At 42.8% G+C, this 72089-nt stretch overlaps 1 protein-coding gene and 1 long non-coding RNA gene across 3 annotated transcripts; one reads left to right on the plus strand and one right to left on the minus strand.

Moving 5' to 3' along the window:
• Positions 1–20690: 20690 nt before the first annotated feature.
• On the minus strand, positions 20691–28706 carry LOC118560863. Of its 2 annotated transcripts, none has more exons than XR_004929646.1 (7): positions 28474–28702; positions 26716–27027; positions 26156–26287; positions 23961–23995; positions 23127–23198; positions 21132–21200; positions 20691–21044 (listed from the first exon to the last, which is right to left on the minus strand). XR_004929646.1 is itself a non-coding variant. In XM_036132381.1 (7 exons), the coding sequence occupies exons 2-7, from the start codon at positions 26900–26902 to the stop codon at positions 20934–20936; spliced, it is 609 nt and encodes a 202-aa protein (XP_035988274.1). In that variant the 5' UTR covers positions 26903–27027; positions 28474–28706; the 3' UTR covers positions 20691–20933. The 2 variants fall into 2 exon arrangements, 1 of the variants encoding a protein (XP_035988274.1); XM_036132381.1 differs by lacking the exon at positions 21132–21200 and adding an exon at positions 21383–21454 and having other exon boundaries at positions 28474–28706.
• Positions 28707–55261: 26555 nt separating this feature from the next.
• Positions 55262–58499, plus strand: LOC118560861. Its single transcript, XR_004929645.1, has 3 exons — positions 55262–55412; positions 55639–55722; positions 58139–58499. It is a non-coding gene; the product is annotated as an uncharacterized LOC118560861 (long non-coding RNA).
• The last annotated feature ends 13590 nt before the right edge of the window (positions 58500–72089 follow it).

The following is a 72089-nucleotide window of genomic DNA, read 5'->3' on the forward strand; positions in this document are numbered from 1 at the left end:
AGATTTAGTTCTTGCTGTTTTAGCCTTTTTCTGAATAAAAAGACAAAATTCATGCAACTCATAATTTTGGAAGCAATGTAAACCTTTAAATCTTGTTTTTACCTGAAAGCTTAAGTTAAATGCTGCACTTCAAATATAATCTAAATGAAAAGACTTGTACTGAAATCTGAGAATTTAAAGCTTTAAAAACTCATGCTGAGCTTCATTTGCGGCTAAAAGCTTCATAGTATGAAAATGACAGAATTATTTTGTTCTTTATTCTTAAACACTTGTGTTTATACCTGTTTTTCTGCCATCCGGTGTTTCTTTTACTTCAGGTATCACTAATATTGTGGTCGTTGTTTTGTCTTTGTCTAAAAAAAGGAACATTAATAAACAATATTTTTCTTGAAAAGTTGTTTGATACAATCCATTTATTTGGGAGTTTTTAACAGATTATTATGTTATGCCATTATAAAGTAAAAAACTGCAACTCCCAGCATGCAACACAGTTGGGACTAGAACGTCTTTGCATCGACTACAGCTCGAGTTACAACGGAGGCTGTGACCGCCCTCTGATTGGATTTCACCCTGAGCCTATGACCCGCAGCTCAACCAACGTCGCTCTTTTTTTTTTGCTTTGCTGCTGTGCTGAGAAGACCATCCAGCTGGATTTTCTGCATGTACCCAACACATGGTGGGCCCATGAGTACATTCTTGGTAGGACCAAGTTTGCGCATCACATTCTCCTTCGTTTGTTATACCGGATAGGTCGAGACTCTAATTTATCTGTAATTCAACCCAGAGAGGGAATACTGGGAAATCCCTCATCTCCCAGCAAACCAACGAGGTCCGTCAGTATTGCTTTGACCAGGCAATCATATCAGATCATACAGATCGTATCGACCATCATAACCACACTTTATTCATCCCAATCTGCAACAGAGGCTCCACTCTATCTGCTCTGGAGGCCTAAGAATCGGGGTAAGTGAAGAAGGAGATGGCGAGGCAGTGGGGCAGGCCTGCTGACTCGGCTAAAAGCTAGCCCATACAGACCAACACTTCCAAGCCTCATTCTGGCCAAAATAAGATCCCTCGCCAACAAACTTGACGAGATCCGGGTCAGATGGAGTAGTGATGGTGTAGCGATGTTCACAGAATCGTGGTTAGATGGGCTGATGATTTATATTTAACAACACTGGGTTTACAACGGCAAAGACTGTTGGAACCTCCTGCTCAACTGACCTGGAGTAGCTTGCAGTTCAGTGCAGACCATTTAACCTGGCTAGGAAACTCAGCTCTATGATAATCATTGCAGTGCACATCCAGCCGAAAACTAATGCTAAGCTAGCTCTGGAGCAGCTTTACTGCTTTGTTATCGGCAAAATGAACAGTAACCCGGATGCAGCTGTGATCGTTGCTGGGAACTTTAACCATGCTGGCGAGGACCTAGGCGGCAATGAGACAGTGGACAGCACATGATGTTCAAGGATTTTAATCATAAAAAATTACAGAAAGGCTCTGGAGAACGGAACCCAACTCAGGGCAGCGGCATCGCAGGAGAGAACACGGGAGAACACAGAGCAACGCAGAAGTTGAACACAGAATGACCAGACAACGGGAAACAAACTGAGGGGGCTTAAATACAGGCTGGGCATAATCAAACACAGTTGAGTCCTGACACTGACCAGAGACAATAATACATTTGATCAAGTTTACTGGAATATCCCAAGAGCATACAGCTCCTGACTTTGGTTAATCACATCTCTGTGGAGCTGATTCCTGCCTACAAGCCACTGATTTGCAGAACCAGACCGGCGATAAAAACGGTTCAGGTTAAGACAGAAGAGGCCTGCTCAGCTCTACAGGACTGTTTTGGAAACACTGACTGAGATGTATTTAAAGAGGACACTGACTTAGAAAACTACACATCTGTGTTTTCCTAGATTCACTTCTGCACTGATGCTGTTCTACCCACAAACACAGTCAGAGTGTTTCCTAAGCAGAAACCATGAGTAGACAGCTCAGTGTGATCCCTGCTGAAAGCCCGGGATTAAATGTTTAGATCTAGAGACAGACTGGCCTACAGCAGGGCTAGAAGAGAAGTTCAAAAAGGCATCCAGAAGGCCAAGCAACGGTACAAATAGCACATCGAGGAACAATCACGTGACATGTGGAGACGCATCTGAAACATCACGGACTACAAGTGCAGCGACCAGCGGCTGAGCAATGACCCGGCTCTCCCTGACACCTTGAACAGCTTCTTTGACTCTCCAAGCAGCAGGGAGCCTGAACATCTTCCCCAGCCAGAGGAGCACCATCAGCCTCTCATCCTGCATCTCCACCAAGTGACCTCTTCCCTGAAAAAGGTAAACACCTGGATGCTTAAATTGTGTGCGGACCAGCTAGCAGGGGTCTTTCTAGACATCTTCAACCTCTCCCAGCAGGTCCACCGTTGTTCATATCTGTCTGAAATCCTCTGTTATCATGCTGGTCCCCAAGAAACAAATCATCACCTGCATCAATGACTATTGTCCTATCGCTCTGACCCCTGTCATCATGAAGTGCTTCCAGAGGATCCTCCTAAAGTACATTAAGGACGCCATCCCTTGATGTACTTTTTGTGACACTTACTGTTGTCACGGTGTGAATTGCGGTCTGTTGTTCCAGACTCTCTCGTTGTTAAAGACTTTCTCGCTTTTATCTTTATCTCTTTGCTGTAACATCTGTTTCCAACACATAAGCACTTTTAAAACATTCTCTGTTGCTGCACTTCACATTTGGGAGCTCCTCGTGTTTCACACGGTTTGCTTTTCTTGCCGTGGTAAGAGCACCCTAGCCAAGCTTTAGCCTCACCAAGGCTTTCTCCCCTATTCGTACATCAGCTTCTCTGTCTCTGTCCAAGCCTCCCCCTATGCCCTGCTCTCTGTGTCAGATGTTTAGTTATTCCTCTACCTGCTTTAGTGATAATGGTACTTGTAATAAATGTAGTGTTTTTGTAGCTTTGGAGGCAAGGGTGTCAGAATTGGAGACCCGGCTCGGTGCTGTTGAAAAACCAGCTGATAGCCGCCCCTTAGCTAGCTCGGAGCCACATAGATTAACTTCACGTAGCGGTCCTCCAGCAGCACCCGAGCAGCCGGGTAACCAGGCCGGCTGGGTGACGGTTCGTAGGAAGCATAGCTCTAGATTCCAGCCCCAAGGGCACCACCAACCCGTCTGCTGGCCTGGACAGCCTGCACATTGCCTATAGGGAGAATCGCTCCATAGAGGACGCTGTCTCGTTAGCACTCAGCTCTGACCCACCTGCAGGATCCCAACACCCATGTTAGAATGCTCTTCATGGACTTCAGCTCAGCATTCAACACCGTGGTCCCAGACATGCTGGCTCTGAAGCTCCACAACATGAGACTATCCACACCTCTCTGCTCCTGGATCAGTGGCTTCTTCACCAAAAGACCCCAGTTGGTGAAGATAGGGAACATCTGCTCCACTGATCATCAACATATGAAACACCGCAGGGTTGTGTCCTCAGCCCTGAACCCTCTTCATCCTTTTCACCCAAGACTGTTCTGCTACCCATCCCACAAACTCAGTGGTGAAGTTTGCAGACAACACCACTGTACGTGGGTCTTATCTCCACTAACGATTAGAGCCACAACAGAGATGAGGCCAGCAATCTCACACAGTGTTGCTCCAGGAACAAGCTGATCCTGAACATGAGTAAGACCAATAATAGATTACAGGAGGTCCAGGAGGACTGAACATGTTCCTCTCTGCATACAGGGGGAGTGGGTGGAGCGTGTGGACAGCATTAGGTTCATTAGGCACATCAACGATGGCAACGTGTTAACACGTCAAAGATGCTCTCCAAACCTGTGGAAACCCTAACTGGGCTTTTGTCAAATGAGCAAGGAAATCCAAAAGACACGTCGCAGAACAAAACGTGGAGAAGAACAAGTGCAAAAACATTTCAAACCCCACAGAATCCTCAGACAGAGGCTGGTCCATCCTAAGGACAAAACCCCCAAACCTAAGATGAGTGGAGTGGTGTATGCAGTCCAGTGCAGTGAGGAATGTTCTGATCTTTATATTGGAGAAACCAAACAACCTCTCCTCAGATGCATGGCTCAACACAGGAGAGTTACCTCCTCAGGACAAGACTCTGCTGTCCACCTGCACCTCAAGGACAAAGGACACTTTTTAGGTTTAAAATATTCACATTTTAGACAGAGAAGACAGATGGTTTGAGAGAAGGGTGAAGGAAGCTATTTACGTAAAGTGAAAAAAAAACAACTTTAAACAGAGGAGGAGGACTTTTGAAGAGGTTTGAACTATCAGAAACAACACAGCAATAGATTTGATTCCTGCCAAGTTTCACCACCATTCACACCTCCATGCATGTGACCACAACATTTCTCCTAACGAGGAGCCTAATTATTCTCCATTGTTGAGGCGACCAGTTCCAGGTGAATCTAGAAGTGAATCCAAGCTCTAACGAGGTCTCACCAGCAGGTCTATAAAACTTGGAACTCCACACTAGTCCAGACATTTTAATTGAGAAAGCTTCCTGGATGGGAAGTGAAACGTCTTCAGCTTCTGAATAGAAGTCCAGTTGTTTTATCTTTTAAACATTCTTTTGGATTGATCATGACCTGATGACTGAGAATCTTCACCAACCTTTGTTCTCTATTTTCAGTGTTTTATTTGGTAGTAATGTTGTTTCAAGTAGTGTTCTTAAAGAGAATAATAGCTTTAACAGGGAAATATTGGTTTAATAAATTCCAACTAGCTTAATCGTGGTCATTCTGTGATTATTTTGACTCAGCGATCAAAGTCTCTAAGAGTTATCGAATTATCTCCTTTTGAGTTAATAACTGAATATACCTAGACATTTTCTTTTTCTTATGGTTAATGACTAATGAATGCCAATTGCAATCATAATCAAGGTTATTAACGTTACTGGGCAAGCCCAACTCATTTCTACAACTGGGTGACCCTTTTTTCCAGGTTAAATAAAGTTAATAGTTGTTAATTAATAAGCCAATTTCTAATGATGATTATTAAAGGCTGATAACCCTGGATCACAGCCAATTTTCGCTGTATCTATCCCTTGATTTTGAATGACATTACAAATTATAATGAACAATTATAATTATTCATAACATTCATAATCAAACTGGTAAATTTGCACAACAGTTATAATTTCTCACCTGAGGAACGAGAGTTGAAGGTAAAAGTCAGCGGTTTATCATCTTCTGAATTTACTTCACAGCTGAACAAGTTAAACCTTGATGGGTAAACGTAATGAGACGTCTGGAAGCTGACATCAGCAAAGCGGGATTTTAATGAAAAAAATAAAGCTTGTGTTACTTTATACATATTGTCACTTTTATACAGCCACACAACTCTGTGTTTAGAACCAGAGAACAATCTGCAGAAACACTCAGTCTGTCTGAGCCGCCATCTTTAACCTGTCCCATCAACAACTAATTCTACAGATGCTTGTCTTGATTTACTTTGAAGCCATAAGGTGGAGCGACAGTCCCTGAAACCATAAAGCACATTTTCACAAGGCAAAGTGACGTCATCTCCAGCTCTGATGGTGAAGTAGAGAGAGAGATCTCTGCTCTCTGCTCCTAGTGACAGATAAGCAGAAATACTCATGTAAATATTTAAATAATGAATAACTGTATGGATATTTCACATTTTATATGACCAGGTCATCAAAGGGGAACTAAAGTCCAGGTCTCCTCTATGAAACTAACAACATTCTGCTCTGATGAAACAGTTCTGTTAATGTTGAAATGAAGAGAATTTAATAAACAGCAGCTGGAGAGAATCTCACCTGGAATCTGCAGCAACAGCAGGAAAAATACAAACAGTTTCCTCCATCTAGACTCCTCCATGGTTCCTCTCTGCTTCATCGTCTCTCTCTGCTTCCTGTATAACTCTGTCAGCTTGAGCTTTTAACCCACAGTCTTTCTACTTCCTGTAACTATTAAGGGTTTAACTTCTTCATTCAAGCTGTCATGTTTCCCACCACAGCTGGTTTAAAGCAGGAAGGTTTAGCCGTCCTTTACGTTCCTGCTGTGTATTCAACACTAAACTGCTGTTAATTTACACCAGAAATGGACTCACTTTACTTTACCTATAGTTTCATTCTGCACCGGCTTTGTGTGTCATTTCATATTGTATACTTTTTTCTTAACTATTACAGTCCATAATTTATTAAATATGACTAAACGTGTATGTTAACTTCCTTATAAATATGAGACAAACGTTCCTTTTCTGTTAAACTACACCAACTCTGACTTGCAATCAACATTGCCCTCTTAAGGTCAATGGGAAGAAATACTACAGTTAAAAATATGGACATAGAGTAATGGAATGCATCCCACTTTTGGTCCAGGAGAACATGTGACACTGAACCCTTCAGCGAAACTAAGAAATGAAAGATTTTCTACCTCCCCTGATCGAAGATAATATATTATGCATACATTTTGCTAGAGATGTCATCAAAATGGACAAAACTGCAATGTTCCTTTTTCTCCTCCAACTTTATTTGAAAGAAACATTACAAAGGGGACCTTCGGCACAATTATAAAATAAAAATAAGCATTGACAAAATAAGTATTAGGGTCTTGCAGTCTACAGAGTAGAATATTACAAGTACAATAAATTTGTACCTTTTAGTCTTTTCAATTAGCATTTTTACAAAAACTATATTCAAATACATATAATAAATGGACTGGTTCAACAACAAAAACAACAGAAGATAAAAAATGAGAAGTGTCAGGGTTTTGTTTACCGATGAACTCAGGACGCACACACGGAACTAAAAGTTTGAGTCTTTATTGAAGGAAGTATGCTGGGTGGCGAGTGATGAAGACCGGAGGTTCAGGACTGCAGAAGGTCAGGGATGTAGATGATGGCAGGAGCTGACGGCCCGGAGTGAGAGAGAGTCACGACTTTCCAGGCAGCCGGGAATGCTCAGTTCTGCTCGGCTAGCAGGCCCCGTAGCCACAGCAGGTTAGCAGTTCATTGCAGACACCAGGACACAGAGCTGAGCTTCTCCAGGGCGGCTAGTCAGGTTAGCAGAACTTGAGAGACACCAGGGCACAGAGCTGAGCTTCTCCAGGATGGTTAGTCCAGTTAGCAGTTCTCTGGAGACACCAGGACACAGAGCAGAACTTCTCCAGGCACAAACAGCAAAGTATGAGTCAATAGAAACTGGCAGGACTAACCTTAAACAAGAAAAACAAATCTTCCAAGGCAAAAAACGGGGACTGGCATGGAGAGGTGTGGAATGATGACGGCCCAGTGCTGAACTGAAGGCAGAGGCAGGTTAAATAGAACACTTCACAGGTGGAACCAGGGTCTGGCTAATTGACTGGTAAATTATATCAGGTGTGACTGACTGCTGAAGAGGTGAAGTGAAAATTGACAGAAAATAACTGATGACTGAAAACTAACAATAAATAAAGTCAAACCTAACCCAAAAGAGATGAAAAAATGAAAATAACAGAAAAACAAAGCCAAACCAAAACTCAACCATGACAAGAAGAAAGTATACACACACATACATACATACATACATACATACATACATACATACATACATATAATATATATATATATATATATATATATATATATATATATATATATATATATATATGTATATATATATATATATATATATATATATATATATATATGTGTGTGTGTGTATATACATAAACATATATATATATATATATATATATATATATATATATATATATATATATATATATGTGTGTGTGTGTATATACATAAACATATATATATATATATATATATATATATATGTGTATGTGTGTGTGTGTGTATGTATATGTGTGTGTGTGTGTGTGTCTGCTAATTTTTTGTGTTCAAAAAGGTTTGATTTGTACTATTTAACAGTTTTGGTATCAGCCCATTTTAAGCTGCAAATGCCTTGACCTCAACTAAATGAACCCCTAATATGCAGGGATGCTGTCTCAGCCTGCTGCTCCAGATCCATCCAGAACAGATGCAGCACAGAAACTTCAACAAAGTGGTGCCACTTGATAGGCTGTAATTTCAGTGTCCACAAGACTTCTAAAGATTTTTACTCGTCATTTAGCTTTTGTTGTGTTGTTAACTGAGCAAACCCCACTACCTGGGTTTAAACTTTTTCCAGCTCTATATTTAAGCTATAAGTCAGTTTCAGACAGTCAGGTGCAACACAAAGCAGTTAAAAGACATAAAAACAAGTCCATAAAATGCAAATCAAAGGTACCCACACCAACAAGCATCCCCTTCAAAGTCCACCAGATGGCGCCCTTTGCTTCACAAAACCTCCTTCAGTCCACCACCCTGCCCCGGTCTCTATATTAATAACCTTTGCCATTTTTACAGTGTTCATTACATTCAATAAAAACTGTCCCCTGCATCTGACTGATATCACCTGTTCTGAAACCGGAAATGTTGAGTATGACAGAGTGAGGTAGAAGTACTCAGCAGGCAGAGCTGGAGTTAGCAGGACCATAAAGTCCAGGCGGTTGTTCTCCACGTTGTTCCTCCTGTTCTGGAGGTGGGATGAAGCTCAAAGTGAACCCGAAACAATAACACTGACATTGTCCTTTCGGTGAGGACATTCAGCATGGAACTAATGATGGATCGTCTAGTAGAAGCTTTCTACTCAGGGTAGATCGGCCATTTTTCTCCAATCAGCGCCTGGCGCTCACAGAGTAAAACCGTGGAAAACCATTTCAAAGTTGCAAAATTACAAAAAAATAGATTTATTAATATTTTGTTTACTGTTTAACTTGGATTTTATTTACTGCGCAGCATAGATTTGCTGTAACCAGGAAACACTGGTTACAGCTCACTCAAGTTATTTTCTAATACAATAAATTTTTCGTACAAAATAATGACATTTGTTATAAAGTGAACTGTAGGAAAGGATGGAAATACTTTCCGGTCCTTTTTGAACTAATACGCACACAGAGAAGGATCGGAGAGAGGAGGGAGGGAGAGTTCACGGTCAGCCGTCTTCTGCAGCAGCAGATCAGGACTGCGCTGAAGCTCAAACAGCCACACAGGCTGTCCCAATCAGCAGCCAGCCGGTGCCTGCCTCCCACCCTGGCGATCCTCCGCTGCCCGTTTCTTCGCCTGAACTGCATCCAGTAAAACCTGCAACATGAGATCTAGAACCGGCGCCGACCTGTGTAGACCCAGCATCAGCCGGTCCAGATCCCACTCCAACCAGAGAAGAATTACAAAGTGACCAATGTGATGTCAGAGGCGGAGAACTCCACCAGTCAGAGGACTTCAGCGGGGCCTTGCTCAGGGCAAACGTCTGATCACAGAAGCACAACCAAGAAGACGTTAAGGCAGAGGAAGGTAGATGTTTTTCTCCGGGGGGGAAAAACCAAAACCACCAACCTCAGCCACTTCCAGCTCCACCAAGAAGCTTGTGAACTCCAGAGTCGGAAGCACTGAATGACCCAATCAAAAGCCACCTCTGAGGGCGGCAGATCCATTGGCACTCTCATCAGCTCCGAGAACCAGAGCAGGAGGCGGGTTGTGCCCATCACAAGGAATAACCCAGGCTCTTGGCCCGAGACAGCCACTGAAAAGCCTGCGGCGTCCACACGGAGCTCCTCCAGCACCACAACACACAGCGGGCTAAACAGTCTCAGCAACTCCTCCGTCCGTCGAGGACAGAGGCCCAAAACGGCTCCGTCATCCTAACGTTCTGGCTCCGCGGGCAGCGTCAGCACTCCTGTCACCCTTCCGTTGTCAGCACTTCCTGGTTTTGCCAGAAACACAGCATCATCGTCTTTCAGAAGGACCAAACCTCCTATGGCCGTTTCTCATCCCCGCACCACCGGTTCCCTTAAATCTTCTCCCAAGACCTCCTCCTCCTCGGCTCTTTCAGCTGCCTCTTCTTCCTCCTCGGCTCCTTCAGCTCCTCCTCCTCCAGATCAATATGTCTCCCCAACGCGTCCTCCTCGTCCCCTCCAAGGAGCAGTAGCGCCTCCAGAAAAGTTTCATGGGGTGGCCAGGTAGGGCCTCCTAAGCTCCTGGGGTGGCACACTAAAACTAAAAGCCATCATTTCAGGATTTTATTCCACTGTTTATTACACTGGCAGATGGGGTGGACAGTGGGGCGGCCAAGACATGGCATGGGGTGGCTGTGGCTACCCCTGGCTACCCCTTGCCACCCCCTGCTGGCACCATTGCCAAGAAGGACTCAGCACAAGAGCCTCCACGCCTCCCCGGCTCCCCCTAAAGGCCACAGACGAAACAGCAGCGGCAGCCTCTCCGACAAGTCGACCCACTCCAGAGACTGGAGAAAGGGAGCAAGGCCAGCAGGCAGAGCTGGAGATAGCAGGACCATAAAGTCCAGGCGGTTGTTCTCCACATTGTTCCTCCTGTTCTGGAGGTGGGATGAAGCTCAAAGTGAACCCGAAACAATAACACTGACATTGTCCCTTCGGTGAGGACCATCAGCATGGAACTAATGATGGATCCTTTAGGCCATACTTCCACTAGGTAAATTCAGTGACATATCTTACCATCTGTATGCAGACGATATTCTACTTTATTGCTCATTTAAGGACACTGAATTTCATAAATTGTCTTCCTCAACTAACTTGTACTTATTTTAAAACTAGAGGGGATTGCTCATTCCAGACAGTGGCTCCGAGGCTGTGGGTTGTTTTGCCTCTTTCTTTAAGTTGTTTGAACTCTGTTGCTTCTTTTAAAAAGCAACTAAAGACGCTGCTATTCAAGCAGGCTTTTAATTAGACATGTGGTTTTTATGGTTTCGTTTGTATGTTTTCCATTTTGTTTTATAATGCTATTTAAGTATTGCTGTATACTGATTTTTGTATTTGTATTTTACTGTGAAGCACTTTGTGATTTTTATCTAAGAAAAGTGCTATATAAATAAATTTTACTTACTTACTTACTTAGAACTCTGCCTTGCTGGTGGTAAAGGGAGACATTAAAAACACTAAAGACGTTCTTTCCACAATCGTTACTAATGATGTGCTTTAAACGTCCATAGAGGCCACATCCAAGGAGGAGGACGTAGCTGTTGTCCAGGTTTCATGTATGCGTTACACATTGTTGGGGCAGTCAGGAGTGTCTGCAGCAAGAAGGTCCTGGGTTCCAATCCATTCCCTATAGGTCCTTTTGCATAAAGTTTGCATGTTGCCCCTGTGCTGGAATGGGGTCTCTTCGGATTCTCTGGGTACCATTTGGGTGAATTCTCCTTTAATTGCCCTTAGGTGTAACAGGTGTTGGGTCAGAACTGGGATGACGGACAGGAAGTCTAACCAACAGGTTAGAGCAGAGTTCATAGTTGGAGGCATTCCTAAGTCAAAAACTGGGTAAACAGAAGTGTTGGAATAACCAGAGCAGAATTCAGGAGCAGAGTCGGGTAACAGATCCAAGTTCAGTAACAGTCAGGCTGGATAAACAGACAGGTTCATATAGTTCGGAGACAGAACAGGGTGAGGTAACAAAAAACTATGACAAGGACTCTGTTATACTCTCATTTATAATACAACTTTGGTTGGTTTTTAATGTGATATTTGTGCTGCTGAATAGGATTTTTTTTTAGGCCCCCGGGCTACGGTGGTGCCGCTGGCGAGGCCCCCCTCTCTAGGTGGGGCTTTCGGGGAGCGGGGGTGCCTATTGGAGTCAGTAGGGGAGCTGGCTCCCTGGGTTGGCTTCCCAGTCATTTGCTCCCCATCCCCGGACTCCTCCCTCTGCCTGCTCCATCACGCCGCCACACATGTAGGTCATGAGGGAGGGGGCGTTACTGGAGGTTGCCACTTTCTGGTGACGCCCCTCTCCCCAATTTTATTTTGCATCTTAGACACTTTCACTTCAAACATTTTTCACATCACACACTCATATAGGCCATGGTAGGGGGGGTGGGGGGAAGACGTCTGGGAGGGGGCTTATGTTGTGTGGGCCTCACCTCGGACGGCTCCCTTCACCTCCTCTCCCACTTAGACATTGAGGGTTCTGGGCAGTCACACGGAAGGGGTGCGCTGGCAACAGCTACCTTCCGAAAGGGGGGTGGGCTGTGCCGTGCAACCCCTTCGGCGCTCCCAGTTTTTAAACGCACTTGAGAACAACATGCAACAACACAACATTTGAGCAGGCGTAGGGAGGGTCGGGGTCTTCTGCACACCCCCGTTCTCCGATGGAGGCAAGGAGTCTGGGGCCTGGAGGAGGTGCGGGCCACTGTGTCCGGGGTCTTGGCGGGGGGCTGCGGTGTGCAGTCAGCGGCCTACCAGGTCTGGGGCTGATGCCTCCGCTCCCCCCAGGGGACGGGGGGCAGGGATGGCAAGGGTAAGGTGGGGGGAGGGAGTGGGTTTATTAGGTATTTAGGGGGAGGGGGGGGCTCTGGCCGGGTGGCTCGTGCGGGTCGTGTTGGCCCGCCCTCTTGGGGGGGCCCGGTCCGGGGGGCGTCTGGTCGGGGGCCGGGGCCGGGGGTCGGGCACAAGCAGTCGTATAGTCGATTTGGGGAGACCCCCCCCCCCCCTTTTGGTCAGTGTTGGATGTGAGTGTTATGTAGGAATGTGTGTACAGCGTCTTTTTTTTTTTTTTTTTTTTTCAGTGTGTGGCGAGTGGGGCACAAGGGAGGGATGGGGTGAATGAGTTTTTTTTTTTTTTTTTCTGTGTGTGGCGAGTGGGGCACAAGGGAGGGATGGGGTGAATGAGTTTTTTTTTTTTTTTTTTTCTTCAGGTATGGGTGTGGTCCGCTCCCTCTCCCAAGAACATCTCAAGTCTCCGATAGGTGCGGAGCCCATCCCCCCACGTCCTGCCCTCCTCCACTTCGTTGGCGGGCGCCTTGGCCCCCTGGCGCATTAGTTGGCTTCGGGTTTGGGGCGGGTTCCCGGGCGTGCGCCGGCCCGCTCCTGGCGGCCTCTTCGCGGGGCCTGGCCCCCCGGGGGGCGGCCGGGGCCCTCGTCGCGGGGGCGGGGCGCCCCTGGGGCCTCTGGCCCTCAGGGCCCATTGCCGGGACCACTTCAGCGGGGCTGGCTGCCGGCGGAGCCCACGGGCTCGTCTCCGCGGCTCTTGAGGGCGTCGGCATTGCGGTGGCTGGGGGATTTCCTCGGGGTCGTCTCTGCTCCTTCCTTGGGGGGGGGGTTGCAGATATCCTGTGTCGGCCCCTCCTGGGCGACCTGCTTTAGGGACCCCTTTGGGAGTCCGGGGCTACGGGTCCCCTGACGCCTGCCTCTGTGCTCGGGGAAGGTGGGTCTTTGGTTCTCCACAATCACTATCAAGCTATTTCTGGATAATCTTCACCTAAACTAGTGCACTTTCACATCTCCCACAGGTGCTGGGTCCCAGGTATTAAGTGTTCACTTATATACAGTAATCTTATAATTTATTTATTTATTTATTTATGTTGTGTCACTTTCTTTTTTCAAATATCACATTACACATGTCAGCTTACATAATAATATATATGATTTAGCAATGGCATCTAGGTGTTATTCGAGTGTATCTGTTGCTTTATGTCTGTTGGTTGTGCTGTTCTTTTTGTGTCTCTTTCCAGGTGATGGAGCAGACAGAGGACATTTTATCATTCTCTTCCTTTTATCTCCTCTTTCTTTCACCTCTACTCTTTTTTTTTTTTTTTTTTTTTCTTTCACTTTTTGTTCTTCCTTTACTCTCCCATTGTCATGTCCATATAATTTGAAATTCTCCTTGCAGGAATTATAATAAAGCTATTTACAAGCATAAATCAAGTGGAGCACTATGGCGAAAGCTGTTTGCTCCACTTGTAAAAGCAAAATCTGTCGAGCTCCATCTGGCATTGAGATATCAATTCCTATTGCCATAGTGCTAGACAGGACACTGGGAAAAAAAAAAAAAAAAAAAAAAAAGTCAAAAAGTGTTGCTTTTGTTGTGTTGTATTTGTGTTTATTCAACAGATTTTTGCCCTATTCGCACGGTATTGGGACCACATGTGATTTGTAATAATTACGCCGCTATGTGCAGACAGATATTAACCAGCTCACGCTGTCAGGGAAAAGTAACAGCGTGAGGACTGTTGGTGTGCAATGCGATAGACCTGTCAGGATAAGGGCTTCTATTGGAGACACAGTCCTGCACTTTCAAAAATCAAGCTAAAAAAACAAAACTCACGAAATTTACCAGCAAGTCCAGACGCAGAGTTGACAGCTCTGCTTCTGTCACGCCACTGCAGTGCAACTAATTAATTACATGCAATTCATAGGTAATTCATAGATAAAACAAGTTCTGTGCAAATAGGGGATTGGACATTGTGCTGAAGGCAGCCCAGAAAAATTTAGAAAAAAATCCGCTCCCAAGCCTAGTGCCTCAAAAATAAGGACAAATATGCATCTGGGGCAATAAAATCCAGAATGTCACCGGCCTTCAGCCAGACCCTAGTGTAATCCGTTATTATTGTGTTCTTTCCTTCGTTATTGCTCTTTTCCAGTTTTTGTGTACCTCCGCAAGATTTTGTAATGTATGCTATGTTTAATTAAAAATCAAACATAATGAAAATAAAACAATAAAATAAAAATATATATAATATGGGGGAAAAAAATCTAATTTAATAGCGAGCTAATAGTTACATTGGGCATGCACAAACGTGCCGTAGTGACGTCATGACCGTATTTCTACATCACATCCAGTAATGAAGCGCAGTAGGAACGCCCACACAGCGCTGCAGTTATGCCTTACAGCAAAAACCCGTTACGGCAAAGACTAGTTCACCCCAACGATCTGGTTCCCCAGCACCAACAGAGTAATTTTGTGTATGCTGTTAATTGTCAGGAGGAGAATGACCAGAGTAAACAAAGCAGCTGCTGGCTAAAAGGATGGCTCCACGTAGAAGAGCAACATCATCAGGCCAAGATTCTGCAGTTTACACTCACCTGCAGACCAGCGGTCAGTCTTTCAGGGATGAAGATGTTCTCATCCTGGATAGGGAAGAACGTTGGTTTGAGAGAAGAGTAAAGGAAGTCATTTTTGTGAAGAGACACCGCCTGTTGTTAAACAGGGGAGAGGACTCTGGGTCCAGTTGTCCCCTTCTTACAATGCTGTTATTGTGAGCTTACTCAACCCTCTGGGAACAACAAGCATCATCAGAGAACTAATGATGGGTTGTTCAGCTGATGGGCCTCTTTTGCATGTGAGCAAGAAATTTTGATTGGGTCTATCGCCCTCTGCTGAGGAACTGTGGTAATAACAGTGGCGTGATTTTAACATATTAAGATGGACCACAGTCTCCCCTCAGGGGGCGATTAATCTCACACTTTTTAAGTTTATTAGTTTTGGATTTGTTGCTTCTGAAGCATTTACCCGATGAGAGAGGGGCAACAAGTGCATTGCCTGGGTGGGTGGGATCAGTGGAGATGCATCAGGCCCCTCTTTGGGCTCGTTCTGCATAAAATGAATCCAAATCCTCTAGACGGCATCCCACAATCCCCTGTGCTGTTCTCATCACCTGTGCTAAATCCCTCATCTCCTGTATTGTGCAGCTCCCATTCCATACAGTTATGCTGAGACATAAAACACATTATATGGTTACTCTATAGACGCTTTATTTTTAAGTTTACTGAAGAGTCCAGTTGTTTTAGGTTTCCTGAGGAAGAATAGCATTGTTGGGCCTTCTTCAATATGTGGGAGGTGTTCACTGTCCAGGAGAGTTTGGAGGAGACGTGAATGCCCAGAACCCTAATACTGCCCACGCGCTCCTCCACCTCCCCCTGTCTGTAGAGAGGAGCGTGTTCAGTCCTCCTGAACCTCCTGTAATCTATTATTACCTTTTTGATCTTGCTTGTGTTCAGGATCAGGTTGTTCCTGGAGCACCACTGGGTCAGATTGCTGACCTCATCTCTGTAGTTGGTCTCATTACTGTTGGAGATGAGACCAACCACAGCGGTGCCATCTGCAAATTTATCTTTAGTGTTTGTGGGGTGGACAGCAGAACAGTCCTGGGTGAAGAGAGTGAAGACAGCAGGGCTGAGGACACAACCCTGTGGTGTTCCTGTGTTGAGGATCAGTGGAGCAGATGTTCCCTATCTTCACCATCTGGGGTCTGTTGGTGAGGAAATGACTGATCCAGGAGCAGAGCAAAGTGGATAATCCATGTTTTAGAGCTTCAGAGCCAACATGTCTGGGAGCACGGTGTTGAAAGCTGAGCTGAAGTCCATAAAGAGCATCCTCACATGGTGTTGAGCTGCTGCAAATGGGTCAGAACTGAGTGAAGTGCAAACAATACAGAGTCCTCTGTGGAGCAATTCTCCCTGTAAGGCAAACTGCAGGCTGTCCAGCCCAGCAGGGATGGCATCGTTGAAGGACTTTAGGAGGATCCTCTGGAATCTAATGAAGCAGCTATTCTGCTGGAGTCGACTCCTCCAAACTACAATTTTCTTTGTGAGAGCAGACAGCAAAGGAAAGGTGGAGGAGTAGCAACATTGTTTAATGATTCACTAAAGTGTAAAAAGGTGTTTTTGGGAAAATTTGACTCTTTTGAACATTTGGCTCTCCAGGTAAAGAGCCCGGTACGAACTATGTTTCTGAATGTTTACAGGCCTCCTAAGTCCACATCAAACTTTTTTAATGATTTCAGTGACCTCTTGTCTGTGATATGTGTTGATTATGACTTTTTAATTATTGTTGGAGACTTCAACTTTCACGTTGACAACCCTGAAGACAGAAGTGCAAAAGAACTGTGTGACACACTTAGAAACTTTGGTTTAACTCAGCATGTTAAACAGCCAACACACAAGCAGGGGCATATTTTAGACTTAATCATCACTAAAGGTCTAAACATTTCACAGGTCAATGTAACTGATGTTGCCTTATCCGATCACTTTTCTGTTACATTTGAATGTATCATTACCAGTGACTCATTTAGCCAAAGGGACATCGTAAGAAAACGCACCTTTAAGGACAATGCCACAGAAAATTTTATTCAAGCTTACTCTGCTACCTCAACCTTGGGCTGCAACTCAGTAGATGAGCTAGTAGATAACTTTCATTCTAAAGTCTCAGACATCATTGACTGCATTGCTCCAGTTAAAGTGAAGGTTTTTTACGGGAAGAAAAAATCTCCTTGGAGAAATGCTCCATCAGTTAGAAGTGAAAAAAGGGAATGTCGCAAAGCTGAACGCAGGTGGAGAAAAAATAAACTCCAGGTTCACTATGACATCTATAAAGAGAGACTTAACAGATATAACTTACAACTGAAAAATGCAAGAGAATCTTTCTTCTCTGAGATCATTAAGAAAAACATTAATAACGCTCGTGTCTTATTTGCCACAGTCGACAGATTAACAAATCCTCCTGTGTCCGTGGCTTCAGAACTCCACTCCACCAGGGCCTGCAACGAATTTGCTAACTTCTTTACTGAGAAAATCCTAAAAATTAGAGGATCAGTTTGTACATCCACACCAGCTCCAGAACCAAAGTGGTACTCAGCTGGAACTTATCCTGACAAAATGTCCCAATTCAGCCAAATAAACTACAAAAGCTTAGAGCAGATCATTCAGCAGCTAAGTTCCTCTTCATGCTGTCTTGATGTTCTCCCCACAGCTTTCTTTAAAAAAGTTTTACCTGTCATAATGTCTGATTTGACTCAGATAATAAACACGTCCCTCCTGTCAGGTGTTTTCCCCCAGTCCCTAAAAACAGCAATTATCAAACCACTGCTGAAAAAGAATAATTTAGACAAACTTCTACTCCAGAACTACAGGCCCATCTCAAACCTCCCCTTTATCAGTAAGATTATTGAAAAAGCTGTATTTCAACAATTAAACACCTTCTTAACAACGACCAGCCGATTTGACGTTTTCCAGTCAGGTTTCCGTGCTCACCACAGTACAGAGACCGCCCTGATCAAGGTGTTTAATGACATCCATATAAATACAGACTGTGGAAGAACCACCGTGCTGGTACTATTGGACCTTAGTGCAGCATTTGATACTGTCGATCACTCCATTCTGTTAGAACGCCTGGAGAACTGGGTCGGCCTCTCTGGTACAGCACTCAACTGGTTTAAATCCTACTTAAAGGACAGGGACTTTTTTGTATCAGTAGGTAACTTTACATCAGAGATGACAAAAATCCCATTTGGGGTTCCCCAAGGGTCCATTCTGGGTCCCCTCCTCTTCAATATCTACATGCTCCCTCTAGCCCAGATAATAAAAAATAACAACATCAGCTACCATAACTATGCAGACGACACACAGCTCTACATCACCATGTCACCAGGTGACTATGGACCAGTTCAGGCACTGAGTAAATGCCTAGAAGAAATCAATACGTGGATGTGCCAAAATTTTCTCCAATTGAATAAAAACAAAACTGAAGTAATAATATTTGGACCAATAGAGGAAAGATCAAAAGTTAGCACACAGCTTCAGTCGCTTCAGCTAAAAACCACTAATCAGGCCCGCAACCTGGGTGTAGTGATGGACTCAGACCTGAACCTTCAAAAGCATCTAAAGACAGTTACAAGGTCAGCTTTCTATCACTTGAAGAACATTTCTAGGATTAAAGGACTGATGTCTCAGCAGGATCTAGAAAAACTAATCCATGCGTTTATTTTTAGTCGAATTGATTACTGCAACGGTGTTTTTACAGGTCTGCCTAAAAAGTGGATCAGACAGCTGCAGCTGATCCAGAACGCTGCTGCCCGCGTCCTCACTAAGACTAAGAAAGTAGAGCACATAACCCCAGTTCTAAAGTCCTTACACTGGCTCCCTATATCTCAGAGAATAGACTTTAAAATACTTCTGTTAGTCTATAAATCCTTAAATGGCTTAGCTCCTAAATACATCACAGACTTGTTATCAGCGTATAAACCATCCAGACCATTAAGGTCTTCTGGCTCCAGCCTACTCTGCATACCTAGAACCAGAACTAAACACGGAGAAGCAGCATTTAGTTCCTATGCTCCAATTATCTGGAACAAACTTCCAGAAAACTGTAAAAGTGCGGAAAGCCTGAGTTCTTTTAAATCAAGATTAAAAACACATTTGTTTAAAATTGCCTTCAACTGTCCTAGTTAACTGAATCACCACTTTTTTGTTCTATTTTCTTTCTATATTTTATTCCTACTTGCTCTTATTCTGTTTTATTTTGCTATATTTTAATCATGTAAAGCACTTTGCATTGTCTTTGTACTGAATTGTGCTATATAAATAAATTTGCCTTGCCTTGCCTTGGAAGAACTTCATGATGATGGGGGTCAGAGCAACAGGAAGGTAATCATTGAGAAAGGTGATGGTTGATGATGACTATGGACCTGCCTGCTTCTGAGCCTGAGACCCGTTGACCTGGTGGTTTCTATTTAGAAGCAGCTCTACACTCATCTTTTTAAAGTCACTGAATTTTAATAATACTAATTACTGTATCAGTGCGTATTTTAGCAGTTTCATCTTGCTGTGAACCTCTTTGTATAACCTATAATATATAAAAATTAATAATAAATAAAATGCCTACTGTAGTAACAACTCTGGACATTGGAGATCAAATTTGAGGCCACAATGTGTGCAGCTGTATGTTGTAGTAAAAGTAAATACATAGGTTTTTTACATGGTTGTCAGAGCAAGTTTCTGATAGTATCAAGTTAATTCTGCTGACCCCTAGTGGTAAGATTAAAATTTGTCCACTTTACTTTTTCTTTAGTAAACCATGTATCTGTATTAAATAAGTAAACATCTGCAAACTTGAAGCAGTTTTTCTTTGTTAAGGCTAATATATCACACACTCTGTTCCTTTTCAATTCAAACATCATTAATTTCTAAAGGAAATATAATGTTGTTGTACCTCATATTATGCAGTTTTCTTCAGAGAAGCTGTGCAGCTGACAGAGCAACAGTTAAATGTGAAAACTTGGAGGTTTGGTAACAAGCTTTGCTGAAAGGTTCTGAACTATTTGCTGTAAAAATTCAGAATAATTCATTAAAAATCCTTTCAGATAAATCCAGAGAATCTCAGATCTAAAAATGTGGAGAGCAGGAGGTAAAAGTTCAGATCCAGTTTGTTCAGAAGCACAGCTCACTACCTTGAACCAGTAACTGGCTAAGATCAGTAGAGGTGGGCGGATCGATCCTAGGATAGATACTATCGATACCAACGCAGTAGATCAGAGTGGTCATCTTCAGCAGCAGTTCATGTTAACTTTCAAAGATATTATATATCATATGTTACTGGAGCCCACAGAGAAAATGTAATTAAGACCTTGAAAGAACCCAGTACATATATCCTATTAAAAAGTGTTATTTAAGATAACATTAGCTAACCCTTTATTTGTCCCACGACGGGGAAAATTATAGGATTAAAGCAACAGGCAGGAGCACACAACACAGACAAAATTACATAAGGATTGAAAGATATAAGAGGTGGATTAGGGAAAAAAACACTGAACATAACATTATTATTATTATTATTTAATTGTAATAATAAAATAAAAATCACGAAACCCGAAAGGTCAACAGTTTCATGATACATCAAGCTTAAATGTTAAAAGTATTGGTATCGGATCACCTCTAAAGATCAGATGATATTAGTTAGTTTCTACTTTGCTGGCAGAAAGTTGTATTTTACAGAATGATGATGAGTTTATGTACAATAAAATATAAAATACTTTGGATTATTTTAGTTCTGTTCATAAATTAACCAGTTACTGAATATTGATGTTGCACCTCTTTGTTTCACTATTTACAGTCCACAAATATAACAAAGCTCTATCATATAACTCACTAACTGTACATTTCTGCTCAGATTGTATTTACACTCATTAAATGCAACAGCAAACGGTGCAACACCAGCTATAAATGAATGTGTTAGTATCACTGACACTTAAACCCAACGGTCCACTTCCTGGAAAATTGGTTCAATAAGGTGTGAAGAGACGTTTTATTTCCTTATGTGGTTCATTTTGTCTTAACGATGCTGCTGCAGAGACTGCTGGGGTCGATGTTCACCTCCGTCTTATTTTTAGTCCTGACAGCAGAATAAGTCACAGAGTCTTTGTCCTGTTTGACCTGCAGCACAGAAACCACAAACTGTTTCAGTTCCATTTGAAAGACTTTCCACTTTCATCTATGTTATCATTTAACATGTTTCCAAACCTTGTGCATAATGGAGCTGTTCAGTCCGGCCCCATTCACATGGTTTTATGGTTTAAAAATAACCCTCCTCTGAGTAATTAGGGAGAAATTGAGATCAGAATTTGATACATTTAACAAAGTTGAGTGAAAAGATGAATTAATTTAATCTTCTACCTGAAGCTTAGATTAAATTGTATCCTTCATTGATATTACAACATTAAACAAGCAAATTAAAATGGGACTGTTATAAAACTGCTGATTGGGTCTCTTACCTTTATCTTATTAGACATTCTGTCCTTAAAATGGTCAACAGTGGCATAGGTCACAATGGAATACACCTCATCCTGGGGAAAATGGACAGTAAACCTTTATTTACTGTTATAATAGAGACAATCTGCATCTTTCTAACCACATCAGCTCTTCTGTCTTATTCTATTCTGCTGGATTTGTCTTACTGCTTCCTTTATTTTATTTACCCAGTAATGTCTCTTTGAGAAACATTATCTCTCCTGCCAAGGAGTCCACAGAGCAACATGATGGAGAGATTGTTGCCGTGCCAACAGCTCATGCTGGGCAGCTTCTTGTCATACGGCCCCAATGAGGAGCTGCTGAAACTGCAGGACTTTGTCCAGGAAGTTTGGTCTACTTTAAAAGTGCAGCATGAAAGTAAACCACACTAACCAACAGAAGGTTTCTTTTTTCTCTCTGCTCTCACTCTATAAAATTAAGTTCCCTGGACTATTAGTTTGTAAAGACGCCTCGAAAGGAGCAAAATACCTTTGGAACAAAAGTATTATTGGATAGCTGAGAGTAAAGCAGAGAAGTTTGCAAAGTGTCATGACTGCAGAAATTGTATGAGGACAAATATCTTATTCCATCAGCCAAGCACAGTAGTGGGGGACTGATCATTTAGGATTTTAGAGATGTCCTCAAAGAACACTGAACAGTTTACAGCTATTGAGCCAAACTTTAACTCTTCTGTGTACCAGAGTATCCTAAACTCAAATGTGAAGCCATCTGCCTGAAGCTCTAGCTAGAGCTAAACTGGGTAATGTGAGTTTATCGCTCCATGGAGGACATGGAATGACCCCGGTTCCTGCAAACGGTCAACAGAAGGTAAGCAGTTTAAATTAAAAAAAATTAATAACACATAAACTAATTATTTAACAAACTGTCTATAGGAGAACAAAGCAATCTGTTCTGCAAATGTACAACTCTGAGGACATTTAAAACTGTTACCTTTGCTTTTAAAACGCCTCAATAGACAGAAATCAGGGATAGAGGGATGGAGAAGGCTTTGGACTAAAAGCCCAGCTAGGTAATTGAACCAGAGACCTGTCCTGTCAAAGACTCTCAGCCTCAGTAAACAGGTGTGTCTGGTTAATCTAAAGAGCTACGCACCAAACATTACATTTCTCACTGAGACTAAAACTTGATTAATTTAATGTGGTAAGTCAAGAACATAACAGCTGCTGTATTTTACTGAATTATCAAAATCAACATGTGCTTCTGTCATAAACTACAAAATGGCTGCTGATCAAAACTGTGATAGTTTTTTAATTCTCTGATAAGTTTAGAAAAGAGGAAGTAACTGTTCATTTCCTGTGACTTTGCACTTCATGACTGCAAAGACGATAAAAAACCATCAGACCTGCTTTTAGCAGAACAGATCCACAGAGGTTCTGCAGCCACAGCCCTCCATGCTGCACTGTCCCATCTGGAGCATCAGGGGAGAAATGTGCAGCTGCTTTCTGTGGACTATAGCTCTGCATTTAATACCATCCTTCCCCACAGACTAGTGGACAAACTGGTTAACCTGGAGCTCCCTCCTGCTACCTGGATGTGGATCTGGACTTCCTATCAGAACTTAGTCAGAGAGGGAAAATATACTCATTAATTAATTAATTTAATCTTCTACCTGAAGCTTAGTATAAATTGTTTCCTTCATTGATATTACAACATTAAACAAGAAAATTAAAATGGGACTGTTATAAAACTGCTTACTGGGTCTCTTACCTTTATCTTATTAGACATTATGTCCTTAAAATGGTCAACAGTGGCATAGGTCACAATGGAATACACCTCATCCTGGGGAAAATGGACAGTAAACCTTTATTTACTGTTATAATAGAGACAATCTGCATTTTTCTAACCACATCAATTCTTCTGTCTAAAACATCCAGAGTCCTAAATGTCAGCACCTGCTCCCCACAGAGCTGTGTGCTGACCCCCTGCTTTACATCCTCTAAACTCATGACTGTTCCCTCACCCACCACAGTAATGACGTTGGCAGGTTTGCATACGACTTCACCGTGGTGGGGCTCATCTCGATAATCTTTTCAGCAGTTCTGAAAAGATTATCGGCTTTCCTCTCCAAACACTGCAAAAAATTACACTGTTTCTGTTGCTTCAAAAAGCAAATGGCATCATCAAGGACATCTCACATCCTGGTTACGCTCTGTTTGAACTGTTGCCTTCAGAAAAATGCTACAGAGCATGAAAAACAAGAACCAACCGTTTCAAGAACAGCTTTTCCCCAACAGCAATAACCACCATCAACGCTGATGAACACATCTGATATGCAATATGCTCACAGGGAATGATGGAATATATGTGAGGAATGATTATTTGTAATTTTCATGTTTTTTTAAGTGTGGGGTACAGACTGGTTGGCAATTTTTTAATCTTATTGTACTTGTTACAAATGATAGCAAAACTATAATCTATTCTATTTGTTTTAAACCTAGTCCCAATTTTCAAACTATTCTTAAAAATATGAAGAATAATTTGATGGTTTTCCTTTGGGGTCTATTAACTATAGGTAATATGTTTGAGCGAGCCAATACTCACATGATGATGACTCTCATGGGCTGAATCTTGATCTTCTAGATAAAAAGAAACCAAATCATTATAATTATTTCCATCAACATTATTTAATGATCATATTCAACTTCTGTTTTTTTTTAACCACTATCAGATGAACTACACTGTGGTTGCTATGGAAACAGCTCTTCCTTATTCTGAGAAAAGTTATTTACAGCAGAAAGATCAATGAGATAAAAATGAACATGAACACAGCTCTGTTTAGAGAAATGAACATAGAGGATGGGCAGTTTATTATAACTAACAAACACAAGTATTTAAACAGTCAGAAGTACTTGACTGTTTTAGAAATACACAGCAGTCAAAATAAAAATACATGACTAAATAATAAATGAAAACTAAAAAAGAGCCAGAGCAACCTGGCCAGCATCTGTGAAGGTTAGTTGCCTTTATTGGACATTTCTAAAATAATGTCACATTTGTCCAGAGACATCACGGTTTCCCAGATAGTCGAACAAGAATAGTGCAAACTAGAATGGCAACAACTGCAATACCAATCATTCTAGAAGATGACAATGACCCAGGAGCTTTATTTTAAACTACTTCACTCTAAAAACCCAGCGTAGAACAGCTTAAACATTGGTTCAAATGCAGAGGCCTCAAAATGAGCGAAAAGAAAGCAGTATTATCATTTTGCTGCTCACTTGTTGAGCGGCAGAAAAAAACAAGATAAAAACAGAAAAATGCATTTTGTTAGAAAAAAGCAAGGCCTTAAAATGTGACTTCATGTTCACAAAGAAACCAAAGAAGCTGCAACAACTGACTCACGAAAGTTGCAAGTGACTTTAGGGACAAACAATTGGTGAACAACTCAGATCTTTACATAAATAGAATATAATCAAGGAGGATTAAATAATTAATAAAACGACTAAGTAGTGAAATGACTGACTCCGGATTGGTTCTTTTAGACCTACTGTTCATTACATGTGAAGTATGTTCTACTGAACAAATACGTTAGCAAGGCTGGATCTCTGATAGAGATTCTGGTCCTGGACCCAAGGGCCTAATCCGACTTGGGAACCATGTAAGGGCTGCGAAACTAGTAGCGTCAATGGAGTCTGTGCCTTACATATTTTAGAACATATGGTAGGAGAAAAAGTGGGTGAGAGGACACTTTTATTTTAAATCTGGTGATTATTTCAGGACAGTTTCTACATAAGGGGAGAAATGGACCAACAGCCCACCAACAGACAAATAAATCTTTGTGGGCTCATGAACACAAACCTAGTGTCCGACAGTTTTTTTGTCTTTTAATTTTGCTGATCTATACCAGTTTTGGTTCTGGTGAGCTTCAATGAGGTTCTGATTCAGCTAGCAGGATGATGCTCCGTATACCTTTGGTTTTGGGTAGCTGCTCTCTGCACTCTGTTGTCTATCTGCACTTTTTGAAAAATGTATCACTGTAATTATCCAGTTAAAGGTTGCAGCTGATTATCTTCTTGGACACAGCCCAGACTCTATGATTAAAGAATTATCTGTAGCTTCAGCAATGGATGCAACAAAGAGCCCAATCATAAGAAGCTGTTCTAAACCACATCAGCTGCCCATACTGAGAGGTCTTTTTCACCCTCCATCCTCTAAAGATGTTTTTAGTGTAATGTTGGTCCAATGGTAACTGTTGCTGTGCTGCAGCTTGAACAGATCCTGTTCTCAGTGGATGTTTTAGGAGTGATTCTATCCAGCCAAGCTACAGGTGACAGCGGTCCTTTGGTAGTTTATCAACATCAGTGGTGAGTGTTTTTTAACCTTTAGCTTATTCTGATTGTCTTAATTATGTGTGAGCTGCTAAACAACATGAGAGTTGACAGAAACCCAGAGGTCAAGTTCTAACAGACTGGAAGAGAGCTGATGTTCAATGTGGGCAGAAAGTTCTAGATTGAGGCTCACTTTGACTTCCACTTGCACTGGACCCCCCTGAAACCTGGCTGGCCCTCCCATATGAGCCAACCAGGAGGGAGGGCCAATCTAACCCCCAAGAAGGGTTGAAGAAGATGAGAAAGAGAGAATGGAGTCTAAAAGAAATATTAGGAACAGATGAGGATAGGAGGAAAACAGTAATATAAATAAAACATTGTTTTTATTTTTCCAAAATACAAAACTAAAACATAGAATATAGTAGGTGGATGCTATAGTTAAACACTGATGTGCAGCAAATCTAGTACCTGTTGTGGTGCTGTGATCCTTTTTAACTCTGGTTTTCCTGGGTTTGATAAAAACAGCAGCAAGAACCACCAGCAGCAGGAGAACACAGATCACTGCTCCAAGGATGATGATGGTTCTGTTGGCAGGAACTCCTGTTAAGAGACAGAGAACATGACAGAGAACATGCAATGCAGAAGGTACAACAAATCTGAATGAAAACAAAAATATTGACATATATCACTCGACTTCAAGAAACAAATTATTTTTAGGCTTATAACCAGCAGATGTTCAGTGAATATATTGCAGACTAAAAGCTTACAGGAAGTAAGAAAGATGTAAGAAGTAAGAAGGCTACAAGTTTATTTAAGGAACCTTTACTACTACAAAATAAATATCACTCTATGAAAGTAATATAATTAATTGTTTTATCTATTAAAACAACAGATCTGGTTCCAGTCCAGGCTTCACTCAGATGATAACAACACATCATGATCTAAACAGCCAACTCCATGCAGGGACTTCAGGGTTAAGAAGGACTGATATCAGCAGGTATAAAAGTCAATGAGTTTAGATTACTCACTGCTCATCATGTTTAAATACACATCTGTGTCAAAGCGTCCTCCATCCCAAAGCTGACAGGTGTAACGTCCAGCATCCTCAGCAGTGATGTTGTTGATGATCAGAGAGCATTTATTGTCCAACCTCAGCCTGGCAGCTCGAGCTGAACTCTGAACTTTTCCTCCATGAACTTCATGTTGACGCTCCATGTTTTCAGCTCTCGTATAAAACCAGTCAACAGCGGAGCATGAGAGAGATGATGAAGGTCTTTTACAGGACAGAACAGCATCATCTCCAGCTCTGTGGTAGATATGGACTCCTTCTCCCCTGATAACTGCAGAGAAACAATGTTTTATACAACATTTAGCTGTTAATAATATTAGTCTCTGTGCTTTTCTGACAGTTTTCACTTAAAGTATGAAATCTGTTTAAAAATAAACAATAAAAAAATTAGTTAATCAGTATCAGTAAAATGATAAAAAACTTTTTTACAAGAATATTTCAATAAAATAATGTATTATAGGTCATAATTTGTAACCAAACTACAGAAATCAAGATCTAATTCCAGTTTGACCATTTTATGTCCTTTTCTCATTTGTTGAGAGTTTTCTTCAGATCTGATGATATTGATTTTATTTCATTCTAATGGTTTAATTACTGGTTACACATTTTACTGGAAACCAACATCAGTTATAATCAGTTCAGAAGGAAAATGTGTCAAATTATCCTGAAATTTATTCACAGGAACAGGTCACATGTACAAAAAATAACTTTTAGGATGACCATAAAAATGTGTTAGTGTGAAGTATTACTTGTAATAAAACCTCAGTTTATGCTGAAGAACTGGCTGATTTAGTGGCCTTTAATTTTATTTTTTAATATTATCTAATCTGGGTACTGACTGAACACATAACCCACAGTCTGAAGTCTCTGTGGACGTTTCTAAGCTTCAGACGCTTTTTTTGTTTCTTCCTGTTTGGTTTGACTTCCTTCTTTTCATTTTTCTCCTCTAAACAGCAGCTCTGTTTAACCAACACACCAATCACCCTCTAGAGTTAATAATAGGAGTGTAACGGTCCACAAACATCAGGATTTAGTAGATTTAGTCAGGGAGCAGTGGGCTGCCTACACTGAGTGGCATCCAGGGATCAATCTGGAGCTAAGGGTCTTTCTCAGGGAGCCATAGTGGCAGTCTGTGGATCTTCCACTCTGAACCCAGAACCTCCAGGACACAAGTGCAACGCTCTGACCACTAGGCCACCAATCCTAGAGCTGTATTGTTCTACCTCTAGTCATTAATAATGTTTTCTTTCAGCAGGTTAAAAAAGATAAAGAAATTTGGAAAGAACTGAAAACAGAGAGTTCATTGATTCAGTTCAATTTGGGTCTGAAGATCTAAAGCTGATCATTATCTTTATTAAAAATAAAACAGCACACATTTGTACATTATTATTCATCCTAAATTATTCCAAAGTAAATAAAGGAAAAGCCACAAGGCTGAATTATTGTCAGTTTTCAATCTGCTCTCACACGTTTTCATGTCTTTACTTCCATAAATCTCACTTAGTAGCCTACCGCTGTATGAAAAGACTGGCTTTGATTCATGGAGCTACAACCTTTGTCCTCTTTGCTTTCATGCAGGAAGTTTCAGTGTTTCTGAGCTACAGCAGATAATAAAAGAAGGTTTAAAACTATTTATATACAATACAAAACAATCACAAAAAATTCAAATAATTTTTGCTTTTTATCTCATTTCCTCCATGAATAAAATACATCCTACCTTCAAACTCAGGTGTGTAGTGAGTTTCTATCTCCACTGTGTTGTTCTTAACAAACTGGCAGGTGTATGTTCTGTTGTTGCTGATCTGAAGCTTCACAGTGAGATAAGAATCACAGCCAGTCTGTCCTCCAGACTTGAACCCAACACCTTCACCAAGCAGCTCACTTCCTGTCTCATTCACCCAGAGGAGGCTCTTCTCTGGACAAGGAACCAACCAACTGAATGTCTCCAGAGAACACTGTAATGTGAAATCTCCATCCTTTGTTGGATCAGTTGGAGATGGAAAAACTAAAAGAAAGTGAAAACGTGTAAGAAGAAACTTTCTCTAAAATGAGAAATTTAAAAAATGCGGCTTTATCCAATGTTGTGAAAAACAGAATAGGAAAGAGTTACAAAAAATCCTTAATGAACTTCAGATGTTGTTTACATGTTACATTGTGATCTGCACTAATATTGCAGCTCTGAGCAGTTATTAACTAGAATTATGGATTAAAACAAAAGTTTTGCCCCGCCTTTAGCTCATTCAGGAAGCAGCAGACACCCAACAAAGGTCATTCAACAAAAGCACAGCCAGGGGCAGAAATAACATTAAAATCACATTGAGTTTCATTTGATCATTGTTTGATATAAAAAAATCAATTCAACTTATTAACTTTTTAAATATCAGATGTCTGACTGTAAAGTCAAACTAAGTGTGGACTGATGTGTGGTTGAAGCATCACACAGCGCTGAATAAATGATTCATTCTCACTCTGACAGAACAACATTTTAACTTCTGACTGCATCAGATATTCATCAGAACTGCTGATGTCAGAAACATCTGTCCAACACAAGTATTTCACAAAGTTAATCAGAAGGAAAGAGTCTGACAGCGTCAGATCCTTCAAGTCTACAAACTCACTGGTCAAAACACTCAGAAGCACAATGACATCAAAGGTTCCTGAACCAAATCGAAACATGTACGCTCCAGCATCCTCAGCAGTGATGTTGTTGATGATGAGAGAGCATTTACTGTCCACATTTAACCTGGCAGCTCGAGGTGAACTCTGAACAACTTTTCCATCCTGAACCTCCAACAGAGAGCTTGATCTTGTATCTCTGAAGTAAAGCCATTCAACAATGGAGCATGAGGAAGAAGATGAAGGACTGTTACAAGGTAGAACGACATCATCTCCAGATCTGTGATAGAGATAAAGTTCTCCTCCTCTGGTGCCTGCAGCAGAGACAAAGACACATTCAAGTTTTACACACTTCATCCTTCACAAACACAATCATGAAGGTGAAATAATATTTATGTTGTCATTTAATTATTTTGCATGGTGTTTGATTAATTATGTTAATTTCATTATATACAACCCTGGAAAAAAGCTATTCAGGACATTATCATGTCAATAATTGGGATTTTATGTTTGAGATAAAATGAAAAAATGTTGAATCCAAATTTTATAAACTTGTTTTTATATATTTGATCAAAACCTGATTGACTAATAAATGCTACACACATGAACTTCTCCAAATACTAAATGTTAATTCTCATATCTCTATAAATATCACAGTAAACCAAAGTGTCCTTTAATCTGTCTCAGCCTCATTAGAAAGAAAACAGATCTTTACCTTCAAACTGAAGCACAACGATCAGAACCAGTTCCAGAACCAACATCTCCTGTCCTTCTATCAGCTGCTGAACACTGAGAGACTTTTCTCTGCTGCACATCTGAAAGAACTGATGTTATTTCCTCTTTGTGGCTGAATTAATGGATGATAAGATCTTCTGTCATTTTGCTCTCATCACACTTGTATGATTTTCTCAGAAACTGACAGAAAACCACTGACAGAACAAACTAGTTTCACAAAGTTTAGTCAGAAAAAAAGCATTTAAACTACATTTAATTAATTCACCTTATAACACTCAGATCAACTAAAGTGAGCCATGTTTCAGCTGAAGGGTCTGATTGTGAAGAACATAAAACAGGACAAGTTTTATTTATAGTTTATATTTTTATGTTCAACATGATGTAATTTCCTTAGCATGAGGCGTCAAAGAGGAACTGTGACGTCTGCTAATGAGCTGCAGTCAGTCCACTAACAGCCAGCAGCTCTGAGACTCTGCAGACAGAGCAGTTAAACCGAGTCAGAACAGAATCCAAACAGGTCAAAATGGACCCCTGACAGCAGAGGGGTCAGACTCAGGCCTGCAGGCCAAATATGACCATGAGATAATTTACAGGGTATATTAGAGCCGGCCCACTGGTAGAAAGACCATTCACAGCTTATACTACAAATCCCAGAATGCTCTGAAGGTGAGCTGAACGACTATGGAGATCCACAAACTCGTCTTCTGCTGATATTTAACAGTGACCTGATGCTACAGCCAGTCGTACAGGCCTGAGATAATACTGAATGTTTGCACTGAAAAAGTATAACAAAGCTGTTGTTTGTTTAATATGTTTTTATTCTAATAGTGAAACTAATAAGAAATGATTTTAAACACATTGGAGAACACATGAATCTGTCAGATGCATGTTTGCTGATTGCTAATATGAAACAAACTGTGGAGGGAAACATTAAGCTGCAGTTCAAGGACAGATTTTGGGACCATATTTGGAGATCTGACCTTTGCAACTGTAATAAAATATCTTACATTTCCTAAATTAATCTAATTTGACCCTGATTCTACAGCAGCTGTCTTGTATTCAGTTAATTCTTCAAAGAGTAGCATCCGTTGAGTTTGACTGAGCAGTGATGACCCCTCAGTGTCTGTAGATACAGGTGACAATACTGCTTAGCAGCCTTCCTCTGACTCAATACAAACAGCAGTGGCTGCAAGAGTTCCCAATCCCTTCTCCTATGATAGAAAATGTCAACTGCAGAGAGGAAATGCAGAGTGCATGAGAAGCTAAACTACACTCAAAAATGCTGCCAGACATACTGCAGAGATGAGCTGAAACTAAATGTGCATACACACCATACCCTGAAGATTCAGTGATATTACTGAGGAACTGATAAGAAGCTTCCTGCCTTAGAGAACCACTGCAGCATTGACAAAATAATCTGCCTAAGTCATCACACGCAGTGGAGAGGAAAGCAGGCAATGTTCTGAAAACCTGCAGAGCAACAGCATCTGCACTGCAGTGTTTGTACTGACTTTGTTGGACAGATGAAGAGATCTTTCAGACCAAGAGAGGGCCAGCAGCTCCTCACACCTTAGTGGGTTATAGACCTGAGGAGATTCACACAAACCATCTGATGAGCCTTTTTATTATAAGCAATAATTCCTCTCTGACTGGATTACTGTCAAGTTAGAAATGGGAGCTATTCTAATTTTGTTTTAGGAACATTTTTGGTTATTATTTGTAATGTATTTTAGTCTCTGAATATATTGAGTTTGTTGATGTTCAGTAAGAACAAAATGTATCCATAAACATAGTGATGACTTTAGAATGCAGACGTTTCTCAGTTGCTCTTCGTATTTGAGAAAAACAAACCTGTGCTTTGGCTGAGAAGGACTGTTTAGTTTTATACATTTTAGAACACAAGTTTTTGCAAAAAGAAAGTGTTAATAGAACAATAAAAAAGAATGAGTGAAAGAGTTTTAAAAAAGAATGTGTTTTGAGTAAATCAAAATGCATGAAATTATGGGGTTCCATTTGTGCCAGAATTATGTTTATGCGTCTTCTGACGTGTTCATGTGTCCATGTATGTGTCCATGTAAGGTGTATATGTATCCTGCTTATGTAATGGAAGCTGCATAAATTATGTTTATGCGTCTTCTGACGTGTTCATGTGTCCATGTATGTGTCTATGTAAGGTGTGTATGTATTGTGTTTATGTAATGGAAGCTGCTTATGTCGTGTCTATGTGCTGTGAGCATATGTATTGTGTCTACATAAGGGATCAAGTGCATGGCATTTCTTCACTTTATGTTGTTTGACCATGTTGTTGAACCTGTAATCACGTGATCTCGGTTTGCCGTCGTTTTCCCTGTCATCTCCTCTGCTGTTTTTACCTGTCGTCTCCTCTGCTGTTGCAACCTGTCGTCTTCACTGTTGTTACAACCTGTCGTTTCCCCGTCATCTCCCTGTGCTGTTATTCCTGTCATCTCCTCTGCTGTTACAACCTGTCGTTACAACCTGTCCTCCCCGTTATCGGGCCGTGTTGTCACCTGACGTCGTCATGCACTGCTTTTACACTGTTGGGTGGGTTCCTGCTGCCGTTTGCCTGTGCGGTTACCTTTATTTTATTCCTCTTTATTTTTAATCTTTAATGTCACAACATTAACTCCCTGATTGTTCCCAATAAGCTCCGGCAAACACCTTGGTTCTTCACTTACTGATCGGTGCGGTCACGATAAACCTACGTACACACCACTTCCGGTTCAACTGAAATTTCAAAATAAGAGTCTTTGACACAAACGCCTTCCTTTTGCTTCAAAGTTGAGCTTCAATGCTATTAAAATGAGCGCAACCAAATTTGTAATTTCTAAATTTCTCATCTTTTCATATTTACAATTCCAACCTGTGATGATGCTTAAATATACAGTGGACAGAAAATATCATTATAAGAAATATTGTCCCTCTGGGTGAAAAGATTCTCTGGATTTTAACCCACCCCCTTTAAAGGGAGCAGTAGGTTGCACACGTATCCACTTAGGCAAGGCAAGGCAAATTTATTTATATAGCACAATTCAGTACAAAGACAATGCAAAGTGCTTTACATGATTAAAATATAGCAAAATAAAAGCAAGTAGGAATAAAATGTAGATAGAAAATAAAATAAAAGCAAGTAGGGATTTAGAAACAAAGAAGAACTTTAAAAACAGTAGAATAGTTTAACTAGAACAGTCAAAGGCAATTTTAAACAAATGTGTTTTTAATCTTGATTTAAAAGAACTCAGGCTTTCAGCACTTTTACAGTTTTCTGGAAGTTTGTTCCAGATAAGTAGAGCCGTCCGTCTTCTTCCGCTTATCCGGGGTCGGGTCGCGGGGGTAGCAGCTTCAGTAGGGAGGCCCAGACGTCCCTCTCCCCGGCCACTTGGGCCAGCTCCTCAGGAGGAATCCCAAGGCATTCCCAGCAGAGAGACATAGTCCCTCCAGCGTGTCCTGGGTCTTCCTCTGGGCCTCCTCCCGGTGGGACGTGCCCGTAACACCTCACCAGGGAGGCGTCCAGGAGGCATCCTGACCAGATGCCCGAGCCACCTCAACTGGCTCCTCTCGACGTGGAGGAGCAGCGGCTCTACTCTGAGTCCTCCCCGGATGACTGAGCTCCTCACCCTATCTCTAAGGGAGAGCCCAGACACACTACGGAGAAAACTCATTTCAGCCGCTTGTATCCAGGATCTCGTTCTTTCAGTCACGACCCAAAGCTCGTGACCATAGATGAGGGTAGGAACGTAGATCGACCGGTAAATCGAGAGCTTCGCCTTTTGACTCAGCTCTCTCTTCACCACAACGGACCGGTACAGCGCCCGCTTCACAGCAGACGCTGCACCAATCCGCCTGTCAATCTCCCGCTCCATCTTCCCCTCATTCGTGAACAAGACCCCAAGATACCCCAAGATAAGTAGAGCATATGAACACGGAGCTGCTTCTCCGTGTTTAGTTCTGGTTCTAGGTATGCAGAGCAGGCTGGAGCCAGAAGACCTTAGTGGTCTGGAGGGTTGATACACTGATAACAAGTCTGTGATTTATTTAGGTGCTAAGCCATTCAGGGATTTATAGACTAACAGAAGGATTTTGAAGTCTTTCTTAGTCTTAGTGAGGACACGGGCAGCAGCATTCTGGATCAGCTGCAGCTGTCTGATCCACTTTTTAGGCAAACCTGTGAAAACACTGTTGCAGTAATCAATTCTACTAAACATAAACTCATGAATGAGTTTTTCCAGATCCTTCTGAGACATTAGTCCTTTAATCCTGGAAATGTTCCTCAGGTGATAGAAAGCCGACCTTGTAATTGTCTTTAGGTGGGGCACTTAGAGGGCACGAAGAGAGATATAAAACCAGCACCCCACTGGTTACAGGATGAAGTCCAACCTCTTGAGGCACTGATGCTCCCAAACCATGCTTTAATGTATTTAATTTTAAATTGCATATATTTTATCGACCAACCCTGGGTCTTTATGCATGGAGTTTGCATGTTCTCCCTGTGCATGCGTGGGTTCTCTCCAGGTACTCCGGCTTCCTCCCACAGTCCAAAAAACATGACTGTTAGGTTAATTGGTCTCTCTAAATTGTTCTGTGAGTGTGTGCATGAATGGTTGTTTGTCCTGTCTGTCTATGTGCTGCCCTACGACAGACTGGCGACCTGTCCAGGGTTTACCCCGCCACTCGCCCAGTGAACACTGGAGATAGGCATCAGCAACCCCCACGACCCCATGAGAGATTAAGCGGGTCAGAAAATGGATGGATATTTTATCGCTGAAAAAAAAAATAGAGAGTTTGAACAACCCATGCTTAGACTCCACCATACTTAGTAAAACGCTATCCTTACTTTCAGGAAGAAAACACAACCTAAAGAAACCTCCAGTATTTCCAATAAATACATTCAGAAAACTCCTACATAACAGCTTATTAAATGATAAACCCATAGAAGAGGTAATAGGTGAGTAGCTCTGCAGGAAATGAGCACCACAGAAACAAGTTTTATTTAAAATATTAAATACAATCACATCTGACATTGGCTCGAGGTATTTGTTGAGATCTGTGTTTGCTATAAATGTAGTTGTTTTTGGAACGAACTTGCGCATCCTAATTCACACTAATTTCCGGTTGGTGGCGGTAATGTACCAAGCTGTTCATTTGCAACCGCCATGAAAACATCAAGACAACGAAGAAGAGGACCCATAACATATTTTTGAATTATTTAGAATGTAATAAATATACTCAAGAAAGAGAGATGTTGTGTAGAGAATTAGGCAGGAATAAAAATAAATTATAAACAAGGGAATTGTTTGAGAGGTCATCTGGGGATGTAGCTTTTGGGAGTATTTTTAGTTTTCTAAGAAGAACGGGTGTTTAGAGAGAATCTAATAGATTGTCTGATCCATACTCCATTCTGGAAGGTGGCGGTAATGCACCTATAAGTTGTTTGCCAACCGCCATTAAAAAAAGAGAAGAAGAAGAAGAAGAAGAAGAAGAAGACCCACACAACGGCACATGGTGGTGAAAAAGCCGTGCTCGCTATTCCGAGGAACCAGCTGTTCAACAGACTTCATCTTCGCAGCAGAGGAAGGTCAGACCAAAAAGAAAAACTTTCCAGACAATTGTTATTTTATTTGATGATTAAAGGTGATGTAAATATTTGTGTTTTAATTCACGTCGTATAAAAAAGCCGAATTACCAGTTAGCTTAGGCAGTTACAAAAAACAAGGATACATAAAATGTATTTAAAAAGTTGTGGCTAAAATTATAACTTTTTTATTTTATGTTTTTTCTGCTTACTGAAAGTACGATAGGAGTGTGGTTTGCAGTAGTATGGCGTTGTACAGACATTTTTTTGAAGGGGTGTTGCTAACTGGCTAGAGCAGGATGTATCGGGTGGCATATTAAGACTTGTGCTGCTTTTCCGGGCTTAGTCACTATTTGTAAAATTCAATGGCATAGCACAATCTTTATCGGCTTCGAGGTACTGTGGCTGGAGTGGTTGTCTTATCAATTTCTCACATGCCAATCACTGCGACACGCTCGCGCTCTCTATCTGATATGTACCATCGGCTTTTTTGCGCATGCGCAAACAGAATAACTTTCAGGTCGCTGTTGAATGTGCTTTATTAGTTTGAAAAGGACCAGAAAGTATTTCCCATCATTTCCTACAGAATTCTATTGTCCACAGAGAGCTCACAGTCTGCGCACAGCACGCCCAATTATGTGGGAGCTGTAACTTTGTGTTTTTTTATCAGTAGAGCACACAGACAACCTACGGAGCCCCCTAGGGGACATGGGGATTTTTTTTTTTTTGCGTTACCTCGCAAAAGTATTTGCGTTACCGCGCAAAAGTATTTGCGTTACCTCGCAAATACTTTCAGGCAGCGTCCCTGAACCAGCCGACAATGGAACAGACAGTACACTCGTGTGTGAGTTTTATTGACTTTTATTTTGAAATTGGCCTTCAAAATAAGGATATTCAGTCTCTGCTTGCCAAAAAGCACGGGTGTCACATCAGTGTGCGACATTTAAAAAGAATACTTAGTGCAAGAGGACACACTCGTCGCAAGTATTATGATGACTTGGGAAGTCTGGTGGAATTCGTCAGGAGAGAACTTCAATCCTCTGGACAGCTTCACGGATATCGTTGGATGTATGCTAAATGCAGGCAACATGGACTTCGTGTAAGAAAGGAGGATGTCCGTCTCATCATAAGAGAATTAGATCCAGCTGGAGTGTCCTCAAGGCAAGCCAGACGTCTTCAAAGAAGAAACTACTTCTCAAAGGGTCCGAACTTCATTTGGCACATTGACTCTTATGATAAGCTGAAGCCATTTGGCTTTTGTATTAACGGAAGCATAGATGGATTTTCACGAAAGATTATCTGGCTCAATGCATACACCACAAATAGTGATCCCAAGTTGATAGGAGGATATTACACTGAAGCAGTAAAGCGTTTGGGAGGGTGTCCGAGAGTTGTTAGAGGGGATCTAGGTACAGAAAATGTTTATGTCAGAGACTTCCAGAGATTCCTCATTCCCACTCAGCCCGACGACCCTCTTGAAAGTTACCTCGAAGGAGCAAGCACTGCAAATCAAAGGATTGAATATTGGTGGCGCTTCCTACGTACGGAGTGTATGGAGTTCTGGCTGTCCTTGTTTGCTGACATCAGAGACAATGGATTCTTTGATGGGGGATTTCTGGACAAAAGCATTCTACAGTTTTGCTGCATGGGACTCATCCAGGTGAGTTAATTGAATCAAATTTAATATTTATATGATGGATAAGATATGACGTAGGCGAGTCTGAAAGGCATTAACATTAAAATCATTGTGTCGGGCGAGGTGCCACTGGTTATTTGTGGCATTCACTGTCTATTATTCTGTTCGTACGGAACTTCAATGTCAGGCGCACGCTCAATTTTGTCACCTACGTGCATACTTTTATCACATCAACTTTCTACTGAAAATGGAAACGATGCACGACGAGCGCACACCCATAAACGAAAGCGAACTTTTTCTACAGAGAGGAGTAAAGTTGTGTTCCGTTTTATGCATATTTCCTTGTAAATTTGAAATGTCCCATTCTCCTGAATGCACCATAGCTTCCTGAAGCTCGAGAATGCATCACACTGGTCTGAACGCTGTGCTGTGTAGATACACGTTTAATATTCCGCTTAATACACTAACTGCAACAAGGGATCATTTTTTGACAGCTGCATTTAAACCTCTTATAATTAAGATTAAATTTAATTGACTATTTTTTAAACAAATGTTAACTATTTTTTGAACTCAGTAGTAGGCATCAAGTTTCTAACTATCAAAAGTCAAACTAAGTCATTTTTACAATCAATTCGTCTAAAATGTCACATTTTCTATAACTACTAACTGTATGAATGACAGTTCTAAACAGCAAGTCTGAAATTCCATAAAACATTTAAAATGAACACAAAGTGGATATAAAAAAAAATAATTGAAAAAAAGGAACGAATGCAAGAATATAGTATTTTATTTGCAATGTTTAAGAAAATTCCATATGTTGCCAGCATATTTCACCTCTCTTCTCCTGGTGCAAGTCCTGCACAGGGTAGCGTGATTCATTGAGAGATTGTGATTCTACACCATAAATCCAATCACTGAAATCACTCTATTTGCAATTAACCTCCAAAATGCAATAATCTCCTTCCACTCTTCCTCTTTGATACTTCATTGCTACATTAAAAAAAAATTACACCAAATGACTAAGGACAATGACTATGCCTTGTCTTTTTTTCCAGCTGAGGTTAACAAAATTGTACTCAATTTTTCTTTTATCTGTTGCAGGATGAGCTGGATGACACAGCACAAGTATGGAACACGCACCACATCAGGCCATCCAAAAACTTGCAAGTTCCCAGCGGTCGGCCCAATGTGATGTATGCACTACCTGAACTGTACAGCACTACAGACTTCCTCACTCCTGTTCAAGTTGAACATATTCAGCTGTGTAGAGATGCATGCACCTTTCGGCAGACCATACCATGTGATTCGGCTGTGTATGACATTTGCAATGTTTTAATGTCAGAGTATGGCCTGATTACACCATCAGAGCCATATGATTCTGTGAAACTGTACATGTTATTGAGAGATGCCATTAGAGCATTACTGTGAGTATTGACTGGAAAGAACCTGCTATGTTAGCAGGGTTCCAAATGTCAAAGTAAGCCGTTTATCAGATATTAACATGCATTCTAATTGTTATACTTGAAAATCAGACTTTTTTTTGCCTAATGTATTAAAATTGAATCAGAAATAAATTTATCCATTTTAGTCCATATGTGTTGGATTTATTTAGCAAAGTACGGAATGAATTTGCATGTTATCTAAGCCATTACAAGGCCTTTGTTTGGCAGTGGTATAAAGCTTGTTACTCCATTACTCCAGACTTTTTGAATTGAGAAAGCTTCCTGGAGAGGAAGCGAAACGTCTTCAAACTACGGAAAACAAGTACAGTTGCTTTGTTTTTTACTCTTTTTGGAATGACCATGACCTGGATGACTGAGAATCTTCACCAGCATTTAGCAAAATGCAGAATCAGTTAAATTACATGTCACAGCTGTGGCTAAATCAAATTACTGAGAAAGTCCTGAAAATACAGTTCATAATTTACACAAAGCACTGGAAACCAATTGCATCATTGTGTAAACATTTATTGTGAACATTCACAGGAAATCCAAACGCATAACAAAAATAAATAAAAACTTTGCAAGACAAATGTTACAAATATTACATTTTGGCCCCTCCAATACAGCAAAAAACAAAAAAAACAAAACAGGTCACCAGAAAATCGAAATTGCCGGATGTTACAAACCCTCTGTATTTGTGTATTTTAAGTATTGTTTTTTTTTACTTCATTGCAGTATCCAACCATCTAAATAAACTCTTAATTTCTAAACGTACTTGGATAAAGAAACAAAGCAATTGTACTGCTCAAATATTAGCAGGAACTATTAGGTGAAATTGTCAAAATTCCAAAAATGAAAATTGCTTGCTTTTTAGTTTAATTCCTAAACACACCCTTTAACATTGGATCGCTTTATAACATTTTAAAAGCAACACATCTTTTTAACCAGTGTTAACATCTGATGTCAACATTGTGCATACAAACAAAAGGGTAAAGAATGAATTAATTATGATGAATTACTCAAACTCTGGATTTGGTTGTATTGCAACCATTTTTCTGTAAACACCTCGACTATTAAAACATTTAAAAATTTAAGACGAGTGTCAGAACTTGATTAAAACAAATGTGAAAACTAGTTAGTGGTCTAATCGCAACAGGCGGTTATTACAATTCTAGAAATTATACAAAATTGGAAATTGTTTCCCCTATGGTTTTTCATGCCAACAGAAACCTCTTCACATTGCACTGCTTTTAAGCATCGGAAGTAGACTACCACTAACAATCACAGCTTCATGAACATGGTTTATGACAGTACGGAATGATAGTGCTTATTTTAGCAAAGATGACAAGAACCTTTGACAAGAAGTTTAAACAATATCCATCAACATGAAATTGCTTGCTAAGATACTGTCAAACTCTGCTCTAAATTCCGGGTAGGAACTGTAAGTGTAAGGCACATCAATGATTGCTCCACATGTGTGTGCAACAGGTCTTCTCCCAAAACCCGTTTCAGCATTAAATGTTACCTTAATTTCTTCTGTGCATAAAACAGAGGACCCTGTGCAAAATCGCAAGAATGTCTCTAGTTTGCGCTGATCTGCATTCCTAATGTACCTTTGCAGGTAACTGAATGTTGTTTGCTCTTTCTGTGATAGGGACAAAGCCTCTGTTTGCAGCATGTCAACTACTTTTTTGTTTGTTGCTTTTTTGGACTCGTATACATGAAGGACATCAGCTGGATGAGACAGATTTAATGCAGTGTCTTTGAAAATTTCATTAAAGCAATCTATGATATACTTTGGTTCTTGTAATATGACTTTATGAGCCATGACTTGTATGGCTTGCTTGATATTTTCACGACATGGAATGCTGTGAGCCCCCATCTGTGAAAACAGATCCAACAAATTGTCCTCCTCATCCTCTTCCAGTACACCATTGAGAGCCTTCTCAGTGGTACTTCGCTCGCTCTCCGACAAATACTTAGAAAAGGAGGACATCAAAACTTCTTTTTCTACTGCTTGAAGACCAAAAACAGAGGCAACTATGAATGCCTTGGACAACCTGACTGGAAATATGCCATGGTCAATTAGTCCTTTTGCCCAAATTCGGCCTAGTGCATACCACCTCTCTTTTGAAAAGTCTGGTCTGAGTTTTGGCACCCTCTCTTCCTCCCCTTCACAGAACTCCAAGAACTGCTCCCAGAAAGCTGTATACACATCTCTTGACACTCCACTGTTGTCCACAGCCATTTCATTATTAAATTCCATTTTTAATTCTGATCCCATTATGCTGTTGTCCAGGAACAAATTAAGAAGGTCATCTACGACCATGGCACGCCAGATATGTGCATACCTTGGTTCTTTGGGATGTTCTACACCAGTAGAAGATGGTAATGCATCATCTTCCGTTGAAGAGATCATGTGTAATACAGCTGTTTGTGGAGCCTGGAACATAACATGAACAACAGTTAGATATTCTTCATAACATAACCAAGAGTTTGAAAATACATATATACAGTATAAATGTTTTTGTTTCATTATCCAAAGAACTTCACATTTTATGGAAGATTGTCAAAACACTCAAAAGCCTTATAAAACTAATTTAGGAACTTCATGACATAACATAGGTGTAATCTTATTTTTAAATAAAACAAACAAATCATATACAGAAGCAAATAAAACCTTAACACATAACACTTACTTCTGAAAAATTTCCAGCTTCTATCTCAGGATGTCTATCAGGGGAAGAGTAGAAGCAAGCTCATCATCACCATCTTCTGACCTTGACCCTATTTGAACTACTCCAGAATCCTCCGTCTCATCCAGACCATTAATGATGTTGAAGCTGGCCATCACTGTTTCGGTTTCTTGCATTACCACTGGGTTTTCCATATTATCAAATACATAGAAATACTCTGTTTCCTGGTTTGAGGGACCAGGTGTTGAATGTAAGGCAGGATATAAAGGTTCCACATCATCATCAATGACATACACGTGATCATGACCTTCAGTGCCATCTGGTAAAGCTTTGTGTTGTGGACTTAGCGATGCTTCATCTGTGAAAAGGTACTGGCTTGAGAGGCCTGTTTCTCCTGGCGTGTAGCCTTGCAAAGACTTCAGTGAAGTTAATGTTTCAGCAGAAGGGGCAGCAGTTGAGTGTTCAGTAGGTCTTCCAACATTGTGCTGCTATAATAAAAAAAAAAAAAAAGAAGAAAAATACACAGACAACCATTGGATTGTGATGTCGAATAATACTACATCCAAATATATACTGTACACCAGGGGTGTCAAACTCTAGTCCTCAATGGCCACTGTCCACGCTGTTCAGTACAAAACACTGAAATGAAATGGCTTAATTACTTCTTCCTTGTGTAGATCAGTTCTCCAGAGCCTTGCTAATAACCTAATTATTCTTTTCAGGTGTGGTGCAGCAGAGGCACATCTAAAAGTTGCAGGATACCGGCCCTTGAGGACTGGAGTTTGACACCTGTGCTCTACACCTTTTAACGGTTTCGCTTAAACAGACATTACCTGTTCAAAGAGGACTTTTTGGTCTTCAGGTGAATCTGAGGAATGCTCCAATTCCTTTGTGCACAGATAAAGCCGTAACATTTTAAGTTTAAATTGTTCATACAGTTCTGCAACAGTACTGTCCAGAGGTACAGTTTGTCTTTTGAAGTCGCACAGGCTAAATGTGAAGTCCATAATGGATCCCTTCGATGATAATCCACCAGGAAAAAACAACTCTTTTGCAATGGTCATGATCTCTGACACAGTGGTGTTTTTCTCTAGTGCAAGATGTCTGGTTCCACCTCCACATTTGGACCTAACTTGATGAAAATCCCCACTTTGAAAGTGCAGCCATCCCACTTCAATTCTGCGTTTGGATTTTACTGCATTGTTGTTTTTAGGTCTTGCCATGAAGAAAGAACTTCTCACAGTTGTTTGCTGGGGTACTTCAACATGTCTTTTCCTTGTCATCCGCCTTGTCTCAATCTTTTGTCTAATTGTATTTAAAATGCTTTCCTTGTCAAAATTTGCTTCCCTCTGTCGACAAAATGACATAACAGCCAAGCGGTCGCCATATGAGGGGACATATCTGGCAAATTCTTCATCTGTCATGACACAAATGACGTCTCTGTCAATCTGCAATTAGATATGAAAATGTACATATTACAATAAGTAATTTTACACTAAAACAGGAAAACTAAAGTAAATACTGTGTAGTACTTTTATATGGCATCATATATGACTGTGTAATGTTTTGCATCATGCTATATTGCAGGGGTGGGCAATCCTTGTCCTCGAGGGCCGGTGTCCTGCAGCTCTTAGACGTCTCCCTAGACCAACACACCTCAGTGGTGCCCAAAGTTGCTCCTCGAGGGCCGGCATCCGGCATGTTTTAATTCTCTACCTGGTTTAACACACCTGAATAAAATGATGGCTCGTTAGAAGCCCCAAGAAGAACACTAACATGCTGAAAAGGTTGTTGGTACTACCAGGGAGCGAACTAAAACGTGCAGGATGCTGGCCCTCGAGGACTGACTTTGGGCACCCCTGTAAGTGCAGTCAGGTTCTCCAGAGTCCTGCTAATGACATTATTTGACTCAGGTGTGTTGAAGTAGAGATGCATCTAAAAGTTGCAGGACACCGGCCCTCGAGGACCAGGAGTTGTTCACTCCTGCTGTATAGTCATACTTGGAGATTGGAGTAGTGTTCGGTGGAAAAGAATTTCCCTTTCAGGAAAACAATCTTAAAAGTTAACTAAAATTACAACACAATGAGCCAACAGTTTTTGTACAAAAGTATCTAGACATAATTAAACAATGTGTAGTCTTACTATAAACTGTATAACAGAATGTTTCATCACCTTATCTGCTTTCATCTGATTTATGTCTTCTTCTGTAACATGCCTTGATCGAAGGAAAGCTTCAAGGTCCTCCTCCATGCCTATATACAATAATTTGGAAAATGTAGAACAAATCCATAAATACATATTTTCCAAACAAAGCTTTGAAAATTCATAATGTACACAATTAATAAAACTGCAAGAGTTTACATTCATAGGTATTTCACTGTTTTCTGTGGGGCACCATAAATTATGTAAGCTGCAGCATGTGCTTGTAAGCAGTTAAGAGGCTAAAAGAGATAGCGAAAAAGACAATCTAAAACAGAAAGAAACAACAAAAAAATAAAATAAGTTCACCAGAGCAGCAAGCCCATCCTAGTAAAGCAGTGCCTCTCAATTCCAGTCCTCAGTCCTGCCCTGCATGTTTTAGATGTGACTCTGTTCCAAAACAGCTGATCCAAATGATTGCATGACCAGCAAGTACTGCAGAAGCCGGTGATCACCCTCAGATTCAATCCAGGTGTGTGGCAGAGGGGAAACACATAAATCATGCGGGGGGGCTAAGGATTGGAATTGTAGTAAGGAGAGAAACAGGAAGTGGTCACGGGGTCCTCAGACCGCCTGGTGCCCTAAATAACACAGAAAATACGGGCAGAGCAGCTCATTCTGAGTTTTCTCTCTGTCACGATGAGCTGCAGCGCGTTATGAGGCGGAGGGATATTTCGGCGTCACTTAGTATAGAGCCAAATAATCGACTTCACTTTCAGAAACAATCCGAAAAACTGCAACCCACAACTCATGAAATCTACAAAGTGACTTTAGAAAAAATAAGACCAAAGTTGCATAAAATAAGTGGGCGTCGCAACAATGAGCATATTTTCTAAGTGTACCGTATCCCTCCGCCGCTCTGGTCGGTAATGTTTCGGCAAATTATACATAATTAAAAAAGAAAAACCTCCCGAAAAGTCTCGCTCTCATGTCATATTCAAAACATTTTTCTTCCAAATGTTGGCTACAGACGATGTGTTTTCTCTCTGGCCAGAAGTTTTATTGACTAACGCTAAATTCATTAAATAACCACGGACGTATTAGTTTAAGGTATAGCTAATGATCCACTGATTTTTCCATGTCTGAACTACCTTTTCTTCCAACGGACATGATTCATATTTGACATAGTTGTCAAATGAAGCCATACATATATACATACTGCTAAGTATACAGTTTGTATGGTGGATTAAGATTATTTACCTGTTTCGTGGGTTTGTCTTGTCTTGAGTGCTGCTCCAAAATGAACCGGAAATGCAAGGGAGGGAATCTAAAATGTACGGAGCCCTCTAGTGGACAAATGCAAGGGAGGGAATCTAAAATCTATTGCGAGGGAACGCAAATACTTTTGCGAGGTAACGCAAATACTTTTGCGAGGTAACGCAAAAAAAAAATAAATCCCCATGTCCCCTAGGGGGCTCCGTAACAACCGACTTTAGCCTAACAACGGCGTTAGGCTATTACTACTTTTTTTTTTTTTTTTTTTTTTTTTTTTTTTTTTCTCCCAGTGTCCTGTCTAGCAATGTGGCAATAAAAATTGATATCTTAATGCCAAATAGAGCTCGACAGATTTTACTTTCACAAGTGGAGCAAACAGCTTTCGCCATAATGCTCCGCTTGATTTGTGCGTGTAAATAGCTTTATTGTGATTCCTGCAGGGAGAATTTCAAATTATATGGACACTACAATGGGAAAGTAGGAGAGTAAAAGAAAAACAAGAAGAGAAAAAAAAAGAGAAAGAAGAGGTGAAAGAAAGAAGAGATAAAAGGAAGAGAATGATAAAACTTCCTCTGTCTGCTCCATCACCTGGAAAGAGACACAAAAAGAACAGCACAACCAACAGACATAAAGCAACAGATACAATCGTGTAACACCTTGATACCATTGCTAAATCATATGTATTATTATTTAAGCTGACATGTGTAATGTGATACCTAAAAAAAAAAAAGTAAAAGAAAGTAAATAAATTATAGCCTTTCTGTATATAAGTGAACATTTAATACCTGGGACCCAGCACCTGTGGGAGATTGTGAGAGTGCACTAGTTTAGGTGAAAATTATCCAGAAGGAAATGGCTTGATAGTGATTGTGGAGAACCGAAGACCCACCTTCCCCGAGCACAGAGGCAGGGGTCAGGGAACCCATAACCCCGGACTCCCAAAGGGGCCCCCAAAGCAGTGCGCCCGAGAGGGGCCTTCACAGGAAATGTACAACCCCCCCCTGAGGAAAGAGGAGAGACGACCCCGAGGAAATCCCCCAGCCACCGCAATGCCGACGCCCCCAAGAGCCGCGGGGACGAGCCCGTGGGCCCCGCCGGCAGCCGGCCCCGCTGAAGTGGTCCTGGCCATGGGCCCTGGGGGCCAGAGGCCCCGGGGGCGCCCCGCCCCCGCGGCAGGGGCCCCGGCCGCCCCCCGGGGGGCCAGGCCCCGCGAAGCCACCGCCGGGAATGGGCCGGCGCCCACCCGGGAACCCGCCCCAAACCCGAGGACCGTCAACGCGCCAGAGGGTCAAGGCGCCCGCCAACGCAGCGGAGGAGGGCAGGACGTGGGGGGATGGGCTCCGCACCTAGCGGAGACTTGAGATGATCTTGGGAGAGGGAGCGGACCGAACCCAAACCTGGAAAAAAAAAAAAAAAAAAAAAAAAAAAAAAAACACTCATTCACACCATCCCTCCCTTGTGCCCCACTCGCCACACACAGACACCAAAAAAAAAAAAAAATAAATAAATAAATAAAATAAATAAATAAAATAAAAAATAAATTAAAAAAAAGGACGCTTTACACACATTCTCACATAGCATTCACATCCAAAAAACCCAAGTGGGGGGGGGGGGGGTCACCACAATTCAACAATACGACTGCCTGTGCCCGACCCCCGGCCCCGCCCCCGGACCAGGCGCCCCCCGGACCAGGCCCCCCAAAGAGGGGGGGCCGACACGACCCGTACGGGCCATCCGATCAGAGCCCCCCATCACCCACTATATACCTAATAAACCCCCTCCCACCCCGACCTTACCCTAGCCACCCCTGCCCCCCATCCCTTCCTGGGGAGAGCAGAGGCGTCAGCCCCAGATCCGGTAAGCCGCCGGCCAGCCGCAACAGCCCCCCGCCAAGACCCCGTACCCAGTGGCCCGCACCTCCTCCAGGCCCCAGACTCCGTGCCGCGATCGGAGATCGGGGGTGTGCAAAAGACCCCCGATCCTCCCTACGCCCGCTCAGATGTTGTGTTGTTGCATGTTGTTCTCAGGTGTGTTTAAAACTGGGAGCACCGAAGGGGGTGCACGGCACAGCCCACCCCCCCTCCGGAAGGGAGCTGGTGCCAGCGCCCCCCCCTCCGAGCAACTACCCAGAAGAACCCTCAATGTCTAAATGCGAGAGGGGGTGATGGGAGCCGCCCGGGGCGAGGCTCACACAACATAAGCCCCCCCCCAGACGTCTTCCCCCCACCCCCCCCATATCGTGGCCTACATGGATGTGCGTTGTGAAAATGTTTGGAGTGAAAGTGTCTAAAATGCATGATAAAATTGGGGAGAGGGACGTCACCAAAAGGTGGCAACCTCCAGTAACGCCCTCTCCCCAAGGACCTACATGTGTGGCGGCGTGATGGAGCAGGCAGAGGGAGGAGTCCGGGGATGGGGAGCAAAGGACTGGGGAGCCAACCCAGGGAGCCAGCTCCCCTACTGACTCCAATAGGCACCCCCGCTCCCCGAAAGCCCCACCCGGAGAAAGGGGCCCCTCCAGCGGCACCACCATAGCCCGGGGGCCGGGGAGAGGCCGCAGGGCCCGCCAGCCAACCACCCACCAGGACCAACACCTCTACCTCCCCCAGCCCACCCCCCATGCCTACTGTATTTAACCCCCCCCCCCCCAAAACAAAAAGATTATTAATAATAATAATAATAATAATAATAATAATAATATATAATTAAATAAATAAATTAATAAGATGGGGGACCCTGGCCAGCCAGCCCGCACGAGCCATCCCAAACCCCACCCCCCAGGTGAGACCCGCACCGGGAGACTACACGGACCAGGACCGGGACAGGGGGCCGGACACAAGCCCACCAGAACGTCCACCAACCCCCCCCCCCCCCAAACCACCCGTAGATTTAAACCCTCCCCAACACTAACATTCAAACATCTCACCATACATTCGACACTAGACATCCAGGCTGGGTAAGTCACTACTCCCCCTCCCTCCCCTCCCCCCACTAGCAGAATGCCAACCCAAAGAAGGGGAAGAGCATCTGCCCTGAGATGTTAATGACCATGCCCCCCTACCAGCTCAACAGGCCCTGAGGACCCCCAGCGCACCAGAGGCCCCGTGCAGGGGCGGACACCCGGGCGCACGCCGGCCCAGACCCCAAGCGGCACACCCCCCGGAACCGGAACCCCCGAGGCCCCGCCGGGGCCCCCGCCCGAGGGCGGCGCGCCCCAGGGACCCCAGGCCCCCAGACCCACCCAGGACCCACCCAGCGACAGCACAGCTACCAGGTCAGTAACCCACGTCCGTCCCCGCGTAGCTCCCCAAGAGCGCCGCAAGCGGTGCTGTGGGCCACCCGTAGGCCTCCCAAGCTCCTCCCATATGGGGGCAACAGACCCTGGAGTCAGACCCACCAAGCGCCCCACTCCAAGTGCCCCCAGAGTCCCAGGAACCCCTCCACCCAGCCACTGCGCCCTGCAGGAAGCAACCCACCGCCCCCCATTCCACTAAGTGATAGTGCTAATCAAAGGAGCCCAAAGAGATCGAACCGATGTGGATGCAGATGCTGTCTCAAGATTAATATGATCCAACAAAAGATCTCTATATTGATTGATACTGAGATTCTCCTTACTTTTCCAATTCATGAGGATAGTTTTCTTTGCGATACATAGTGCAGTGAAAACCATGTAAACTATTTTATTCCCCAGAGGGCTTTCCTCAAAATTACCAAGCAAGCAAACTGATGGGGAAGGTGTAATTTTACAGCTCAAGCACTTTGATAAGTCCTTACATATCTGTGTCCAGAACCTCTGGACTGGTGTGCATAACCATAACGCATGAATATAATTATCAGGATGATTGCCTATGCAGTGTGGACAGATATTAGATTGTGCCAGACCCATCTTGAATAATCTTTGTCCTGTGTAGTGTACTCTGTGAAGGATTTTGTATTGTATTAGTTGTAAGTTGGTGTTACTAGTCAATTTGAAAGTTCTTAGACATATCTGAGCCCAGAAGTCTTGTTCAAAGTTGACTGATAGATCCTCTTCCCATTTCGTAATAGGAAGAGATATTGAATCATCTATTTTAGTCAGTGTCCTGTATGATTTAGACAGTAGTTTGGGGGGGTTTAAATCTAGGAACTCTAATATATTACTTGGAATTTGTAAACCACCTTTAATATGCTTAAATTTTTTTCTAATTATAGATTTAAGTTGTTCATATTCCAAAAATTTATTTTTACTAATGCCATATTGCATATTTAGTTTGGAAAAATTGATGAACTCGGTTCCATCAAGTAAATGTTCCAGATATTCAATACCTTTGTTCTTCCAGTATGTAAAGTTTATCATATTATTATTTTGTAGGATGTCAGGGTTGTTCCAGATGGGTGTACGACTGCATGGGATAAGTGACGACTTTGTCATTTTAAGAAACTCCCACCATGCTGTCAGAGTAGAGCTGATATTGATATTTTTAAAGCATGTATGCCGTTTTATATTTGAGCTAATAAACGGCAAATCTGAAATCATGATATTATTGCATATTTTCTGTTCTATATCTATCCAGGGCTCGTCTAACGGATCCATTTAGTGATATATTGTAGTCTATTTGCCAAGTAGTACTTATGGAAGTTAGGCAAATCTAGTCCCCCTCTGTCTTTAGTTTTCTGTAGCGTCTTTAAGCTGATACGGGGCGGTTTATCTTTCCAAAGAAATTTAGAGATTGAAGAGTCTAGAGATTTAAACCAGTCAGATGATGGTTTATTGGGGATCATTGAAAATAAGTAATTAATTCTAGGTAAGACCATCATTTTAATCGAAGCTACTCTACCCATGAGTGAAATTGGAAGCGATTTCCATCTATCCAGGTCATCTTCTATCTTTTTTAAAAGTGGGATGTGATTAGATTTTACTAAATCTGCAAGTTTAGACGACACAGTGATACCCAAATATGTGATGTTTCCTGAGCACAAATGTAAATCTAGGGGGTTTTGGAAAGAGCAATTAATTGGCAGTACCGTAGATTTAGACCAGTTTATAGAGTAATCAGAAACCTTTGAGAAGGATTCTAGTAATCTATTACTACTTCTTCTGCGCTGAGACCTCAGCAGGGCAAAAACAAAACAAAGCGCCAATCTCCACCTAGTGGTCGGAGGCATTGACGCACCATACTTCACTGGAGCCTTCACACTCCAGCCCGGGGGTGAATTTTTAATGTCATAATTTTAACATTACGCTAGGTTAGTGTTCACATTTATTTTCATTTTGGTTTAGTAAAGTATTAGTGAATTAAACAGAAATAGCAGCTGTAGATATTCTCAGGTGTCTATATTTTCAACCCTGGATCTGTTTGGGTTTTCTGCTCCACAGCATGTTTGTGAAAACAAATGTCTCAACATTCAGGGAGAGGCTTTGGTCCTTAAGGCAGCCATTAACTCCTTTGACTTTATCAATTTGCAGTTAATTGTTAATACAATGATACTAGTATCAATATAATGCATAACTAACAGCTAAAAAAATGTTTTTAATACCAGAGATTTAATTTGAGATCAAATTGAAAATAATCTATTCTAAATCCTGAGAATTGGAATCAAATTTATTCTTGAAATTTGAATCAACCTTCCCTACTGACTTCCAAAGAGCCCATAATGTTTTGGATAGATCTCAATCAGGCTTTGCACATCTTTCATAAAGCAGGCCTGCTTCATGATCGTCATGATATCAACACCATGCTTTGGTTAAGCAGTAAACAACTTATAACTCATTCATAAGTGTTTATGAATTAAGAGTGGGCAAGAAAAACTGTTTCTTGCCAAATAGTGAACCTAATTAGTTCAACTATGTAATCATTACAGAATTGCTTATATTAAACATTTCAGGCTAAGATTGTTATGAACGTGAATCAGGCAAACCCAGTATTCAAACCCAACAAGTGAGGTTAAGGCAAAAAACAGGATTTTAATAATGAAAACAGGGACAGGCGGGCTCAATAGTCAAAAGGGCAGTCCAAAATCCGGTACACAAAAAGCAGTCCAAAATAGGCAGAGGTACAGACAGGGCAAAGCAAGCTCGGATAACCATGGGACAGACTCAGGTCGGTAAACCGGTAAATCAGTCAGACAGGGCAGGAAAAACAGATCAGGGAACAGGCTGGCTCAGAATCAAAAGGCTCTCGGGTTAGCATCAACAGGTCAATCAAGAAAGGAACGCTGGAAACAAAACTCACCGTGGGCTCGTTAATGATCTGGCGGAGAACTAAAGACCGAGGCAGAACTATATAGTGAAGTGCACAGGTGAAATGGAGTGAAAACTAATTACCGGGAAACAGCTGGAACTAATCAGAGGCAGGGAAGTGACTGACAGTGAACTGAACTGATAGGTTGGTGACTGCTGACAGGGGAGTGAGCTGGCAGGTGAACAGAACTGAGCTAAAAGCTTACAGAACCCTAACAGATAGTATAACACAAAGAACAAAATCAAACCACAACAAAACTCAAACTATTCCATGAATCAAAACTAAGACAGAACCTAAAATCATGACAGAACCCCCTCCTTAAGGCCGGATTCCAGACGGCCTAAAGCAAAAAAAAAAAAAGACAGACTAGATCGGGTGGGTGGAGGGAGGTGCAGGACGGAGGGCTAGAATCAAACAAATGTCCAAATACAAACTAAAACAAAGCAAGACGAATCAAGTTCTCAGGCGGGCGTCCAGGAGGACGGCCCCGACGAGTCAGGTTCTCAGGCGGGCGTCCAGGAGGACGACCCCGGCGAGTCAGGTTCTCAGGCGGGCGTCCAGGAGGACGACCCCGGCGTGTCAGGTTCTCAGGCGGGCGTCCAGGAGGACGACCCAGCCGTGTCAGGTTCTCAGGCGGGCGTCCAGGAGGACGACCCAGCCGTGTCAGGTTCTCCGGCGGGCGTCCAGGAGGACGACCCAGGCGTGTCAGGTTGTCCGGCGGACGTCCCGAAGGACGGCCTCGGCGTGTCAGGTTGTCCGGCGGACGTCCCGAAGGACGGCCTCGGCGTGTCAGGCTCTCCGGCGGACGTCCTCGGCGTGTCAGGCTCTCCGGCGGACGTCCTCGGCGTGTCAGGCTCTCCGGCGGACGTCCTCGGCGTGTCAGGCTCTCCGGCGGACGTCCTCGGCGTGTCAGGCTCTCCGGCGGACGTCCTCGGCGTGTCAGGCTCTCCGGCGGACGTCCTCGGCGTGTCAGGCTCTGAGGCCGGCGGCAGAACAGGACCCTCAGGAACCGACGCCTGGAGAGAGAGAGAACAGAACCTGGCGCCGGACTAAGAGCTAGAAGAGACGCCTGGCTAAAGAGTTCAGGAGGCACCTGGCTCAAGAGTTCAGGAGGCGCCTGGCTCCAGAGTTCAGGAGGCGCCTGGCTCCAGAGTTCAGGAGGCGCCTGGCTCCAGAGTTCAGGAGGCGCCTGGCTCCAGAGTTCAGGAGGCGCCTGGCTCCAGAGTTCAGGAGGCGCCTGGCTACAGAGTTCAGGAGGCGCCTGGCTACAGAGTTCAGGAGGAGCCTGGCTACAGAGTTCAGGAAGAGCCTGGCTACAGAGTTCAGGAAGAGCCTGGCTACAGAGTTCAGGAGGAGCCTGGCTACAGAGTTCAGGAGGAGTCTGGCTACAGGCTTCAGGTTCAGACGGCCCCTGGCTACAGGCTTCAGGTTCAGACGGCCCCTGGCTACAGGCTTCAGGTTCAGACGGCCCCTGGCTACAGGCTTCAGGTTCAGACGGCCCCTGGTTACAGGCTTCAGGTTCAGACGGCCCCTGGCTACAGGCTACAGGTTCAGACGGCCCCTGGCTACAGGCTACAGGTTCAGACGGGGCCTGGCTACAGGCTACAGGTTCAGACGGGGCCTGGCTACAGGCTACAGGTTCAGACGGGACCTGGCTACAGGCTTCAGATGCTCCCAGACCCTTTAACACCCAGAACCTCATCAGTAACCCTTCCAGAACCTCCGACAAAGACAGTTTGGTCAGCCACTTGGGAAATTGGCTGTCAAGCCAAAGATGAGGGGGTAAGAGCTTCAGAAGAGGTCCAGGGGCCTCTAAGTCTCCATGGGGCTCTGGGTGCTTGTCTTCTCGGCGAGACCCCCGACGGAGCTTGTCGTTTGGGCGAGGGCCACGACGCCGCTTGTCGTCTGGGCGAGGGCCACGGCGCCGCTTGTCGTCTGGGCGAGGGCCACGGCGCCGCTTGTCGTCTGGGCGAGGGCCACGGCGCCGCTTGTCGTCTGGGCGAGGGCCACGGCGCCCAGTGTCCCGATGAGCCCCCGAGTTGCGGCCTGAAAGAGGGCTCGTCTGAACCCCCTCATCGTGGGCCAGTGGTAGACCCTCCTGGGTTCCCACGTCGCAGACTGGCGGCGGACCCTCCTGGGTTCCCACGTCGCAGACTGGCGGCGGACCCTCCTGGGTTCCCACGTCGCAGACTGGCGGCGGACCCTCCTGGGTTCCCACGTCGCAGACTGGCGGCGGACCCTCCTGGGTTCCCACGTCGCAGACTGGCGGCGGACCCTCCTGGGTTCCCACGTCGCAGACTGGCGGCGGACCCTCCTGGGTTCCCACGTCGCAGACTGGCGGCGGACCCTCCTGGGTTGCAGCGTCTCGGGCCGGCTGCGGACCCTCCTGGGTTGCAGCGTCTCGGGCCGGCTGCGGACCCTCCTGGGTTGCAGCGTCTCGGGCCGGCTGCGGAGCCTCCGGGGTTGCAGCGTCTCGGGCCGGCTGCGGAGCCTCCGGGGTTGCAGCGTCTTGGGCCGGCTGCGGAGCCTCCGGGGTTGCAGCGTCTTGGGCCGGCTGCGGACCCTCCGGGGTTGCAGCGTCTTGGGCCGGCTGCGCAGACAGTGCCGCTTTATAGCTGCCGGAGGCCGGCACTGGAGCTGAGGTAGGAGGCGGGTCCTCTGGGACAGGTGCAGGTGCCGGGGCGTCGGCTGGACCCTTGGGGACAGGATTGAGTCCACTATAGAAACCCTGGAGAGCCGCTCTATAGTGCCCCTCGACCTCCTTTAATTTTGCCTCCAGCTCCTCTGAATACTGGCTGAAAAGAGCCTCCCTAAGGTCTTTAATAATAGGGGCAAAAGCTCTTAACTGGTCCTCCAGAGCCAGATCCTCAGCATCACGGGCGCCACCAGGAGGCGCTGTGGGCTGCTCAGCTCTGGGGAGCACCGGACTCCGATCCACTGGGCAGGAAGTGGCAACGGACGGGCGCGGTACTGACTCGCCTGTCGGCCGAACAGAACGGGTGAGGGAGCGACCCACAGGTTTCCGTCCCCTCCTCCGACGGCGGGACGGCAGGACTTGCTGGAGGTTTGATTCTGTCGGTAGAGCCGGGATCGGCGGAGCCCACAGCGTTCCCTGCATCTCCTCCTCTGGAGGGAGAGAGAGAAAAAGATCCGGGCGAAGATCCCGCACCACCTCCGCTTCGACCTCCATAAACAAAGTTGGGTCTGGATAAAACCCATGGGCAGAGCCGACAGCGGTGTCGCTGGGTGAGTGATCCCTTCTATCTTGAGCAGAACCTGAATCTGTTAAAAACAGCCCTCCCAATCGTAAGCTCGGAGCAGGCAGCGAGTTACTGCTGCTGCGGCTGCTGGAGAGATGGCGTCTGGGACCGACACCAGGGGGACAGAACGCCAATCTGGAACCCTCCCAAGCCATAGCGTGTGGAGGGGAAAAAAAAAAAACCTCTAAAAACTTGTTGGGCGATAGGTTTTAGTGAGGCCAGATCATTCTGTTATGAACGTGAATCAGGCAAACCCAGTATTCAAACCCAACAAGTGAGGTTAAGGCAAAAAACAGGATTTTAATAATGAAAACAGGGACAGGCGGGCTCAATAGTCAAAAGGGCAGTCCAAAATCCGGTACACAAAAAGCAGTCCAAAATAGGCAGAGGTACAGACAGGGCAAAGCAAGCTCGGATAACCATGGGACAGACTCAGGTCGGTAAACCGGTAAATCAGTCAGACAGGGCAGGAAAAACAGATCAGGGAACAGGCTGGCTCAGAATCAAAAGGCTCTCGGGTTAGCATCAACAGGTCAATCAAGAAAGGAACGCTGGAAACAAAACTCACCGTGGGCTCGTTAATGATCTGGCGGAGAACTAAAGACCGAGGCAGAACTATATAGTGAAGTGCACAGGTGAAATGGAGTGAAAACTAATTACCGGGAAACAGCTGGAACTAATCAGAGGCAGGGAAGTGACTGACAGTGAACTGAACTGATAGGTTGGTGACTGCTGACAGGGGAGTGAGCTGGCAGGTGAACAGAACTGAGCTAAAAGCTTACAGAACCCTAACAGATAGTATAACACAAAGAACAAAATCAAACCACAACAAAACTCAAACTATTCCATGAATCAAAACTAAGACAGAACCTAAAATCATGACAAAGATACTGCCTTGTAAGTAAAACCAGTCAGTTTTGTCTCTTTTTAAGTCATGCTAAATCTTATTTGTGTGCAACTTTCTCTGCCAGGGAGTAACAAGAGGAGGGTGGAAACCCAGATGATGATGATGATCTTTTGGAATGACTGGCTGATGGAGGCGGATGGTATGTCATAACTACTGTATGAAAGACTTAAAGGAGCTTTAAGTAACTTAATGGTTAAAACCCAAACAACACATACACTATGCCTTTCACAGAGACTAGCCATAAACTCAACAGTTGATTGGTGCTGTAAAACTGCACTGAATTTTTACTTCCACAATACAGGTATAAGATGTTTTATTCTGTTCTAAATCTGGTCTGCTTCTTTTGCTGGTTTCCATGTTTGCAGGCTGCTGCTCTTTCGCCAAAATAAAATACAAAATGCTGCGCACTATTTTGGGAATTCTCAAATGATTGGCTCAGGAACCAGGAAGTAAGTACAAGCTACAGTCTGAACCAAAGTAGTTCTGGATCCTACCTCTAGGTTTGAAAAGAGAAAAAATGTACTAAGATGTTGATGGAGAGGACCGATCGTTTATAGGGAATGTTACTTCCATCCCGGATGACAAATGAGAATGATTTATTTATTTAACTGTAAATGTCTTACTAATAGTTATATACGTTGCGTTTTGCATTACAGTGTATCTCCCTTGAAAAAGAAGGCGATTATTCACAGGAAGCTGGCTCCCTGGTTTAATTTAGAGCTGCATCTTTTTGTAAATAAAAAAAAATGCTAGGAAATTGAAGAGAAAATGGAGCTCTACACACCATGAGGAATCCTACCTGATCTAGAAAAACAGTCTACTGTTGTATAAAAAGACCCTTCACTGAGTTAGAGCAGCATATTTTTAATCATTAATTGAAGAGATTAAAAATAATCCTAGATTTCTCTTCATTAAAGTTGCCAAATTTACAGAGTCATAGCTCTGTTGATCCATCCTTTCCCTTAGCTCTTAGCAGTAATCACTTTATGGGATTCTTCATAAATAAAATTGATTCCATTAAAAATAAAATAATTGGCATCCTCCCAAACATGATTACCTCGTCCTCAGTAAGTGAGGCAGCATTGGAGGAATCTTTAGAACCTGCGCTGTGTTTGAACTGTTTAGAATTTTAGCTTCATTTAAACCTACCTGTACAGTGCAGACCAAAAGTTTGGACACACCTTCTCATTCAAAGAGTTGTCTTTATTTTCATGACTATGGAAATTGAAGATTCACATTAAAGGCATCAAAACTACGAATTAACACATGTAGAAATATATACTTAACAAAAAAGTGTGAAACAACAGAAAATATGCTTTTTATTTTTATCTTATTCAGTAAGAAGATTTGTTCAGGCCATATTATTATGAAGTTTAGTTTACTTTGAAAGGTTTATCTCAGATAACTCAATCCAGCTATACTAATCATAAACAGGTGTGTTCGAAAAACCCAATTAGCTGGATCATGATTAGCCGGATGAAATCATCTTGGATGTGTCATTTGATCTTGGATGTTTTAAGCAACGTACAAAGAACTTAAGACCCCTGGTCTCTAATCTAAGCTGCTGTTAACCTGCGATTTCCGAGGCTGGTGACTCGGATGAACTTATCCTCCACAGCAGAGGTGACTCTTGGTCTTCCTTTCCTGGGGCGCTCCTCATGTGAGCCAGTTTCTTTGTAGCGCTTGATGGTTTTTGGAACTGCATTTGGGGACACTTTCAAAGTTTTTCCAATTTTTCAGACTGACTGACCTTCATTTCTTAAAGTAATGATGGCCACTCATTTTTCTTTACTTAGCTGCTTTTTTCTTGCCATAATACAAATTCTAACAGTCTATTAAGTAGGACTATCAGCTGTGTGTCCACCTGACTTCTGCACAACACAACTGATGGTCCCAACCCCATTTATAAGGCAAGAAATCCCACTTTTTAAACCTGACAGGGGACACCTGTGAAGTGAAGACCATTTCAGGTGACTACCTCTTGAAGTTCATCAAGAGAATGCCAAGAGTGTGCGAAGCAGTAATCAAAGCAAAAGGGTGGCAACTTTAAGAACCTAGAATATAAGACATATTTTCAGTTGTTTCACACTTTTTTAAGTATATAATTCCACATGTGTTGATTTATAGTTTTGATGCCTTCAGTGTGAATCTACAATTTACATAGTCATGAAAATAAAGAAAACTCTTTGAATGAGAAGGTGGGTCCAAACTTTTGGTCTGTACTGTATGTTAGACCCAATCCCAACCAAATTATTTAAGGAGGTATTCCCTTTGATCAGTGGCCCTATTTTGGACATGATTAATCTATCCTTGGTAAATGGATATGTACCACAGGCTTTTAAAATAGCTGTTATTGATCACAATATTCTCCTACAAAGACTTGAACATACTGTAGGGATTAAGGGGAAAGCATTTGGCTGGTTTAAATCCTATCTGTCGGACAGATTCCAGTTTGTTCATGTTAATAATAAATCTTCAAACTCTAGGGTCACTTGAGGAGTACCACAGGGACAGAAGTGGTAATCTTTGGACCAGAGTCCACAAAAAAATAAACTCCTTAATTAATCACTCAATCGGGATGGCATAAACTTGGCCTCTGGTTGTAAAGTAAAAGAATTGGTGTTGTTTTCGACCAAGACATGTCATTTAAATCCCATATTAAACAGGTTTCCAGAGTTTGCTTTTTTCACCTCAGGAATATCGCCAAAATTAGAAACATTCTGTCCAGCAGTGATGCTGAAAAACTAGTCCATGCATTTGTTACTTCAAGGCTGGACTATTGTAATTCTTTACTATCAGGAAGTCCACAAAATGCAGTAATTTTACAACTTTTATGTGCAGTTTTCTCTCAAATGTCTTCCACAGGGAACACGGCCGGTGAGACTGGGACAAATTTGAATTTCTTGCATGGACAACATCCCACCGCTTGGCTTTTCTACCTCTCCGATGATTTAATTCTTGCATAGCGAGGACGCGTGATCCTGCGGCTGCCTGTTCACCCTACATACAACCTCTTTGTCGGATACATGGGAGTGTGGCATCTTGCAGTCTCCTATATTTGGTTTAATCTGAGTGTATAGCTATTGACAAGTTGAGCAGTAAAAGTTAGGATTTATACAGTTTTGGTGTTTTTCTTACCAGATGCTGTATCATCATTCCTGTGTTCATATCACTTTGAAATGTTTTGTTGGTCAATTTCAAAGTAAACAAACCATTGCAAACTTTTGAAAATTGTCTTAATTTTTTTTATATATATATGAATGTGAAACATTTTTACAAAGTATGATGAGTTATTGGTATGGATTGTTGAAAATCCCTTTTTAAATGCAAAACTCTTGAGTTCTAAAATGAAATACAAGATGCATGGTGGTGCTCATTTTAATAGCTTTGAAACTCAACTTTGCAGCTAAAGGAGGCGTTGGTGTCAAGACTCTTATTTTGAAATCTCAGTTGAACCGGAAGTAGCGTGTACGTAGTTTTATCATGACCGCATTGATCAGTAAGTGACGAACCAAGGTGGTTGTCGGAGCTTATTGGGAACAATGAGGGAGTTATTACTGTTGTGACATTAAAGATTTAAAAAGTAAATGTGAATAAAATAAAGCTAACCGCACAGGCTGACGGCAGCAGGAACCCACCCAACTGTAAAAGCAGTGCATGACGACGTCAGGTGACAACACGGCCCGATAACGGGGAGGACAGGTAGCAACGACAGGTATAACAGTACAGGGAGATGACGGTGAAGACGACAGATGTAACAGCAGAGGAGACGACAGGTTGTAACAGCAGAGGGAGATGACGGTGAAGATGACAGATTGTAATGACAGGTATAACAGCAGAGGAAACTACAGCAAACCGAGATCACGTGATTACAGGTTCAACAACGAGCTCAAACAACATAAAGTGAAGAAGAAATGCCATGCACTTGATCCCTCATGTAGACACAATACATAAGCTCACAGCATATGGACACGACATATGCAGCTTCCATTACATAAGCACGATACATATACACCTTACATAGACACATACATGAACACGTCAAAAGACGCATAAACATAATTTATGCAGCTTCCATTACATAAGCAGGATACATATACACCTTACATAGACACATACATGGACACATGAACACGTCAGAAGACGCATAAACATAATTTTGGCACTAATGGAACCCCATATAAAATGTGAGCTGGAGAGGACTGATGATGATGATGATGATGATGATGATGATGATGATGATGATGAACAGGTCTGTGGGGAAACCAGCACCCAATAGCTGCTTCACACCGCCCTCAGGTGGCCACCTGAAAGAACAACAACACCAGACAACCTGACAGAAGCTTCAGCTCTGTATCAATATCATTCTAACACTTGAGAAATAGATTCTCCAGATCAACCGTAGGTTTCAAAGACTGATGTAGGTGATTTTAAACAGGCAGAAGTGAGTTTTTTAGCTGCTTTCTTCCACCAAAGGAATGACAGAATGTTTAGACTTTAGAGACAGAAGCAGAAAACTGATTAGGAAATTTTTAAGCTAAAACTACAGAGAAGTTGGACGAAACAAACCTTTAATAAAAAAAGTAATAGTTTATAAAATTATTACAATAAAAAAAGGTGATAAAGACCAAAATTGGAGATTTTATTCATTTATTTGCAGAAATAAGACAGCAGGTTGCATCAAGTCTCTCCAAGCAGCATTCACTCCTCCTGAAAGAGCGTAGAGCCACAGTGGACAGTCGTCTGCATTGTTGATGGCTTTGCAGCAATCCCTCATACTGAGCATGCATGAAGCGACAGTGGAGAGGAAAACTCCCCTTTAACAGGGAGGAGAACCTCCAGCAGAACCAGAACCAGGCTCAGTGTGAACGCTCATCTGCCTCCACCCACTGGGGCTTAGAGAAGACAGAGCAGAGACACAGAAAGCACAGAAGCTCACATTGACCCAGGAGTACTTTCTATGTTAGATGGTGTTGAGAATTCAAAATATATCTTAGTTAGGGTTACTGAGGAAAGCAGAGTTGGGTTTGTCCATTCCTGCTCCAGCGTAAGATAAACATGGAGTTTTATTGTCCTGAGGGGGTGGTCAGAAGGAGAGGGGGTCAGTCATCCTCCCACTGAGCCATGCAGGAGGAGTTTAAAGTTAATAAAAGGAATGTCTTGGTAAAACTTACTTCAGACAGACAGACTTATCCACCGGTGAGAACAACATCTTGTAATGGAATGTACTCTGTCTCCATATTTAATTTCTATGAATTAAATATGTATTTAAACCGTTCTACCTCTGATCAATGATTCCTTATTTTATTGTCAAATCTTAAACCGGGGTAAAAATGGGCCTTTAGTGGCGAAGCAGGATTAGGCCAATAATACATAAATCACAATGGTAATAGTGGATGATTTGCCTCCCCTGATGATGTCACAGCTAACAGAACGCCAGACCAGGTGCACCTTCTATGAAAAGAAACAATGACAGAGAACAAAAAGTTGAAAGTTTAAATAATAACAAATAATGGACAATTGGAGAACAGTAGGAGAACTCAGCAGAGAGAGAGAAATAGATCTTGATGTCCTCCAGCAGCCTAAGCCTATAGCAGTATAACTGCAGAGATAGCTCAGGGTAACCTAAGACACTCTAACTAGAAGCTTTATCAAAAATAAACGTTTCAAGTATTCTTGAAGTTACACAGGGTGTCTGCCTAACGAACCAATCTTTATCCCAAAATTAAAGATCTGAGTTGCTGACTTCTCTTAATACCTTGATCCAACATGCCAGAGGCTGTTCACCTTGGAGATCTTCTGCAGATTTAGTTCTTGCTGTTTTAGCCTTTTTCTGAATGAAAAGACAAAATTCATGCAACTCATAATTTAGGAAGCAATGTAAACCTTTAAATCTTGTTTTTACCTGAAAGCTTAAATTAAATGCTGCACTTCAAATATAATCTAAATGAAAAGACTTGTACTGAAATCTGAGAATTTAAAGCTTTAAAAACTCATGTTGAGCTTCATTTTCGGCTAAAAGCTTCAAAGTATGAAAATGAGAGATTTATTTTGTTCTTTATTCTTAAACACTTGTGTTTATACCTGTTTTTCTGCCATTTGGTGTTTCTTCTACTTCAGGTGTCACTGATATTGTGGTCGTTGTTTTGTCTTTGTCTGAAAAAAGGAACATTAATAAACAATATTTTTCTTGAAAAATTGCTTTATACAATCCATATATTTGGGAGTTTTTTTTAACAGATTATTATGTTATGCCATTATAAAGTAAAAAAACTGCAACTCCCAGCATGCAACACAGTTGGGACTAGAACGTCTTTGCATCGTCTACAGCTCGAGTTACAACGGAGGCTGTGACCGCCCTCTGATTGGATTTCACCCTGAGCCTATGACCCGCAGCTCAACCAACGTCGCTCTTTTTTTTTTTGCTTTGCTGCTGTGCTGAGAAGACCATCCAGCTGGATTTTCTGCATGTACCCAACACATGGTGGGCCCATGAGTACATTGATTTATATTTAACACCACTGGGTTTACAACGGCAAAGACTGTTGGAATCTCCTGCTCAACTGACCTGGAGTAGCTTGCAGTTCAGTGCAGACCATTTAACCTGGCTAGGAAGCTCAGCTCTGTGATAATCATTGCAGTGCACATCCAGCCAATAACTAATGCTAAGCTAGCTCTAGAGCAGCTTTACTGCTTTGTTATCGGCCAAATGAACAATAACCCGGATGCAGCTGTGATCGTTGCTGGGGACTTTACCCATGCTGATTAAGAGGCTGTGCTCCCCAAGTTCCATAAATCCATTAAGTTCCTGACTGTCAGGGTTTGGGTGCGGTGGCGAGGACCTAGGCGGCAATGAGACAGTGGACAGCACATGATGTTCAAGGATTTTAATCATAGAAACTTACAGAAAGGCTCTGGAGAACGGAACCCAACTCAGGGCAGCGGCATCGCAGGAGAGAACACGGGAGAACACAGAGCAACGCAGCAGTTGAACACACAATGACCAGACAACGGGAAACAAACTGAGGGGGCTTAAATACAGGCTGGGCATAATCACACACAGGTGAGTCCTGACACTGACCAGAGACAATAATACATTTGATCAAGTTTACTGGAATATCCCAAGAGCATACAGCTCCTGACTTTGGTTAATCACATCTCTGTGGAGCTGATTCCTGCCTACAAGTCACTGATTTGCAGAACCAGACCGGCAATAAAAACGGTTCAGGTTTAGACAGAAGAGGCCTGCTCAGCTCTACAGGACTGTTTTGGAAACACTGACTGAGATGTATTTAAAGAGGACACAGACTTAGAAAACTACACATCTGTGTTTTCCTAGATTCACTTCTGTACTGATGCTGTTCTACCCACAAACACAGTCAGAGTGTTTCCTAAGCAGAAACCATGAGTAGACAGCTCAGTGTGGTCCCTGCTGAAAGCCTGGGATGAAATGTTTAGATCTAGAGACAGACTGGCCTACAGCAGGGCTAGAAGAGAACTTCAAAAAGGCATCCAGAAGGCCAAGCAACGGTACAAACAGCACATCGAGGACCAATCCACGTGACATGTGGAGACGCATCTGAAACATCACGGACTACAAGTGCAGCGACCAGCGGCTGAGCAATGACCCGGCTCTCCCTGACACCTTGAACAGCTTCTTTGACTCTCCAAGCAGCAGGGAGCCTGAACATCTTCCCCAGCCAGAGGAGCACCGTCAGCCTCTCATCCTGCAGCTCCACCAAGTGACCTCTTCCCTGAAAAAGCTAAACACCTGGACGCTTAAATTGTGTGCAGACCAGCTAGCAGGGGTTTTTCTAGACATCTTCAACCTCTCCCAGCAGGTCCACCGTTGTTCATATCTGTCTGAAATCCTCTGTTATCATGCTGGTCCCCAAGAAACAAATCATCACCTGCATCAATGACTATTGTCCTATCGCTCTGACCCCTGTCATCATGAAGTGCTTCCAGAGGAACCTCCTAAAGTACATTAAGGACGCCATCCCTTGATGTACTTTTTGTGACAATTACTGTTGTCACGGTGTGAATTGCGGTCTGTTGTTCCAGACTCTCTCGTTGTTAAAGACTTTCTCGCTTTTATCTTTATCTCTTTGCTGTAACATCTGTTTCCAACACATAAGCACTTTTAAAATATTCTCTGTTGCTGCACTTCACATTTGGGAGCTCCTCGTGTTTCACACGGTTGGCTTTTCTTGCCGTGGTAAGAGCACCCTAGCCAAGCTTTAGCCTCACCAAGGCTTTCTCCCCTATTCGTACATCAGCTTCTCTGTCTCTGTCCAAGCCTCCCCCTATGCCCTGCTCTCTGTGTCAGATGTTTAGTTATTCCTCTGCCTGCTTTAGTGATAATGGTACTTGTAATAAATGTAGTGTTTTTGTAGCTTTGGAGGCAAGGGTGTCAGAATTGGAGACCCGGCTCGGTGCTGTTGAAAAACCAGCTGATAGCCGCCCCTTAGCTAGCTCGGAGCCACATAGATTAACTTCACGTAGCGGTCCTCCAGCAGCACCCGAGCAGCCGGGTAACCAGGCCGGCTTGTTGACGGTTCGTAGGAAGCATAGCTCTAGATTCCAGCCCCAAGGGCACCACCAACCCGTCTGCTGGCCTGGACAGCCTGCACTTTGCCTATAGGGAGAATCGCTCCACAGAGGACGCTGTCTCGTTAGCACTCAGCTCTGACCCAACTGCAGGATCCCAACACCCATGTTAGGATGCTCTTCATGGACTTCAGCTCAGCATTCAACAGCGTGGTCCCAGACATGCTGGCTTTGAAGCTCCACAACATGAGACTATCCACACCTCTCTGCTCCTGGATCAGTGGCTTCTTCACCAAAAGACCCCAGTTGGTGAAGATAGGGAACATCTGCTCCACTGATCCTCAACATATGAAATGCCGCAGGGTTGTGTCCTCAGCCCTGAACCCTCTTCATCCTTTTCACCCAAGACTGTTCTGCTACCCATCCCACAAACTCAGTGGTGAAGTTTGCAGACAACTTACGTGGGTCTTATCTCCACTAACGATTAGAGCCACAACAGAGATGAGGCCAGCAATCTCACACAGTGTTGCTCCAGGAACAAGCTGATCCTGAACATAAGTAAGACCAATAATAGATTACAGGAGGTCCAGGAGGACTGAACATGTTCCTCTCTGCATACAGGGGGAGTGGGTGGAGCGTGTGGACAGCATTAGGTTCATTAGGCACATCAACGATGGCAACGTGTTAACACGTCAAAGATGCTCTCCAAACCTGTGGAAACCCTAACTGGGCTTTTGTCAAATGAGCAAGGAAATCCAAAAGACACGTCGCAGAACAAAACGTGGAGAAGAACAAGTGCAAAAACATTTCAAACCCCACAGCACCCTCAGACAGAGGCTGGTCCATCCTAAGGGCAAAACCCCCAAACCTAAGATGAGCGGAGTGGTGTATGCAGTTCAGTGCAGTGAGGAATGTTCTGATCTTTATATTGGAGAAACCAAACAACCTCTCCACAGACGCATGGCTCAACACAGGAGAGCTACCTCCTCAGGTCAAGACTCTGCTGTCCACCTGCACCTTAAGGACAAAGGACACTTTTTAGGTTTAAAATATTCACATTTTAGACAGAGAAGACTGATGGTTTGAGAGAAGGGTGAAGGAAGCCATTTATGTAACGTGAGAAAAAACAACTTTAAACAGAGGAGGAGGACTTTTGAAGAGGTTTGAACTATCAGAAACAACACAGCAATAAATTTGATTCCTGCCAAGTTTCACCACCATTCACACCTCCATGCATGTGACCACAACATTTCTCCTGGGAGCCAGGCTAACGAGGAGCCTAATAAATCTCCATTGTTGAGGCGACCAGTTCCAGGTGAATCATAAGTGAATCCAAGCTCTAACGAGGTCTCACCAGCAGGTCTAAAACTTGGAACTCCACACTAGTCCAGACATTTTTAATTGAGAAAGCTTCCTGGATGGGAAGTGAAACGTCTTCAGCTTCTGAATAGAAGTCCAGTTGTTTTATCTATTAAACATTCTTTTGGATTGATCATGACCTGATGACTGAGAATCTTCACCAACCTTTGTTTTCTATTTTCAGTGTTTTATTTGGTAGTAATGTTGTTTCAAGTAGTGTTCTTAAAGAGAATAATAGCTTTAACAGGGAAATATTGGTTTAATAAATTCCAACTAGCTTAATCGTGGTCATTCTGTGATTATTTTGACTCAGCGATCAAAAAGTCTCTAAGAGTTATCGAATTATCTCCTTTTGAGTTAATAACTGAATATACCTAGACATTTTCATTTGCTTATGGTTAATGACTAATGAACGCCAATTGTAATCATAATCAATGTTATTAACGTTACTGGGCAAGCCCAACTCATTTCTACAACTGGGTGACCCTTTTTTCCAGGTTAAATAAAGTTAATAATTGTAAATTAATAAGCCAATTTCGAATGATGATTATTAAAGGCTGATAACCCTGGATCACAGCCAATTTTCGCTGTAGCTAGCCCTTGATTTTGAATGACATTACAAATTATAATGAACAATTATAATTATTCATAACATTTATAATCAAACTGGTAAATTTGCACAACAGTTATAATTTCTCACCTGAGGAACGAGAGTTTAAGGTAAAAGTCAGCGGTTTATCATCTTCTGAATTTACTTCACAGCTGAACAAGTTAAACCTTGATGGGTAAATGTAATGAGACGTCTGGAAGCTGACATCAGCAAAGCAGGATTTTAATGAAAAAATAAAGCTTGTGTTACTTTATACATATTGTCACTTTTATACAGCCACACAACTCTGTGTTTACACCGTCCATCTGTGAACACAGAGCAGGTTAATGTCACCATGTTCTGGTTCTGATCTTCTCTCACTGAGGAGGATTTAAAAGAGAAAAGCAGAGTAACTATGGTTACTTCAGGTTTTGAAACCATTATGATTCTGCTGTCAGCAGGTTGTTGTCACTAAAAGCTGAAAATATTCTCTAATACTCACAGTTAACAAGATAAAGATGAACCGTAGCATCTGGACCGCTCTGTGTTCCTGATATAAACTGTCTGCAGGAGTAGAGACCAACATCCTCAGCTGTGACTTTCTTTAGAACCAGAGAACAATCTGCAGAAACACTCAGTCTGTCTGAGCGGCCATCTTTAACCTTCCCATGATTAACTATCTCTACAGGTGTTCTTCCTGATTTACTGTGAAGCCAGAAGGTGGAGCGACAGTCCCTGTAACCATAAAGCACATTTTCACAAGGCAAAGTGACGTCATCTCCAGCTCTGATGGTGAAGTAGAGGGAGAGATCTCTGCTCTCTGCTCCTGGTGACACATAAGCAGAAATACTCATGTAAATATTTAAATAATGAATAACTGTATGGATATTTCACATTTTATATGACCAGGTCATCAAAGGGGAACTAAACTCCAGGTCTGCTCTATGAAACTAACAACATTCTGCTCTGATGAAACAGTTCTGTTAATGTTGAAATGAAGAGAATTTAATAAACAGCAGCTGGAGAGAAACTCACCTGGAATCTGCAGCAACAGCAGGAAAAATACAAACATTTTCCTCCATCTAGACTCCTCCATGGTTCCTCTCTGCTTCATCGTGTCTCTCTGCTTCCTGTATAACTCTGTCAGCTTGAGCTTTTAACCCACAGTCTTTCTACTTCCTGTAACTATTGAGGGTTTAACTTCTTCATTCAAGCTGTCATGTTTCACACCACAGCTGGTTTAAAGCAGGAAGGTTTAGCCGTCCTTTACGTTCCTGCTGTGTATTCAACACTAAACTACTATTAATTTACACCAGAAATGGACTCACTTTACTTTATCTATAGTTTCATTCTGCACCGGCTTTGTGTGTCATTTCATATTGTATACTTATTTTTCTTAACTATTACAGTCCATAATTTATTAAATATGACTAAACGTGTATATTAACTTCCTTATAAATATGAGACAAACGTTCCTTTTGTGTTAAAATACACCAACTCTGACTTGCAATCAACATCGCCCCCTTAAGGTCAATGGGAAGAAATACTACAGTTAAAAATATGGACATAGAGTAATGGAATGCATCCCACTTTTGGTCCAGGAGAACATGTGACACTGAACCCTTCAGCGAAACTAACAAATGAAAGATTTTCTACCTCCCCTGATCGAAGATAACAAATATATTATGCATACATTTTGCTAGAGATGTCATCAAAATGGACAAAACTGCAATGTTCCTTTTTCTCCTCCAACTTTATTTGAAAGAAATAACATTACAAAGAGGACCTTCGACACAATTATAAAATAAAAATAAGCATTGACAAAATAAGTATTAAGGTCTTGCAGTCTACAGAGTAGAATATTAAAAGTACAATAAATTTGTACATACAGTAAATGTGTAGAATAAAACAATGTGTACTTCTTAGTCATTTCAATTTGCATTTTTAACTAAAATACATTCAGATACATATAATAAATGGACTGGTTCAACGATAACAACAGAAGAGAAAAAATGTGAAAAAAGTATATATATATATATATATATATACACACACACACACACACTAAATGTGTGTGTGTGTGTGTATTTGTCTTCTCATTTTTTGTGTTCAAAATGGTTTGATTTGTACTATTTAACAGTTTTGGTATCAGCCCATTTTAAGCTGCAAATGCCTTGAACCCAACAAAATTAACCCTGAGATGCAGGGATGCTGTCTCAGCCTGCTGCTCCAGATCCATCCAGAACAGATGCAGCACAGAGACTTCATCAAAGCGGTGCCACTTGATAGGCTGTAATTTCAATGTCCACAAGTCTTCTAAAGGTTTTTACTCGTCATTTAGCTTTTGTTGTGTTGTTAACTGAGCAAACCCCACTACCTGGGTTTAAACTTTTTCCAGCTCTATATTTAAGCTATAAGTCAGTTTCAGACAGTCAGGTGCAACACAAAGCAGTTAAAAGACATAAAAACAAGTCCATAAAATGCAAATCAAAGGTACCCACACCAACATGCATCCCCTTCAAAGTCCACCAGATGGCGCCCTTTGCTTCACAAAACCTCCTTTAGTCCACCACCCTGCCCCAGTCTCTATATTAATAACCTTTGCCATTTTTACAGTGTTCATTACATTCAATAAAAACTGTCCCCTGCATCTGACTGATATCACCTGTTCTGAAACCGGAAACATTGAGTATCACAGAGTGAGGTAGAAGTACTCAGAGTAGAAGCTTTATACTCAGGGTAGATCGGCCATTTTTCTCCAATCAGCGCCTAGCGCTCACAGAGTAAAACCGTGGAAAACCATTTCAAAGTTGCAAAGTTACAAAAAAATAGATTTATTATTATTTTGTTTACAGTTTAACTTGGATTTTATTTACTGCCCAGCATAGATTTGCTGTAACCAGGAAACACTGGTTACAGCTCACTCAAGTTATTTTATAATACAATACATTTTTCGTACAAAATAATGACATTTGCTATAAAGTGAACCATAGCATTCTGTAGGAAAGGATGGAAATACTTTCTGGTCCTTTTTAAACTAATACGCGCACGGAGAAGGATCGGCATGGAGGGAGAGTTCACGGTGAAAACCAACAGCCGTCTTCTGCAGCAGCAGATCAGGACTGCGCTGAAGCTCAAACAGCCACACAGGCTGTCCCAATCAGCAGCCAGCCGGTGCCTGCCTCCCGCCCTGGCGATCCTCCGGTGCCCGTTTCTTCGCCTGAACTGCATCCAGTAAAACCTGCAGCAGGAGGTCTAGAACCGGCGCCGACCTGTGTAGACCCAGCGTCAGCCGGTCCAGATCTCACTCCAACCAGAGAAGAATTACAAAGTGACCAATGTGATGTCAGAGGCGGAGAACTCCACCAGTCAGAGGACTTCAGCGGGGCCTTGCTCAGGGCAAACGTCTGATCACAGAAGAACAACCAAGAAGACGTTGAGGCAGAGGAAGGTAGATGTTTTTCTTCGGGGGGGAAAAACCAAAACCACCAACCTCAGCCACTTCCAGCTCCACCAAGAAGCTCGTGAACTCCAGAGTCGGAAGCACTGGGATGACCCAATCAAAAGCCACCTCTGAGGGCGGCAGATCCATTGGCACTCTCATCAGCTCCGAGAACCAGAGTATGAGGCGGGTTGTGCCCATCACAAGGAATAACCCATGTTCTTGGCCCAGAGACAGCCACTGAAAAGCCTGCGGCGTCCACACGGAGCTCCTCCAGCACCACAACACACAGCGGGCTAAACAGTCTCAGCAACTCCTCCGTCCGTCGAGGACAGAGGCCCAAAACGGCTCCGTCATCCTAACGCTCGGGCTCCGCGGGCAGAGTCAGCGCTCCTGTCACCCTTCCGTCGTCAGCACTTCCTGGTTTTGCCAGAAACACAGCATTATCGTCTTTCAGAAGGACCAAACCTCCTATGGCCGTTTCTCATCCCGCACCACCGGTTCCCTTAAATCTTCTCCCAAGACCTCCTCCTCCTCGGCTCCTTCAGCTGCCTCTTCTTCCTCCTCGGCTCCTTCAGCTCCTCCTCCTCCAGATCAATATATCTCCCCAACACGTCCTCCTCGTCCCCTCCAAGGAGCAGTGGCGCCTCCAGAAAAGTTTCATGGGGTGGCCAGGTAGGGCCTCCTAAGCTCCTGGGGTGGCACACTAAAACTAAAAGCCATCATTTCAGGATTTTATTCCACTGTTTATTACACTGGCAGATGGGGTGGACAGTGGGGCGGCCAAGACATGGCATGGGGTGGCTGTGGCTACCCCTGGCTACCCCTTGCCACCCCCTGCTGGCACCATTGCCGAGAAGGACTCAGCACAAGAGCCTCCACGCCTCCCTGGCTCCCCCTAAAGGCCACAGACGAAACAGCAGTGGCAGCCTCTCTGACAAATCGATCCACTCCAGAGACTGGAGAAAGGGAGCAAGGCCAGCAGGCAGAGCAGGAGATAGCAGGACCATAAAGTCCAGGCGGTTGTTCTCCACGTTGTTCCTCCTGTTCTGGAGGTGGGATGAAGCTCAAAGTGAACCCGAAACAATAACACTGACATTGTCGTTTCGGTGAGGACCATCAGCATGGAACTAATGATGGATCCTCTAGGCCATACTTCCACTAGGTCAGATAATCAGTAAATTATCTGACCTAGTCAAAAATGTTGCTTTTGTTGCGTTGTATTTGTGTTTATTCAACACATTGTTGCCCTATTCACATGGTATTAGTTTTACCTTGGGAACACATGTCATTTGTAATAATTACGCCACTATATGCAGACAGATAATAACCAGCTCGCGCTGTCAGGAAAAAGTAACAGTGCGAGGACTGTTGGTGTGCAATGCAATAGACAGGATTATCCTGTCCTGTCAGGATAAGGGCTTCTATTGGAGAAACAGTCCAAATATGCGAATGCACGTTCAAAAATCAAGGTAAAAAAACGAAACTCACAAAATTTACCAGAAAGCCCAGACGCAGAGTTGACAGCTTTGCTTCTGTCACGCCACTGCAGTGCAACTAATTAATTACATGCAATTCATAGGAAATTCTTAGGTAATACAGGATCCATGCAAATAGGGGATTAGACATTGTGCTGCAGGCAGCCCAGAAAAATTGAGAAAAAAAATCCGCTACCAAGCCTAGTGCCTCAAAAAGAAGGACAAATATGCATCTGGGGCAATAAAATCCAGAATGTCACCGGCCTTCAGCCAGACCCTACTGTAATCCGTTATTATTGTGTTCTTTCCTTCGATATTGCTCTTTTCCAGTTTTTGTGTACCTCCGCAAGATTTTGTAATGTATGCTATGTTTAATTAAAAATCAAACATAATGAAAATAAAACAATAAAATAAAAAAATATATAATATGGGGGAAAAAAATCTAATTTAATAGCGAGCTAATAGTTACATTGGGCATGCACAAACGTGCCGTAGTGACGTCATGACCGTATTTCTACATCACATCCGGTAATGAAGCGCAGTAGGAACGCCCACACAGCACTGCAGTTCTGCCTTACAGCAAAAACCCGTTACGGCAAAGACTGGTTCACCCCAACGATCTGGTTCCCCAGCACCAACAGAGTAATTTTGTGTTTTGCTGTTAATTGTCAGGAGGAGAACGACCAGAGTAAACAAAGCAGCTGCTGGCTAAAAGGATGGCTCCACGTAGAAGAGCAACATCATCAGGCCAAGATTCTGCAGTTTACACTCACCTGCAGACCAGCGGTCAGTCTTTCAGGGATGAAGATGTTCTCATCCTGGATAGGGAAGAACGTTGGTTTGAGAGAAGAGTAAAGGAAGTCATTTTTGTGAAGAGACACCGCCTGTTGTTAAACAGGGGAGAGGACTCTGGGTCCAGTTGTCTCCTTCTTACAATGCTGTTATTGTGAGCTTACTCAACCCTCTGGGAACAACAAGCGTCATCAGAGTACTAACGATGGGTTGTTCAGCTGATGGGCCTCTTTTGCATGTGAGCAAGAAATTTTGATTGGGTCTATCGCCCTCTGCTGAGGAACTGTGGTAATAACAGCAGTGTGATTTTAACATATTAAGATGGACCACAGTCTCCCCTCAGGGGGCGATTAATCTCACACTTTTTAAGTTTATTAGTTTTGGATTTGTTTCTTCTGAAGCATTTACCTGATGAGAGAGGGGCATCAAGTGCATTGCCTGGGTGGATGGGATCAGTGGAGATGCATCAGGCCCCTCTTTGGACTCGTTCTGCATAAAATGAATCCAAATCTTCTAGACGGCATCCCACAATCCCCTGTGCTGTTCTCATCACCTGTGCTAAATCCCTCATCTCCTGTATTGTGCTGCTCCCATTCCATACAGTTA

The sequence above is a fragment of the Fundulus heteroclitus genome, unplaced genomic scaffold (assembly GCF_011125445.2).
Source record: "Fundulus heteroclitus isolate FHET01 unplaced genomic scaffold, MU-UCD_Fhet_4.1 scaffold_499, whole genome shotgun sequence".
NCBI lineage: Eukaryota > Metazoa > Chordata > Actinopteri > Cyprinodontiformes > Fundulidae > Fundulus > Fundulus heteroclitus.

Coding starts and splice junctions, on each gene's coding strand:
- LOC118560863 (XM_036132381.1), bottom strand. CDS start 26,902: ATGGAGCGTCAACATGAAGTTCATGGAGGAAAAGTTCAGAGTTCAGCT. Junction 26,288..26,715: donor GTATTTAAACATGATGAGCA/GTGAGTAATCTA, acceptor GTCTCTTAACAG/GAGTTCCTGCCAACAGAACC. Junction 21,045..21,382: donor GAATGTCTAATAAGATAAAG/GTAAGAGACCCA, acceptor TCTGTGCTGCAG/GTCAAACAGGACAAAGACTC.